Source organism: Malaclemys terrapin, chromosome 11 (genome assembly GCF_027887155.1).
Source record: "Malaclemys terrapin pileata isolate rMalTer1 chromosome 11, rMalTer1.hap1, whole genome shotgun sequence".
Classification (NCBI taxonomy): domain Eukaryota; kingdom Metazoa; phylum Chordata; order Testudines; family Emydidae; genus Malaclemys; species Malaclemys terrapin.
Window position 1 is genome coordinate 8,196,646 of NC_071515.1, and position 72,089 is coordinate 8,268,734.

General features: G+C 45.1%; 1 protein-coding gene across 2 annotated transcripts; it reads left to right on the forward strand.

The window, feature by feature from the left end:
* The first annotated feature begins 421 nt into the window (after positions 1-421).
* ASB1 (ankyrin repeat and SOCS box containing 1) lies at positions 422-23,052 on the forward strand. 2 transcript variants are annotated; one of them, XM_054044351.1, is made up of 5 exons: positions 422-726; positions 3,781-3,922; positions 7,249-7,551; positions 14,227-14,612; positions 16,016-23,052. In XM_054044351.1, exons 1-5 carry the CDS (start codon positions 606-608, stop codon positions 16,147-16,149), a joined length of 1,086 nt encoding a protein of 361 aa, XP_053900326.1. In that variant the 5' UTR covers positions 422-605; the 3' UTR covers positions 16,150-23,052. The 2 variants fall into 2 exon arrangements, with proteins under 2 accessions (XP_053900326.1, XP_053900327.1); XM_054044352.1 differs by lacking the exon at positions 7,249-7,551.
* The last annotated feature ends 49,037 nt before the right edge of the window (positions 23,053-72,089 follow it).

The following is a 72,089-nucleotide window of genomic DNA, read 5'->3' on the forward strand; positions in this document are numbered from 1 at the left end:
AGGCCCATGTGGAAGGGAGTGAGATGTGGTTAGCTGGAAAGCTGGGGCTGCAGAAAAAAGAACCAACACACCACTAAGCCTTGGGCTATTGTGTTCTGACTGACTCAGGGACCAACTTGTCTCACGGCTACTGTGATCATTTGGACAGTGCTATAGACTGTGGATCATTATCACAACCCTGCCCTTTCACTCTTTCTTCTGCCCTCCTCTCTGCAGACTCCTCTGTTTGGGATGTGGGCATGCTCCTGAGAATGACAGGCTAGTTCAGCTTCTGGAAGTCTGCCCTTTCCGGGGGAGAGAAGCCAGCCTGTTTCCCTTGCAAAGGAGGAATTGCTTCCCTGCTCTGGTTCAGTGTTGCCACCCAAACCACCTTAACTAGAAGCAGGAAGCAGAGAGCCATGGCCCTCACCAATCAGATCCAGGGAGGGTGGGACAGTGTGCAGCTCACACAGTGTTCCCAGGCCAGGCCAGGGAAATGAAATGCCAGCTTCAGCCTGTGTGTGGTTTCTGTGCCAGGGGCAGCTCAGCGTAGGGAGTGCCCTGTGGAGCCCCAGAGGGGGTGCCAGGGAGTGGCTGGGGGGCTGCAGTGTAGAAAAGTAGGCCAGATGGCTGAAGCAAGCTACCCCAACAGTCCTGGTTCCCTGCAAAGAGAAACGGGGGCTGGCCTGGAAGCCCAGAGCAGTAACAGTCACGGTGCCACCCTCGGTGCCACAGATGGAAATGCAGGTAACGTAAGGAAAGCCAAGCCAGGAGCATCAGCAGAGGGACTGTCTCAAGCCGCAGCATCCCTTCTTTTCTGCGGTGCTGCCTGGGGGGTGGAGGGGGGGGCTGTTCTTTACAAGGCTCTGCTTCCCTGGCAATGAACTTGGGGGGGGGAGGGAACTGGAGTGCCCCCTGGTCTTTTTCTGGGGGCAGGGTGGTGCGGTGGGGGTGGGAGGCTGGGGACAGGGAGCTGCATTCTCTCACTGTAAGCGAGGGGATGTTCAGGAACCCTGGCCATTCAGGGGGCTCTGGGATTTGTGTAGGGTTTTCCAGAGGGACGTGTGAGCAGCGCCACAAAAGGGACTTTGCAAACCCCGTGGTTTGTTTCTCTGTTCTGCTCCCATGCAGTTGTCATTCTCTTAAGGAAGTACAAGTCCACATAGCTGGGTGAGAAGCAGGTGGTTTATGCCTCTAGTCCAGTGTGCGCGGGTGTGATCTCTGTGTGTGCATGGATATGAAATAGTGCTTAATTTGTAATGAAAGAGGTGCCAGGGTTTAAACCATTTTTTTACATTCAGAACAGATGTAGCAAGCCCAGAGGTGCCGGGGCTATGAGCTGCCACACCCAGAGGTGCAGGGGCTATGAACTGTCAGGCCTAAAGGTGCCGGGGCTCAGCCCTGGCAAGCCCTGGCACAAATGAAGCACTGATATTAAATCACTCTGTTGTTTTCCCTTATTGAGCTGCCATTTGAAGCTGACCAGTTGCCTCTCCAATTAAATGTCCTTAGCGTCTGCAGCTCTCTCCCCAAGGGCTGGTTGGCCACCTGATTAAAGCTACCTCATGTAACAGTCATGCTTTTCTAACATGGAGAGATACTCGGCTATCATCAGAGCCCTGATACCGTTGTCCATCTCACATGTTTATTGTATGCTTGCTACAAAGTGCATCACACAGTGCTAGAAGCTGGGAATGGGCGACAGGGGATGGATCACTTGATGATTCCCTGTTCAGTTCATTCCCTTTGAAGCACCTGGCACTGGCCACTGTCGGAAGACAGGATACTGGGCTAGATGGACCATTGGTCTGACCCAGTATGGCTGTTCTTATGTTCACATGTATTTGAAAAATACAGGCTGAGCCACCTCAAGTTGCATTTCCAAGTGCTCAGCAGCACCCACAACTGGGGCCAAGCTGTCAAAAGAGCCCAGCAGCTCCCATTTACCCACCAGATTTTCCAAAGTGCTCAGCACCCAGCGACTGCCCTTGTGACACCTTTGGCCGCATTTCTCAGGAGACCGCGGCACCCGGTGCACTGAGCTGTTGGCAAAAACTGACCGTATACATTGCTGCCTAAACAGGAGCCGCGCTCTTCTGAAAAATCTGGTGTACGTGACAGCGCAGCATGGAACAGCTATGCCCGGAATGTCATGGCAAGATTAGCTACCTGTGTTGCTGCGCCATACTTCAGGTTACAGCTAGATGTTTCTCTTTTAGTTTTTCTGGCGATAATATTTAGTGACAAGTGAACCACAGATGTTTCAGAGAACTCCCCAGTGCTTTGGCTGCTTCAGCTAAACCAATGATGCGACCCTCCCGAGTCTGCTAAATTGCTCTACAAATCTTGGGAGAACGGCATCTTGCAGCATCATTGGGTACTTTACACTTCCAGTCCTTGCTGGAGCTAGGATGTGTAGCGTTTGTGAGGACAAAACACCAACCTTTTAGTGGCATATTTTTGGCTTGGGCCAAGGTTTGTTTCAGTTGTGGGCAGAGGGTTAGGCCAATTCTTGTTGATTCCAAACCTTTTCACCCATTCTTAGTGACCAGCCTGGCCGGTTGCATCATGTGTTGACAGTGATGGTTGCTGTTCATGCCTGCTCACTGTGAGCCTTGTTCGGGAGGGCTTTGGAGGGGCAAGTGTATCACAGCACCGCTTGTTTCTGGAGCGGGGCGGTGAGTTGGGCACTTGGCACAGACGTGCTGACGAAAGCAGGAATCGCTGTGGGAGGGACAGCTGGGAGGCTTAGATGGCCGGGTGAAAGGTCAGGGGGAAATCAGGAGGGTGTGATGGCGGGGAGGGGGAAGGGCATGGTTTGGCCTCTGGGGTAGGTGACCAGAAGCTCAGGAAAAGCAGGAATCTTTTGGTTTTCCAGTGATTTGAGCTTCCATTTGGCTTTCCAAACCCAGGGACTTTCCCAGGATGCTCTGGTCTCCTAGAGCTGTAACACAGCAGCGCAGACAGCTGCCACCCTGGCTCGCCCAGCTGCCCATGGCACCACTTCTCCACTCACCTGGCCTTCCTAACTCGGCAGCAAAGAGCTGACTCCTCTTCAGGCCCTTGGCATCTCCCCCTCTCCTGGCAGGAAAAGGGCTGGGTGGGCAGGCCCAGGGGAGGGAGGGGAAGAGAAATGGGAGTGGGACGAGGGTGAAGGGGAGAGGGAAGGGAGGAGGAGTGGACAGATGACACCACCAGGGAAATGGGAAGGAGAAAACAATACACGGCAAATCCCAGAGCTGGGGGCCAGTGCAGAGAGACGCTTATTCCTAGCACGGCAGAGCCTGAAGGCCCCAGCCATGGGTGTGCCCCATTGTGCTGGGTACTGGATGCGCCCAGAATATCCCTGCCCTACACACTAGTCCCCTCCCTCATTCCTGCTGTGCCAGTGCTCCTGTCAACGTGGGGCACTGCCCAGTTGCATTGCCTCTCCCCAGAAGACAGCCCCATTCATGCCCCTAGAGCCCGGCTGGCTCTGGCTAGTGAAGCCTCTAGCATTCAGTGTCTACCGTGTGCATAGGTAGCTGCTGTATGTCACTCAGATCCTCACACTGCCAGGGACAAGCAAGTGTAACCCACCAGGGAGAATATTACAAAGCTCCCCATAGGCCGCACCACAGAAGACGGGAGATTTTATAGCCCCAAGTTAGCACCCTAGCTCCGGACAGCTCAAGCTGTCGCAAGTTCTGCTTTGAGTTCCCCGATTGGCTCCCCGGTGCATTGGCCAAGGTAGCAGCCATGGAGTAGGTGTTGAATCCAGGCGTCTCCAGGATTAACACAGCGACCCTCTCTCCAGCGCAGGTCGCAATCTGAAGGAGTGGCTGAGGGAGCAGTTCTGCGACCACCCCCTCGAGCACTGCGAAGACACGAGGCTGCACAATGCTGCCTATGTCGGGGACCTGGACACACTCCGGAGCTTGCTGCAGGAGGAGAGCTTCCAAAGGTGACCCTCACTTCCCCTGCCGCAATCCCGACATGCCCCTCGCGGCCGGGTATTGAGAACACCCGCTACTCGGTGACGCTTGGACGGGGAGTCTGACGCAAGCTTCCTTTTGGCAGGGTCTGGGATAGAGAGAAATGGGGCCGGATCCCTAGCAGTGTAAATCAGCACAGACACATTGCCTTCAGTAGAGCCATGCTGACTTACACCAGCTGGGCATCTGGCCCATCATACTGCCAGCGGACGCTGCAGCTCTTAACCTACCCAATGTCACCTGGCATACTTCCGAGTGGTTTTCGGTTCTCACACTGTCTGCAGGTCTTGGTTTGTTAATAGAGCATGTGCAATGTGGCCTGTCACACCCTCGCAGCTGGGCCAAAGCCTGTCCCTCCTGTCTGAGCCGAAGGGGTTGTTGGGAGGGATGAGAGAGCTGTGGTATTCTCTTGGCTTCTCAGCGGCGGCTGTTGTCCGGTTTGCCACCTGTGGGAGTGTTTTCCTTGGTGGGGATGCTGCATAGACATCATTGGCTTGTTCCGTGTACGGCTGGTCACGAGATGGCCATGGCCATGAGTGGGCCTCAGATGGTTCAGAGGCCAGGCTGGGGTGAACAGGCTTAGAAAAAATCTAATACCCCCCCGCCACTCTCACCTGCCTTGTCCATCCTCAGCAAGCTGGTTCTGAAACGGTGAAGAACTTATGCAGTGGAGGGCCCAGAACGGCCCCTCTGCCACTTCCTGCCTAGTAACAGATCTTGTGTAGAAAGTGGGGGAGTGAAGCCTGAGGTCAGATCTCCCCCTCCAGTGTCAGGCCTTCTCCGAAGGGGGGGTGACAGGAAATCTGCTCCCCAATGCTAGCAGGCACTGGTGTCTTCAGGGATGTGGGTCTGGCACATTTCCTACACCCGACAGTTCACAGATTGATCAGCTGACTTGGCCCGCTTCCCTGGGTCAGCAGATACCCTTATCCCAGCACTAGGCACCACTGAGTCCCTCATTCCTTTAACTCATGAAGGGTATCTTTGAATGTACAGCTCCAGAGGCCACCGTCGGACACTCCTGGGAATGCAGTGGGGAAGGGAAGCTGACTGCCTCTTCCTGTGTTTCCCAGTAATCAGCAGTTCCCATGGGGCACAGTGAGCTGAGCACTTCCTCAGCTTTAACTGAGCAGCGTGGCAGGACCCAGCGGGCTCTTTGTATTGCTGGTTAGAGGCTGCTCGGGTAACATCTAATCCCACACCAAGCAAATTTCAACTGAGTAACGTACAGTTATAAATAGCCAACCTCTGCTTGTGAATTCGCTTCACCTCAGCCTGGAAATAAAATAATGGGAAAATAGAAGTCTACGTGTAATGGCAAAACCATGCAGAGGGGATTACAATCACATAGAAAACTGAAACGCCCTATGTTAAAAATTTGGCCCAGCCTAGGTCTGTGTCCATTGGGATATTTAATTAATTTTCCTGCATTGTTGAGTAAACTGCAGAATCACAACACTCGTCTGAAATTGCCCTTTCAGCAAGAGTCAGAATGAGCCAGCCCTTCTGAGAATGAGCTGCTTTGTCCCTAGCACATTTCCGGGGCATTCCTTTTGTCACTCGGCCCACCGAGTTTGATAAAGTTTCCACCTGTCACCTATTTGTGCCCATCAGCCTCACTTGATTATTCTTTATATTCCAGCTGGGCTTAGAGGCCCTGTTGTGCCAGGCACCATGCAAACCCCTATCGAGAGAAACTCCTGCCCTTGAAGAATTTACAGTATAAACTGATAACCTGGATTAAGGATGATGTGTGGGGGCGGGGGGGGGGGTGGGGGGGATGAAGTGCTATTGCCCCATTGCACAGATGCGAGCACTGACGCCTGGAGTGGTGAAGTGACTCACTTAAGCAGCGGGAGAGGCAGAACTGAGAACACCCAGGTCATGGGCTGCGCTGCCTGCCCATTGAGGACATTGCTGTATCCGTGCTCTGAGGCCTAGCCTAGGCCAGAAAAGTTTTGCTGGGATAGCTCTATGGTTTATGCAGCGTCCCTTTTCTGGGATCACTTATACCACTTCAGTGAATGAAATAGGCACTTTTATGCCAGGATAACTGTGTCTACAGTAGGGCTTTTGCCTGTAAAGAACAGTTGCAAAAAACCAGTCCCTAAGTGACATGAGAAGGATTAAAGGGTTGGAAAACATGCTTGATAGCGATACACTCAAGGAGCTCAATCTATTTAGCTTCATTAAGGGGCGACTTGATCACATTCTCTAAGGACCCATGAGGGGAACAAGTATTTGATAATGGGCTCTTCAATTTCGCAGGCAAAAGTATAGTCTGGTCCAACGGCTGGAAGGTGAAGCTAAGACAAATTCAGACTAGAAATAAGGTGCATAGTTTTAACAGGCAGGGTAATGAAGCATTAGAACAACTTACCAATGGGCATGGGGGATGCTCCATCACTGGTGATTTTTAAATCAAGATTGGATGTTGTTCTAAAAGCTCTGCCCTAGTTCATCCAGGCAAGTCCTGTGTCTGTGTTATGCAGGAGATCAGATGAGATGATCACAGTTGTCCCTTCTGGCCTTGGAATCTTTGCATCCATGACACGGCTGTACAAGCAAACATTTCTCGGGGAGACCTGGCATCAGTCACTAACTCTTCCCGGCCTTCCTCCTCACCCCTTCTCTCTCCCTTGCTCTTCTGGCACAGTCACAGGGTCCTTGTTGCAGCTCACAGCCCGGTGTGTGCTCGGCACACTCTCGCTTCTTGTCTGTGATAAAACCTACTTAGGCTATGATGGTGCTAGCAAAGCTGGTTTGTAAATGACAGCTTTGCTAGTGGAATCGCATTTCGGTTTCACCCTTGAACATAGAATATCGCACTGCAAGCAGACATGCAACATCCTCTTTGTCAAAACAGATCTTTGCTCTTTCTTCGGGCCGGAGGGTGCTCTTGTGGTTAAAATGCTAAATCGGGACCCCGGTGATCTATCTTCAGCTCCCAGCTCTGCACTGTCTGCCCATTTCGCCATTCTGTGCCTCACCTCCCCATCAGTATAACAAGGTTAATAATCCTTCGTCTACTTTAGGTTGTAAGTTCCCTGGGCCAATGGCAGTCCCTTGTTATGTGTACCTACAGCACGCAGTGCCATAGGGCCCTGATATTGGTGGGCACTTCTCTGTGCTAACATAATAAAGGTACTAGATGAGGCTTCAAGAGACAAGGGCATACGCCATACCTCTGGCTTACCCGCTATGTTCCTTTGGGGTCTGGGGGGAGGCAGGGCTGTATCCCGGCAGAAGCCATGCGCATTGACAGATAACTCTGCTCTGTTGTCCCCTCACTCAGCCGAATCAACGAGAAGTCCGTGTGGTGCTGCGGCTGGCTGCCCTGCACCCCGCTGCGCATCGCTGCCACCGCCGGCCATGGCAACTGCGTGGATTTCCTCCTCCAGAAAGGGGCGGAGATTGATTTGGTGGATGTGAAGGGGCAGACAGCCCTCTACGTGGCCGTGGTGAACGGGCACCTGGAGTGCGCCCAAATCTTGCTGGAAGCTGGCGCAGACCCCAATGGGAGCCGTCACCATCGCAGCACCCCTGTGTACCACACCTCCCGCGTGGGCAGGGCTGACATCCTTAGAGAGCTAATAAGGCAAGTATAGTCGGTCCCCTTATCTTCCCAGCTCAAGGTCAGTCTGTGGGGTGCCATAGATTTGATACAGCATCCAGAGCCAGGGAGGAAAGAGAGTGTCCTGTATGTCTCCTAACCTCCCTTGGCCCTTCCTTTTCCCCTGGCTCCTTCCCCTCACAATAAACCCTCTCTGGAATGGGTTACCTAGGGAGGTGATGGAATCTCCTTCCTTAGAGGTTTGTAAGGTCAGGCTTGACAAATCCCTGGCTGGGATGATTTAGTTGGGGATTGGTCCTGCTTTAAGCAGGGGGTTGGACTAGATGACCTCCTGAGGTTCCTTCCAACCCTGATATTCTATGATCTATGATTCTCTCCTCTACCCTCACAAACTCTCCTTTAGTCCTGCCTTCTGTCTCCCTCCCCCCATTTCTCTTCAAACTCATGGAGTGCACAGATGGCGCACTCCCCTCATCTGCTCCATGGCAGGTCCTTCCAGTCCAGCTTCCAACATCTCCCCTCCGGTGCAACTGCTCTCACTTGGTTGTTCCCCTCTTCGGATCCCTCCGCCACCTCCCCATCTGTCATCACATTACATTGAAACCCGATCTCCCCCCCTTCAAAGTGCTGCCCCTCCCTTCTTAGGCTTGCCACAGGCCTCCAGCTCCACCAGTGGTTCGGTCACACACCTGGGACCCAGGAGACCCTTAGTTCAAGTCCCGCCTGTGTCTGAGAAGGGATTTCAACAGGAGATTTGAACTGAATGCTCAGAGCAGATGTGCAGCTGAGAACCCCAAGCAGTTTCCAACAGAATGCTGTTTTGACTTCTAATTTGTGACCAGCTCTAATGCAAAGTGTTGCTACAGAAAGTTACAAAGCAGCAGATCAGCTGAGAAATTAGGTGCCTACAACTATTTTGGTGGAGAGCTTGAAGTTTCTTTTGTAAGGTCAATAAAACCAAAATAAATCCCGGGCAAAGACTTCTGGTCAATGTGCAAAGCACTTCAATAAGATACGACATTAAAGGATAAGAATGATGGATGATGATCTTTGATTTCTCTATACAATCCTTGTTTTATGTTCCTAGAAATTGTTCGCAATGCCTGAGGACCAAACTGGCCACAACCAGGTGCCCACATTTAGGCTCCTAAACCTGTATTTAGATACCTGGATAAGTGGCCTGATTCTCAAAGGAGCCCCCTGGAGCTCCCACAAACTTTAATGGGATTGTAGGTGCTCATCATTTATGAAAATCAGGCTGTTTATTGAAATGACTTGGGATCTGTCATCACCACAGAGTTAAGTGGGGTGAGCAGCACCAGGGTTGGCCTCGCCTGGATGTGAGCAGCCACACCCGACTTACTGGGTCTTCACTGGTGCTGCTCTCCTCGTGAGCGTAACTAGGATTTCTGGGACGTGGCCCATGGTTCTTTGTGCTGTTGTCACCTGAGCTGCTTTGATTCTTTCCCAGTGAATTGTGAGAGAACTTTTTTCTATTCTTCTGGGTATACAAAAGGAATTGTGGGAAGGCATTGGAGGACTGTCAGCACTCCCGTGACTTAGCCTGCGTCCTCACTGCAAAGTGGGTGGGATACAAACCCAAGGGAAAGCCTCACTTAATTTGGCTTTAGCCTATAGTCTCAGAACAAGACAGCTAGTCTTTGCTTAAAGCACCACCAGTTAGCTGGGAGGGGTCTGTATGTGTCAGGAAAGAGGGATTGGGGCAATCCCAAAGTAAAAGCCCAAGTTAACTCTGCAGCAAAGGTGGATTTGGGAGCCCAGCTTTTTGAAAATCATGGTCCTAGCTCGTTATGGGCCCACCAAGTCACAGGGGCATAGGATTAGACCTATGGATCATCTTGTCCAGTATCCTGGCTCAGGAGTGGCTAGTCACAGCTGCTTCCAAGCAAGGTCAAGAAACCCTAGAGTAGGCTGCTTTGGGAGAACACCCCTGTGAAGTTTCTTCCTACCCCCAGCACTTAGAGGTTGGCTTAAACCCTCAAGCAGGGTTGATAGCCTCTGAATGCGCTTTGTACTGGGCCTTGTAAACTTGAATGTTCTCCTCTGTTGCATGTATACACGTCAGTATGAACCCACTAGCTACATTCCTAAGAATCTCCCCCAGTATATTTGCTAGCACAGTACAAAACATAGCAAATGGTATTTCAGCACGTGGAGTTGATGTATTGATTTATATGTCTGCCTCCAAAGATGCCTTGCCAGCAATATTAAAAGCATGATTCTGGAAAACTTTCAGGATTAAAAATTAACTGGAGTTTGTCCAATATCTTTTTATTAGGCAATGTTTCTCCCAAAGCTGCTAAGTTAATACCAAATTGTCATATTGCCCAAAATTTTCAAGTATCTTGGAATAGGGATTTAATAGATCTATTCAGAATTGCTTACTTTAAAATACAATCCTGACTTACGGAGCTCTGTAGAAGGTTAAAAATATTGATCTAAGTTACTCTTTCCTTGACAGAGTAAATGTAATAAAATTACATTTTTTTACCCAGATGTAATTATACATTTCCATATTCTTCAAAAAACCCTATTCCCAGTTAATTATCAGTAAATGAGTGTCTTCCTGTTAACATACAAACTCCACAGTTGCTATTGATTCTGTTGGATTTGGTTTATTAAATCATATGATAGCACAATTACAATTTCTGAAATCCTGTGACCTGCTACAATTGCTGGACCAGAATACCAGGCAAAAAGCAGGAACTGATAGGACATTATATGTAAATTTTATCAACTATCAATGTAGCTATGGAATGGTAATCCATTTTATAGTAAGACTGGTGGAAATATTTACAATTATATGACTGTAATCTAGATTACTTTCCTAACAGCCTGTTACATAATCATCTTGTGATGGGATATTGCATCATACTTTTAGTCTAATTGAGGGCAGAGCCAGGATATTAAGAGATATATATTCTGCTTATTCCATTAAGGGCAGTGTAAAACTGACAAAGTCATGGGGAATTGTAGCAATACTTACAAACTTTTAAAAAGTTTGACTGATTTTGTTTTAAAAAGCATAACTTAGCAGAGCTGGTCAGGAAATGGCTTTTTTCATGAAAAAAACTGCCCTCCCCAAAGGGTGACCAGATGTCCCGATTTTATAGGGACAGTCCTGATATTTGGGGATTTTTCTTTTATAGGCTCCTATTATCCCTCCACCCCCTGTCCCGATTTTTCACACTTGCTGTCTGATCACACTAGGTGCATTATGGGAGTCACTGGCCATGGTGCATTGTGGAGATGTAGTCTGGCAGGGAATCCGGCCCATAGAAGAAAATGGGGCATGAGAAAACCGAACTTCAGCTGCAATGAGGCACTGTGGCAGCAAATCCAAATAGAAATATTTCCAAGTTTGATTTTTCAGCCATTTGGGTTTTGATGAAAAAATCAAACAATTCTGTGGAACGCAGAGATTTTTTGCAAAAAAATTTCATTTAATTGAAAACCCAATTTTCTGCTGAGAAGCAGTTTCAAGAGAGAATTTTTGACCAGCTAGTTGCAAAGGAAACTAGGCCTTACTCATGGGAGGAGTCCCATTGCTTGGCTCCAAGCCTTTGCCATTTTCCTAGAAACCCGATTTAAATGAAAACTTTCTAGGACAAAACCATTATATGCAGTATGGCCTCAATTCAGCACAGAACGTTGAAAACCTCTTTGAGAGGGGAACAGTTCTTCAGAGAGCTGCTGTTCCCTGGCTACTTTCTCCTTTCTCTTAGCTTAAGCCTTGGCTAAGTAAAGCTGAACTGTTGGGTTGTGACTATGGAGGAGACGGAGACCACTTTGCCGTGTGTGTTTGGGGGAAGTTACCATGTAACGTCCTGTCTTCTCCACTCATGCCCACAGCCACCTCTCATTCATCCTCTGAGGGCTCAGTCTCTGTGCCGTGCCGTGAAGAGGAGCGCAGATAAATATGCACAAAGTGCCAAATTCAGCACTTGGATGTGCTTGAATGGCCCCTGATCTTGCAACTAGTTCTGCACATGCTTGACTTTAGTGGGACTATTCATATCTTCAGAGTTAAGGCACATGAATAAGCATTTGCAGTAACATGGCCAGAAACCCACTGATTTCAGTGAGAGCTTCATAAAGATCTAGACGGAATTTGGCCCAGAATGTTTTAATAACCGGAAAGAGGAATCCTACAATATCCAGGAAAGCAGAAAAGCCTCATTCTCTGAATGCTCGGATTACAAACCCAAGCGAGTTATTCCTGATTGGAAGAGCATTATATTACTCTGAAGGGAAAGCACGACACTTCTACTCTATCCAGAATCCATCCTTGGCTGTTGCAAAGGAGCAATTAAAAATGGCTAAAAGAGGCTGGATCGTTCTTCCCCCATCCTGATTTATTAACATTTACGGTATGTAAAATAGGTGCAATCGCAGCATTTCGGAAGCATGTGCTCTGTACTGGATGGGTACAATACTGTATATATCAAACATGGCTATTATTATTTTTCAGTCAAATGCGGTATTACAGTGTTTCAAATTAAATATTTTTAAAGGGAGCAAATATTCTGTGTGCTATTCTTATTCTCCAGCAGTCTTTTCCAAAAAGGGAAAAAAACCCTCATATTTTCTGTTCATTCAGTGTTTGATCCACTCAGTTGCACATGCTACACATGTAAAATGTATAGTTCCATGCCTTGTACAATCAAAGTAGCATCTATAGCATAACAACATAGATTCTAAACATTTAGGGTGAGATTTTCAAAAGCACTCTATATCGGATTATCTGATCTCTTTGAAGTCCATTGAATTCAATGAGTGCAGAGCTAGACCAAAGCAGAACGCTTTTGAGAATCAGCCCCTTAAATTGTATTGTGTTGTTCCATTGTACCTAGAGGTGGGTGAAAGTTTTTGGACAAAACCTTCTTTTGCTGAAAAATGCAGATTTGAGACATTTTGCGAATTTGTGTCAAATTCACCATATTTTTTGGTCAAAAACAAACAGGAAAAAAAGTCAGAAACAATTGAAATGTTCTGACATTTCTAAACAAATCATTTTGATTCAAAACGACTTCTTATTTTGAATTGTACATCTATTTTATTTTAAAAAGGGTTAAAAACAAACTACACAAAAGATTTTTTAATTATTATTATTTGGTTTGCTGAAAAATTGAAAACATTTCAGCAAAATGATCTTTTAACATTTTTTTGCATGTGTAGCTAGTGAACTGAAAAATCAGTTATTTGTATAGCTCTAACTGTAACCCCTCGGTGAATGGATTCTACAGTTCCCACTCTGTTCCTGGTCCACAGTATATGCGTCTGTTACAGCCCTCCCGAGAAAGTGTTGGTAGTTTAGCTCATGCAATAGCAGCTTGTGCCTTTGGCTCTGAAGATCCATGGTTCATCTCTGGTGCATTGGCCAAGATGGCAGCTGTCAAACCATAATAAAAAAAACCAACTACCTGAATATATGTTAAAAGTGATCTATAATGCCATATCTCATAATATTTAATTCTAGGGTAGTACAATTGTCAGGGGATGGCTGGCTGACTGACATAATTATTTTATATGTTCCCAATTTGCTACAGGCTTGGAATTTGGTACATCTATTTAGCATAAACTGCTGAGGACAGGGGAAAACTCCTGCATTTGACATTATCATTGGATTTCCACTATTTGAGTTCCCATTGAAGTGAGAATCTTGAAATTTGTTACACTCCTCTATTTAGCACAGATTTGTGTTTCAGTTTCCTTCATTGTTTGCAACAGTTGGAGCGATTGCGCTAACACATTAACTACTCATCTCCTCCTGGGTGGGGAAGTTGTTTTAGTGCCTATCCGGCACCCCTTCATTGAGGAGCTGAGTTATTTACACATCCCCTAGCCAAACCATTAAGGGTGGATTTTATACACTGGTCACTCAGGGCAGAGTATTTAGCCTCACAAAGACAATGCTCAGCACAGCTGTTATGACGGGGAGAGGAAAGTGCCTCTAAGTCACATCTCTGCTTTCCTGGGGACCAACAACCACCGGAGTGGCCATAGCCACCACTGGGCTAGTTGTGGACTGGACAGCACAGCATACACTGTGCTCACCTCCCCAATGCAGTCTGCCACTCTATGTCGGGGAGAGAAGGGGCAGCAGTAGGGTGTCTTGGCAGGCGATCCAGAATGCTCCAACTTTCAGGAGCCTAAATTTACCCCTGTGGAATGTGAGCCTGTAATTTAAGTCAATGTTTAACACCATCTGGTTTGTCCCTGCAATTCATGAATTCTTCACAGGGCTGTTTAGGTAGTGGGCCATATTCTGGCCTCTACTGCTGCTGCTTTGTGCTGCTTGGGTGTCAAGAAAACCCTTGTGCGTGGGAAGGGGGTAAAGCTGTCAGAGCCATTTCTAGTCCAGCCACTCTCGCAAGGAGTCTCTCAGTTCCCACTTGTACAGTTGGGATAATCACACTGTCCCTTCCCCCCGCCCCATATGGAGTGTTAGGCTAAGTGCACAGATACTATGAGGCTGGCAGCCAGCAAAGTATCCTAGATGTATGCCCTGGATGACTAGTGGTGGTGGGGCTCTCCTGCCTTCTCAGTGATTTCCAGCTTCTCCACGCACCTGAGCTGCAGTCGTATTATTGCTTTCAAGCATTTCCCTCTGGAGGCCCCGTGCGCTTGCACCCGCCTGCCTCTGTACCAAGATAGCTTTTGTTTTTTCACGCTCAGGTATGGCGCTGATGTGGACGTTAACCACCACTTGCCCTCGCGGGTCCCCAGCCCCGCCTCTCGCCCGCTCACTTCCTTGGTGGTCTGCCCTCTGTACATCAGCGCTGCCTATCACAACCTCCAGTGCTTCAAGCTGCTGCTCCAGGCTGGAGCCAACCCCGATTTTAACTGCTGCGGCCCCGTCAACATCCAGGGCTTCTCCAGGGGCTCCCCGGTCTGCGTGATGGATGCTGTCTTGAGACACGGCTGCGAGCCAGCCTTCGTCAACCTCTTGATTGACTTTGGAGCCAACTTGAACCTGGTGAAGGCAGAGGCCCTGGGTGCCGAATCGACTGGAAGAGTCAAAGTCAACCCAGAAGCCATGCAGGTGTTCAAAGAAGCCAGGAGTAAGTGGCTGGCGAGTCCTCAGCATTGACTTGCTAGTGCTGCCAAGAGAGAAGCACAGCAAACGGTTTCCCTTTGGCTGTGGTGTTTGTAGCTAGGGCTGACTGAGGCAGTTCAGAGCCCTAGACACACTCCACACTCCTTACCCCACCCCTATGTCATGGCTCTGCCACTGGAGCATGGCGCCAGCCCTCCTTGGGCTGGCAGCAAGTTTCAGAGGTAAGATCAACAGGGCAGTCTGCACCTCTTGGGGCTCTTGTTTCAGGTTGTCTGCTAATTCAGGCAGGCCTCAGTTACACTCAAGTGATGTTTCCAGCTTGATTGAGTCCAACAGGGCTAGAACTTAACTTTGAAAACATCAGAGCTGAGATTCTGATCCCATTTTCCAAGTCCTGGTGCCGGAGTCCTAGGCCTGAACCTATAGTACCTATCTGGCCCTGAATATATGGGCCAGCTGGCCTAGTGTCACTAGCTGCAGCATGCTGGCTGGGAAGCAAAGCAGCAGAGGAACAGTGGTGGCAAGAGGCGGGAGCAGGGGTGGGAGGAGCAAACGTGTGGCCATGGGGGAAGTGCTGAAGACAGGGTCCTCTTGAAAAGTAGGAACTAAAGAGTTAAGGAAGAAATGAGAGGAACCCCCCAGGCTGCACCTTGTTGGAGTTTGGCTTTTTAGCATTGGAAAGACCCCAGGTGCTTGTGAGGATCCTGGATTCAGGCTCTGAGAAAGCTTTTCAGGTCTGTACATTCCTCCCCATAAACCACACTTGAAGCTGAGCCGCCCACATGGGAGAGATTAGAATAACAGCTCCCTGCCCGGTGTGATGTCCATCCAACTCCTGCTTAGCAGGCAGTGCACCCTGCACATCTCATGTGAAATAGAGGGGCCAGGGAAGGGGAGTAGGTTTGCAGGGCATCATTGCGGAAAGGTCGTGAGAAGAGGTCCCAGCTGTACCCAGTGTTAATTGTTTTTATGTGCCGGGGGATGCTTAATTCAAAAAGAAAATGTGTGTAACTTTGAGCATGCAGGGGAGCTGGAGATTTCCCCTAGTAAACAGAGAACCAGGTGTAAATTGGCGTAGCTCCCCTGACTTCACTGGAGTCGTGCCACTTTATTGCTTTTGAGGGTCTGATCCAGAGGCCTTAGTGTCAGACACACTCCTGCCTGCCCTGGGTACTGAGCTTTTGCAGAGTGCATTGTCTGATCCTTGCAAGAATCAACTGTGAATTTCTATTCTGGTATAGGACAAGGGCATGGGGAGGGAGCCAATCCCCAGGGGTGTAAATCAGCATAGCTCCATTGAAGTTGTTAGCGCTATGGCAATTTACACCAGAGGGAGATCTGTCCCAGTGCAATTTACATCTGCTCTTTTATTCCTTTCTCTCTTCCCCTTTGTTATTTTGATTGCAGGCTGCCCCAGGAGCTTATTGTCTTTGTGCCGTGTGGCCCTGCGGAGGATACTTGGCAAATACCATCTGCATCTGATACATACTCTTCCAGTCCCAGACCCTATCAAACAATTTTTACTTCACAAACAGAGCTAGAATGCAATCAGCTGCTTTGGGGACAGTTTGCTGTAAGAAATGAGTGAGCTGATGAAAACAGGTGCCAATCGCCCCTCCTCCCCCAGTGCTGTTTTGAAATATATCCTATGGTTATTTGCATAAGGTTATTTGTTATAACACTACCTCTGTTGTTGCTACTTGTAACTTGTCTTGGGTTTTAGCAACACTATTGTATGTTGAAGTTGTACCTACTCAATTGGTGGGCTTTTATCTGCCTATAAAATGCCTGACCTTATCAATAATGGGCATGTTCAGTTCCATTAGTTTCTCATGCTTCAGCAGTCCTTACTCCCTTGAGGAGCTGACAATTGCTACTGTGCATATGGCAAGTGGATGTGTTTTCACCTGCTGTACGTCTCATTCTGGGGCAATGCATTGGGTTTCTTGTCTGGTGCCGTGTGTTCCCTGGAGAATATGAAATTGCTTGTGTGTGCCTAGCTGCTGCAAAGTAGCAGCAGAGTCCCAAGCCACATCACTTGGCTTTTGTTGTTTAGAAATTCCGAGCTGGGACTACTAAAAGGCTAGGAAATAGCCAACTGGTCTGAGCAACTGCAGGTGTCCTCAAAACACTCTCAGGTGTGATATGGTGTCCTAACCTACCTGCTACCAAAATATATATAGGTCAAGGTGGGCTACCAGACAAATAGGTCTCCAATTACATGAGTGCCTGGGAGTGGACCAACTATAGCAATCACTGCCATGGCATGAAGGGGAAAACCCATAAGAAAGAAGAAAAGCATGTGGTTTCTTAATGGGGCTGTGGAGAAAGCACATAGTAGCCTGGTCTGCCCTCACCATGGCAGTGTGGCTTAGCAGGCAGGACGCTTGGCTATGAGCTGTGAAGGTGTCAGTCTGAGATTCTGCTCAGATGCTCTATTCCACTCCTTCGTGAATGTGGTGCCGCTCAGCCTTCTAATAAGCTAACATTTCTAATGTCCATGGGCCACCGAAAAACTCCCATGGCACGTCTCAAAAAGACAATGTTCTGCTGAACAGCCCCATGCGCGGTAATGCTGGTTGAAATATCCGAGGACAAATGGGAGCTGCTATTCGGCGAATAACTTGGTAAATGTATCTGTAGTGTCCTTACACTACCGGTAATTAACTCCATGCTTGTAAATTGCTGTGGGGTTACACTATGCAGGAAACTCCACCAAACCAAATACTAGTCTGCTTTCATTGCTTAGAAACACGCTGCCCCCGCTAAAATGTTATCAGTGTTCCAACAACCATGTAGGCAGTTATTGATGGGGAGGCATCGGCAGTTTGCAAAGCATGGCACACGCATATAGACATTACTACCACCCTTCCCTGCCCATCCTGTGTTGGCATCATTGTCAGATAAAATGTTCCCCAATCATCAGGTGTTTCCTACTTCTGCTGTGGACAGGACAATTTCTTGGGGTGTCTGGATGACTGAGCTGCTTGGTTTTATCTTGAATAAAGACTTAGTAACACTGCACCCAACAGAAGAATGCTGGGCAGCTCTGCCAAGGCGCCCTTGGTTTCTAGTGTCTCCATTTATTATTGTTTATGTGGCAGTAATGACTAGCAGGCGCCAATCACAGACCGGGGCCCCACTGTACTAGGCCCAATACAATCAGAACAAGAGACTCCCTGTCCCAAGGAGACCACCTAGAGTGCTTTCCTCTCCTATGCTCTGCATAGGGACGCTTTAAAAACAGATAGGTGGGCCCTGTCCCATTGAACCCTGCAGTATGTGTTCTGCAGTGCTCCCAGCAGCAGAGTGTCAAGGTTTGCAATGAGGCGGTCCCACAGCTGGAGAGAAGTTCCCCCTCCCTTTTACTCATGTATTTAGCTGTTGATTTCTATATACTATATTTATGTATATGCTTTGGATGAGATGCTGTGCTGCACCTGTGAGGGCACAGCACCAAACTTGCAGTCCAAAGGGAGGGGAAGCTATGGTCGCTTTTGTGCCCTCCTAATCCTGGGCTGTTGCAGGGGCTGCGGGAGGCCTGGTGTAATGTAGTCAGTCCCAGGAGACTAAATTACAGCAGTCTTGCAGGCTCCAGCATTATACAGTGAATTGCCTGGAAATTGGTGCACACGCCATCCTTCGCAACACCTCCCTCTGCACACCCACTACACCAGGAGTTTTGAGGGGTCCTTGAAATGTAGCCTTGAGGCCGTCTTCTGCAGTGCCTGTGCCAGAGAAAGCCGCCCCTGGGTGGTTACAATGCTTTTACTCTGATCCAGCCCTTTTACCCAGTGTAAAGGGGCTGAGGAGACCATTCTTTGTCTTGAGTGCCTGTGGAGAGTTGACGGAGAAGCATGAAAGGCAGAGAGAGGCAGAGAGAGGCATAGGTCTCAGTGCTAATTTAAATAATGTTCCTTCTCCATAGCTAGTCCAGTAATTGATGCAGATCAGTTGCTCAACAACTACTCACTGCCACTTCTCATCAGCCAGGATCTAGAATCGTAGGACTGGAAGGGACCTCGAGAGGTCATCTAGTCCAGTCCCCCGCACTCATGGCAGGCCTAAGTGTTATCTAGACCAGGGGTTCTCAAACTTTTTCTCTCTGAGGCCTCCCCAACATGCTATAAAAACTCCACAGACCACCTCTGCCACACCAACTGCTTTTCTGCATATAAAAGCCAGGGCCAGCATTAGGGGGTAGCAAGCAGGGCAAATTACCCGGGGTCCCACACAACATGGGGACCTGCAAAGCTAAGTTACTCAGGCTTTAGCTTCAGCCTAGGCTTGAGCCCAATGCAGTGGGGCTTCAGCTTTCTGCCCTGGGCCCCAGCAAATCTAATGCCAGCCCTGCTTGGCGGCCCCCGAGGGGGCCCCAGATACCTGGTTGAGAACCACTGATCTAGACCATCCTGACAGGTGTTTGTCCAACCTGCTCTTATAAATCTCCAATGACGGAGATTCCACCACCTCCCTAGACAATTTATTCCAGTGCTTAACCACCCTGACAGGAAGTTTTTCCTAATGTCCAACCTAAACTGCCCTTGCTGCAATTTAAACCCATTGCTTCTTGTCCTATCCTCAGCAGTTAAGAACAACAATTTTTCTCCCTCCTCCTCGTAACCACCTTCTATGTACTTGAAAATTATTATCATCTCCCCTCTCAGTCTTCTCTTCTCCAAACCCAATTTTTTCAATCTTCCCTCACAGGTAATATTTTCTAGACCTTTAATCATTTTTGTTGCTCTTCTCTGGACTTTTTCCAATTTGTTCACATCTTTCCTGAAATGTGGTGCCCAGAACTGGATACAGGTGAGGCCTTATCAGCATAGAGTAGAGCAGAAGAATTACTTCTCTTACAACACTCCTGCTAATACATCCCAGAATATTGTTTTCTTTTTTTGCAACAGTGTTACACTGTTGACTCATATTTAGCATGTGATCCACGCTAAGGCTATGATTTAGTCACTGGTATTTTTAGTAAAAGTCACGGACAGGTCACGGGCAATAAAAAAGTCACCGACAGTGACCTGCCTGTGACTTTTACTAAAAATGCCAGTGACTAAATCTTAGGTGCTGGGGGTGAGGCGAGGGGGGAATGCTCCAGCAGACACTGTTGCTGGGGGGGGTGTGCTCTGGCGGATGCTGATGTTCCTAGGGTGGGACGGTGACCAGTAGCTCCGCTGCTGCTGCTCCGAGCAGGGGGTCCTGTGGCCACTGCTACTCCTCCGGGCGGGAAAGGCCTGGGGTGCTGCTGCTGCTGCTCCTGGACTGCTGCTCCGGGGCCGCTCCAGGGACCAGTTACCTGGGGCCACCAGAGCAGCGGCCAGTGCAGGTGGCCCCAGGGCCGCCGCAGCTGCAGGAGTCACGTGACTTTCCGTGACCTCTGTGAAAGACTTGCAGCCTTAACTTTGCCCATCAGATCCCTTTTCGCAGTACTGCTTCCTAAGCAGTCATTTCCCAATTTTGTATGTGTGCCACTGATTGTTCCTTCCTAAGTGGAGTACTTTGTATTTGTCCTTTTGAATTTCATCCTATGAATGTTTGTGTTCAAATTTGGTAAGCAATGCTGGATATTCTTACTGCTCCGCATTAACGGTTCATTCCGGCGAGGAGGTAGATTATAAGAAAGGGGAACAATGGACAGAGATTTCTGTTGATTAGATTTTGGTGAATTTTGGGTGGTTTTAGTGATGAGTAGGTTCTCAGACACCAGAGCGATGAGTGTTTAAAAAAACATAGATAGGGAGGGAGGAAATGCGGGAAAGTGGATGGATAGACAGAAACATGCTTTTGCAAAGTTAGAGCAGTGACAACCTGTATTGTAGATTCTTTAGATCAGATATTTGATTTCAGATTAGCAGCCATGCAGACTGGCCTAAGGTGGCAGTAGATAGTACATATATAAAGATGGCTTCCTGCATTGCCTACGCTCGCTGTTTCTTTGCAAACAAATATCTGAGTATGTGAGATGAAAAGGAAAAACAAATTTCTGTTAATTAGATTTTGGTGAATTTTGGGTGGTTTTAGTGATGAGTAGGTTCTCAGACACCAGAGTGATGAGTGTTTAAAAAAACATAGATGGGGGGGAGGAAATGAGGGAAAGCGGATGGATAGACAGAAACATGCTTTTGCAAAGTTAGAGCAGTGACAACCTGTATTGTAGATTCTTTAGGTTCTTTAGGCTCCATTCCTTGGAAGCCTCCGCAGCAGATTGGGAGATCCCAATAGAATGCTGGGAATGGGTGACTGGGGATGGATCACTTGATGATTACCTGTTCTGTTCATTCCCTCTGGGGCACTTGGCATTGGCCACTGTCGGAAGACAGGATACTGGGCTAGATGGACCTTGGTCTGACCCAGTATGGCCGTTCTTATGTTCTTATGTAGAAGCCTATTTGCACTTTTAGGCACTTAAATCCCTTTAAAAACGTGGCCCCAAAGTCTCAGAAGGAGATGTTGGAAGAAGGGTCTGAGATGGAACATCATTATGATATAGAAAGAACAAAAACCAAAAACAGCCCTAAATTCAATTGTGATATAACTTAGTAGAGCTGAGTTAGGGTTGAATTTGGCCCACAACTGAAATGATCGGATAGCTAAGATGGTTGATGATGGCTGGATGTTTAATCAGATACAGCAATTGAACTTACTTGTTGTAGAGTGTGATTAAATCTGAGCCCAGTGTGCCTTTGATAGCATAATTAGTGCTAAGACATATTGCCCTTCTAAGTCATACAGCACCATGTTATTGTATCTCATGATTTCCTTTCTAACAGGTCAGTAGTTGAGCCATTGACCAGTGTGTACTCAGCTAAAACAGTAACACACAACATGTTTGTGAGCAATCCAATAAGGGTGCACTACTAGCTTATACAATTTTAACCACACAAACCCTCACATCTACTCTCTCCTCTGAAACATTACTTGTATCCATAAAAACAAAACATCAAGCAGTGTCCTCCTCCCATACAATATTTAGGTGTAAGGACCAATAAGATGTTCAGTGTGTGCAAGACACATTGGCCTCACATTGCTTACAAAATTCTCTCCCTGGTAACTTGACCTACCAGTTCTGACTGCTAAAAAGGACAACCTGGATTATGGGTGAGATGTGATCAGATCTTACCTATATTTCTCTCTCTAAAGAAAGTCTGAACTTGAAGGCCCTGATACCGCAAACACTTGGGTCTATGCTTAATTTGATGCATGAGTAGTTCCATTGAAACCAAACATGTTTAAAGTTAACCAGGTGTTTGCAGGATCAAAACTAAAATGTGCAGGAGGCATTTCTGGCTTGCGTAGCTGAAGGCGCCCAATTCCCATTGGAAGTCAGAGACTCTTGCCTCTCTGAAAATGCCAATCTTTCTCATCTTTCCTCGTGGAGAGACCGCCAGATAAGAGCTGAAGTCAATGGGACTGCTCATGTTCAGAATGTTAAGCACAACCGTGTTTGCAGGATAGGTGCCAAAGTGTTTTCCCGTGGAGGTTTGCTACCAAGAGTGCCAAACCTTGATTAAAAGTGCAGTGTTAAGCATACGTATGGCCTGGAGTTTTTAGAGGAAATTATTGAGTCATGAATTGAAAAAGTGACAACCAGGGGTCAATGATATTCTCAGCCTGTGGCGTCAGGTGTTAGATCTACCTGCTGACTTTTTTTTTCCCAACCAAAGGAACAATAATTTTCCATTATGAAATCTGAGTAATAATATGTATACACTATGCTCCCATTTACTCCAAACCCTATTATCCAAACCTCTGGATTATCCAAATCCCTTCCTTTCCCCCCTGCATGAGATACATGCTGGGGGACAAGGAATGGGTTTGGATAATAGAACAGAACCCCCTGGCAAGGACTGTGAGGAGGAGGAGCAGCTCTTGGCCATGGAGAAGGCCACCTCCCTGCTGAATGGCTGCTGCCCTCTGGATTATCCGAGCTCCCAATTACCCGAATAAAATCTGTGTCCCCCATGTTATTCAGCTAATTGGGAGCGTGGTGTTTATTGTATAGCTATATTACAGTATATTTCTATATAACTATATATAGAGATTTTTGCCTTAACTCATATTTTACTATTTTCTCATAAGTAGAAAAATACCTCTTTTGCAAAGGCATTTGTTCCATGGAGTCCTACAATAATGGCTGAATACTCATAACAAACACGTATCTTCTGCGCCACCCAGAAATCATTCTAGGTGGGAAATCAAACAGCCCGACAGTATATATTGCATATATAGAAGCATGCATATTATGTATCAATTAGTGTGTGTCGTGTGGCATTGCTATAAATGCAGCTTGTGATACGGTAATGAGATTGGAAAATTGGCTAATCATTTTGAACAGCCATTAAAAAAAGAAAATTATTTCATCTTTCTTTGTTTTCTTCTTTACTTTGCTGCCTTGTCTGGATTTTGCTGTTGATAAATGCCGTCTGGGATGTTGTCCCCAAGTGTGCCTCTCCATCACTTCCAAAAACAATAGTAAGCCTGGGTCCAAGTCATTTCACCATAGTCTAAGTTGGGTCAACTATTTCCAATTCCATTTTGAAACCCTCTTGTGCAGGGAGGGATATTTTGGAATGGAAATAATTGCTTCCAGCTGAAAGTGGCTGTACCCACTCTCCAACTCAAATAGGAATGTGGCAGGAATCTCTGAAAGGGGTTGTAGTACCTTCTTTAACCCCTTCTTTTCAGTGACTGCAATAAGAACACACAGATGCTCCATGAAATTCCTGCAGGTGCTGCTCAGTGTTTTTGCTGCTTTTTCCAAGGACAAACTACTGCTTCTAAAGAGAGTCAGGTTGGAACGGGAAGCTGACAGGAGACATCTGCGGTGAAACTTGGGGACGTGGCAGCCAAATAAAGATGTTTAAAAGAAAAAGGCCATCTCACAGCATGCTCATTTATGAACCAAACGGTGACACCACACCCCCGAGAAGGTGCTGGCACTGGGTATTGAACTTTGGACTTCCAGTTCTAAAAATCACAAGTCTCTACTGCCTGAACTAAAAACTGTTCAGCTGCCTCACACACTTCTGTTCTAAACACTAGAGGGGGAAAGAGAGCTGAGCTGTTTAAGCCTGGATTACAGAAGCTAATAGTGAGAAAGTGCACCGCCTCACCAGGTCACCCACAACCCTGGGTCGTTTCACATGCAGCAGGCTCAAGCCAGACTAAACTGGGTGGGGGATGGAAGCTAGTGACAGGCAAGTGCAGAGGGCTGAATAAGCCTCCAACCTTCAGCTCTTCACTAAAGACATACACAAGCCTTGTCAGGTTTTGTCTCCCTGTCTTCTCTGGAACCCTATGCCCTGTCTCCCTGTGCTGGCTAGATCACAGAGAGAGATTTATGAGTCTGCTAAAGTCTTTGCACTACAGTGCCTGGTTCTCATGCTTTTAGACCCAGAGGTCCCAGGGTTACAGCTGCGCCTCCTCCCTCCTCCTCTGAAATAACCGCAATAGAGCAGTCCCTATCTTCTGACCCATCCGAAGCAGAGACTCCTGGTACCCAAGTTGTTCTCTTTGAACCTCTAACAAAACCCTGCTCCATTCCCCAACAAGACTGATGTTACGCCCATTTGGTGAGGTCTTAGCAGTTCTACCTGCAGGTAGATGCTTGACTCATAGCTTGCATGTAGGCCTTCTTCAGTTCAAAGGTGCCCCATGCTGCAGTGCATAGTTCTTGATGCCAGAAGCAGCAGGCCAGAACTTCTGAGACCTCTCTGCATCTATGGATTGTATGGGAATTCAGGATTGATAAGATACTGGAGCGGGGGGTAGGGCAGGTCTGGGAGAGGGATGTTATCTCTGAACTGAGCTTATTTATGGATAGGATGAGCTAAGGTTGCAACCATCTTCCGTCGATAATACTGCATGGCTCTTTGTCCCCACTTAGTGGCTAGCCCATGTATAGAAGTTGATGAGTCTGCTATGGCCTTTGAGCGATGAAAGTTTGGGTTCTCTAACTCAGACAGTAGCAACAGGTGCTTTTAGATCCTGGGGTTCGGTCCTGGCAGACAATCCCAGCTGGGGTTTTAAAACCCTGTTTTAGCACTCCCTAACTTTAGCTTAGAAAATTGATTTGGCCTGGCATTTGCCAGAATTTACTGTGAAGGCAAAGGAGAGTGTTTCTACTACACTTGAAGAAATTTATCAAACTGATTTTGAGTTAGCTAATTTAAAAAAAAATTGTGATTTGAAATTTGGACTTATGTCTAACATTTGTTTGTCTCCTTTCCACTCAGAAATGGCCTGTGACTTCCCCTTCATACTTTCCAGACAGTAACGTCTGTGGAAAAACTTGTGCATTGGATATAGAGGAAAAGAGATTATAATAAAACAAAATTATTAACCGTTTTTGTTGAAGATTGGTTGGGGCTCAGTTCCATTCCCACTGGTGTCAATGAAAATTGTGTGCCCTTGAGCTTAGTGAGGATAAAATCAGTCACAGAATGTCTATATTACAGGTTGGAAAGAACATGAGATCGTGTGGCAAAGGCTGTGAGGGTGGGGGCAGTTTCCCTACTCAAGGCTACAAGAATCCTGCTAATATAAGGCTGATTTTGAACACCTATGTTGGAAAAGAGACATTGCAATACTTGAGCAGCCCAGCAACTAGTTCATCCAGTCTGTACCCACGTGAAATCTGCTGACTGTCAGTTTCACTGACTGTCGCATTTCTCTGGTATCATGAGAAAGGGGAAATAGAAATTTTTGATCTACTTCCTCTTTCCCATTCATAATGTTATATACCTTTATCATGCCCTCTCTAGTTTCAAAAACTAAACAGACCAAACCTTTTGAAAAAAGCAACAGAGGGTCCTGTGGCACCTTTAAGACTAACAGAAGTATTGGGAGCATAAGCTTTCGTGGGTAAGAACCTCACTTCTTCAGATGCAAGTAATGGAAATTTCCAGAGGCAGGTATAAATCAGAATGGAGATAACGAGGTTAGTTCAATCAGGGAGGGTGAGGTGCTCTGCTAGCAGTTGAGGTGTGAACACCAAGGGAGGAGAAACTGCTTCTGTAGTTGGATAGCCATTCACAGTCTTTGTTTAATCCTGATCTGATGGTGTCAAATTTGCAAATGAACTGGAGCTCAGCAGTTTCTCTTTGGAGTCTGGTCCTGAATCAACAGAGCCAGACGGGTACCCAGAAACCTCCTGCTACAAGACAGGCCCAAAAAAGAAACCAACAGAACTCCACTGGCCATCACCTACAGTCCTCAGCTTAAGCCTCTCCAATGCATCATCAGTGATCTACAACCCATTCTGGACAATGATCCCTCACTTTCACAGACCTTGGGAGGCAGGCCAGTCCTCGCCCACAGACAACCCACCAACCTTAAGCATATTCTCACCAGCAACCACGCACCGCACCATAACAACTCTAACTCAGGAACCAACCGATGCAACAAACCTCGATGCCAACTCTGCCCACATATCTATACCAGCAACACCATCACAGGACCTAACCAGATCAGCTACAACATCACCGGCTCATTCACCTGCACATCCACCAATGTTATATATGCCATCATATGCCAGCAATGCCCCTCTGCTATGTACATTGGCCAAACTGGACAGTCACTACGCAAGAGGATAAATGGACACAAGTCAGATATCAGGAATGGCAATATACAAAAACCTGTAGGAGAACACTTCAACCTCCCTGGCCACACAATAGCAGATGTAAAGGTAGCCATCTTACAGCAAAAGAACTTCAGGACCAGACTCCAAAGAGAAACTGCTGAGCTCCAGTTCATTTGCAAATTTGACACCATCAGATCAGGATTAAACAAAGACTGTAAATGGCTATCCAACTACAGAAACAGTTTCTCCTCCCTTGGTGTTCACACCTCAACTGCTAGCAGAGCACCTCACCCTCCCTGATTGAACTAACCTCGTTATCTCCATACTGATTTATACCTGCCTCTGGAAATTTCCATTACTTGCATCTGAAGAAGTGAGGTTCTTACCCACGAAAGCTTATGCTCCCAATACTTCTGTTAATCTTAAAGGTGCCACAGGACCCTCTGTTGCTTTTTACAGATTCAGACTAACACGGCTACCCCTCTGATACCAAACCTTTTGAGCCTCTCTTTACAGGAGAATTTTTCTGTACCCCTAATCATCCTTGTCATCTGTCACAAAACTCTGCCTGACGCCCTTCTGAGACGGGGTGTCAAGAAATGAACAGGTGAGGGTGTGCCATGGTTTTATACAATGGCATTATAACATTTTCTGTATTACCCTCAATCCCTTTCCTTACGCACCCTAATATGTTTTTTTCCTTTTTGACCAGGATCTCTAAGTCTTGTTGCCGAATTGTTACAGCACACTTAAAACCCAGTAAGTTGTATGAGTAGTTTAAATTATTTATTCCAATGTGCATTGTCTTCCATTAGTCATCATTGTGCCGTTGCTTTTCACCTGATTATTCACTTTAACTTCATTAGGTCTCTTTAAACGTCTTCCAAGTCTCAAGTAAGCTAAATAATTTTACTTCACCTGCAAAGTATAAGTCTGAATGAAAAGAAAAAAGCAAAATCCTTGAGATTTTTAGCGTTAGATCACAACAACAAGGGACCACGATAGGAAAGGTTTGAATTAATCTGTACTTTTTGAGATTAAAAAACTTAGGGGAGGGCTACACTTAAAAATTAGATCCGTCTAGGCACATTACGCAGGGCTGTGAAAAACATTGTGCCCTGTGCAATGTAGTTAGGTTGACCTAACCCCCACTTGGAGAGATGGACTAACTATCAATGGAAAAAGCTAGTCCGTTGCTGGAGGAAGCATCTACGCTACAGTAGAGCTACGCTGTAGCTCTGCCGCTGGAGAGAAGACATGCCCTTCTTGTTGAAAGTTTTGCAAACTCGCTAACAAGTTTTTGTGTCCCTCTAGCTGTCCTACAAAATTGTGTTGTATTCCAAAATTTGAAGCCTGGACAGTGTGGCTTTGACAATTTTCCCAGGAAGGAACAGGAAAATGTTCAAGAAATCACCATTATTAGAAATCTAGATGTGATTCTGTCATTGGAGCACAAGGAGAAAATAAAATGGGTTGGATCATATAGCCTATGACAGACTTTGTCACTGATGAAGTGTTTCAACAGCCAAAGCAAAGGTACAGGGCTGATGTATTACTTATACACTATGCTCTCCCAGTGCTTCACAAACATATCAGGGGTGAGGTAATGTTTCGAGATGGTGCATTTTCTCCAAAAGATTCTTTCCACAGCTTCTAGGGGAATATGGACATTGATTTCCAGCCATGAGTCGCTTGGCCAATGCTGCACTCTCCTTCAATTTTAATAATCTAGTGAGCCCTACATCCATTTTATAAAGCACAATGGCAATTGCCCAGAGAAACTGCAAGAGGAAAGCCAATAAAAAGCCCTTATAAAAGGGAAATTAACATTAAATTCCAATTGTTTAAATGAATAGTGTTACATGAGGGTGACATATGTACCTCTCACATCACCAAATCTAGGACCAGACCAGGGCCAATCTGAGGTATGTGCCCAAGGGCATATGGAGGCCTAAGGAGCCCACTTATTCCCCTTCTCAGAGTGGCTACTCCCCATCCTGCAATTAGATCTATCCACCAATGCCCCAAACTCACCCGTCAACTTGGAACAAGAGTGTTTCAGAGGCTTTCCCCAGTCATCAGATATGTTGGCATACCCTCCTTCAGACTGGTTCTGCTGCACTGAAACATCACTCCTGGAGCAAATTCATCCTCAGTAAGTCATTCGGAGTAAATACAGCGAGCAAACAGCCAACAGACCTACAGTGGTTATATCCACCGCAGACTGGATTTCATAATAGAGATGATCATCTTTTTTCAGTTATAGGAAAGCCCAGTAAAGTCAGTGGAAAAACACCCAAGGTTTGGAATATGGCCATACTGAGCACTAATGTTTTATTGATTGCTTTTTCTTTTTTCTTACTCTCACTCAAATAGCTCCAGTTTTAGAGTTAAGAAGCATGGTGAGAAATGTGTTCTGGGGGACCAGTTCTGCAAATCTTCTGCCAGTGATTTTATTGGGTCAATAATGCAAAATTTATAAATAAATAAAAAAATTGCAAAATTTTTATTTAAATTTTGTAAAAATTGTCAAAATTTGAAATGTTTACATTTTTTTGGCAACGTTTGCAATTAAAAAAATGTTGATCAGTTCTTATAGCTGGTTAAAAAACACACAATAAATTCCCCCAAATGCAGAGCTTTCCTTCTTTGGTCAAAATTTGAAATTTCACTTAAATATTTTGTTGAAAAAAATCTAATTTTGGAATCTCTGGTCTGAATTTTGGAATCTCTGGCCTGAATTAACAATTCTGTGGGAATGGGTCTTAAATATTTTGGCAATGGGGAGGGGAAAAAAAGAGTTGTAAAAGAACCAAGATATTTACTAGATAAATATCAACTTCAGTATGTAAAACACTGGGAGTTCAATGGCTACACATCATTAAAATCTGGCCTTTAGTCTCTAACTTCCATTGACTTTCAATGAGACTTAGGCTCAGTCTTTTAGGCCTTGCAACACTCAGCAGACCAGCTCCTAAATACATTTAAAAATCCACCCACAGGCTATCCCATGAGTGGGTGAAGTCAATGGAGCTATGTTGGTATCCGCCGGCTGAGGATCTGGGCCCATAGCATTTAAATATTTTTCTAATCCTCAGTTTAAAAGGACAAGCACTACACTAGCACTCAGCCGTTAACCACTGTAGGACTGTTTCATCTTGCACACTCGTAAAAGAATTTTGCTCCATAATAAATGTATTGCATGCATTTCTGTAGCTTAAAAAAGTTAAAGTCATTGCATTCATCAAAGAAGTCAAATAAAGCATGTTATAAATACCTAGCAAAGCAGAAGTTTTCAATTACCCTAACTCCGTTCCTATAATTACCAGCCTCCATTAGGGCAACTTTCTTATAGTCAAAACATCAAAGCAGATGTTCTCCTTTACCTTAGTTAGCTACCAACTCGCCTGCAGATTTAACCCATCTGTGTGGATGTCTTAGTTTCACTGTTCCTGTTTTAAATTCCCATGTTGAGCCCACGCTACCACTGCTTTGATATTCCAAAACTGCAGTGTACTATCATGATCATGTGTGATACAACCCCGTATTCCAACTCACGAAGAACTATGTGAAACCCATGCATTGAGTATTGTTTCCTTGTTAGGCTCTACCAGACAAACACAGCCACTCCCCAATGAAGATGACAATGAGCTTTGGATCCATAATCCTTGTCTTTTAAGGTCCCTAAATGTTTAGTGCATCATAGATGAAGAAAAACGCAACCATGTCAGCGCAGTCATTTGTGCCAAGTCACATGGGTCTAGGAAGTAGCAGTGTTCTTATTTATGGAGCAGAAATTCCAGTCTCATTGGCTGTGATTGGGAGTAGTCCGCAGGAAATGAGTTCTAAAAGGTATCTAAATATTGTAATGTTACATTTGTGACAGAAACTGGCAAATGACAGAAAAGTTGGTAATTTAAAACACATTCAGGCTATTGGGTAATTTTAAGATGATTTCTGTTGCAGTCACACACCCTGCAAGCTGCCTTCTCCAGTGCTATTTAGGATACTCAGGTTTGTTCATTTGCGTCTGGGCTCCTAGCTTGACCAGGACTCAAAGTCCTATAGCGATACCACTCCTAGCTTCCATCTCGCAACAGCGAAGCCTCTGGCCAACCTGTCCATCCTGCTTAAAAGATTGTGACATGGGGCTTTGGAGGGGTGGGACATAAACATGAGCTCCTCCTCCCTGGGCTCCAACAGGAGTTGAGAGGACACTGCCCTGCCATTAGGAGAAATGAGTTAGTTGGGGTTATTTTCATTGCCACGACCATATGTCTATAAAATGTAAATTAGTTTGCAAAGGGAATCTAGTGGGGTATGCGTGAGGAATTGGCTCTTCTGCTGTTACTCACTTCCATGTGGTATGAGGGATGAGTCACATGGCTTTGAAGTCCCAAGTCTTGTTAGTGTGGGTCAGATGTTTGAACGTGTATAAGGGTAGTATATGGGCTAATTAAATCAAGGCTTCTGGTGCGCCTGTCGTTCTGCAGCTAGATTTTAATGGAAAATAGTTTATTTGCATTGCTTGTCATTTGAGGATTAGCTGATAAATCAAATAGCTCTCATGTTCTGCTGGAGACCATCCTCCCATGAAGTGATTTTTTGGCTAGTGAGTGGAACCAGTTAAACACCCCTGGATATTGAGGTTCTCTGTTTAGCCACAGAACAGCTATAGCCTCAATATAAGCTTCCCCCCACCCAGTTGCTACAACCCTGACCTGGTATTTAGTTATCTATGTTTAGGGAATGATGCCCCTGGCTGAGCCAGCTGTAGGACGGTGCCTGGGACATCTAGATTGAAAAGTCTTTGTTGCTTGAATGAAAGAACCAGGGCCCAGCTCCTCAAAGGGGCATGGCCTCCTCCCTTCCATTGATTTCAGTGGTCAAGTCACTCCGCCTTTCCATGCCCACCTTTCCCCCCCTACAGACGTGAATGGGATGCGATGAGCAAGTGGCCCGTGCGTTGTCTGTGATTAATTGCTAACACTGATGCAAAATACAGGAGGCATGAGTCTGTGATGCAGGCAACGGTAGGTGGAGTGTTGGAGCCAACCAATTCATTTCACAGCAACCGTCCAACGGTGACAGCCAGTCATGGCTGGCCAGCAATGGACCAGCCCCAGTGGCCAAGAGGTGGAAAGCTCTGGGTGCAATTAACCAAGCTTGCCAGTTCCATGCATGTGTCAGTCATTATGCTCACCCTTACAATGGAAGCACCAACTTAGCCACTGAAAAATGTAGGTCAGCTCTCAGCTGGAGGAAATTGGCATCATTCCCTGGCAGGAACACGCCAGCTGAAGAGCTGGCACATATGGCATGGGGATTTTAATGATGACAGGAAAGAAAAAGCCCATCTGCTGTGGAAAATTGGACTCTGGCAAACTGCATCTCAGCTGAGTCTCAAATGCAGGGTTGTCCCCTTTGCTCTTGTGTATGAGCCTCCTAAAATAGCAGCCACCACACAGGCATTCACAATAACACTACCACCTGGCCCCTATATAGTACTTTTCATCAGCAGCTCAGTATCATTATTCCCATTCTACAAATGGGGAAACTGAGGCACATAGCAACACAGCGATTTGTACAAGGTCACCCAGCAGGCCTATAACCCAGTTCTGAGTTCCAGTGCAATGTGCTACTCACTAGGGTACACAGCCTCCATGATGTGTAAAAAAGCAATACATTTGTGTGTGTGTGTGTGTGTGTGTGTGTGTGTGTGTGTATCGTTTTCAAGCTTTTCTCTGCAACCAGTTGGAAAATAAACTTTTTTTAAATGAAGTTGAGCTGCTCACTTATTCACAGGCCTCCAGGGGGCAGAGCCTCAGCTGGTGTCTGGCATCAGCGCTCCACGGATTTCAATGCAGCTGGGACAAACTACACCAGCTGAGCAGCTGGGGCTTTACGAAAAAAATGCCAGAGATCACGAAGCTTGCAGTAAAATGGTAAGAATTGGCAACACCATCTCTGTGCTGGGTGTACACACACACACACACACACACACACACACACACACGATTTAGTTCATCAGATGCAAAGTCTTGTCTAGGCAGCCATTTCAGTTTGACTGTGTTTTTTTGTGGTCTTAGCTTACTGGGCATAAACTGAAATAAGAGTGTCCACATGTGGGTTTGCATCTATTTAACTCAATTAGTTTTAAAACCAGTTTCAGAGGCTACTTCCCCCGCATATAACCACATATGACAGAGGGAAATGTTGACTTACCTAGATTGGGTGTAGTGAACTCGAGCTGTGTGTTGAGAAGCAGTTGGCTATTTTGCTCCCTACACTGGAGTCGCTTTTAAAAAATATCATCCATTAAAAGTGGAATGCAGCTTTTTTCCCATTTGTCCTTCCTTAGGACAGAGCAGTGTTCCACAGAAGTCTCCCTGGCCTCGTATCCTGAGAGGCTGGATCAGTACGGACCCAAGTACTTCAATGGGCCAATTATACCGTATGGTTTTCAAATTACAAATGGGAAAGCCATACTGTTTTGGAATACACAGCTCTGGCCATGCACAGGTCTAGTTGGTTATTCTTTGGTTACAGCAGCTCTAGTGGAAAAAAAGATGCAGCTAAAACAGTCAATCGTTGCATTTTTCAGCCTGGAAAGCTCACATTTTTATGGGGCATAAACCACAAATTAGAATTCCAGGCGACAGATAAAGCTGCAGTTTAATGGCAACTAATGTGGACCCACTGGTGATGACTACACCAAGAGAGGCTCTGAAATCCCTCATCAGCTACTATTGCAGTGATGGGAGCATTCCAGGTAGCATGCACCCCCACCCCCGCCCCCACAGACAGCATGACCCCATTAGCACTGCAGGAGACAAACAAACATCTTTCGCTCCCATGTGGACAGAGCTGCATGTCATCAGCCTCAATCAGAGTGGGGGGCCCCCAAAATGTGGGACACTCCCTTTCTTGACAAACACCCATACCATTTCATGCTTCTTGTAAGCCAGGGGGAAGCAGGGCCACCAGTTGAGAATACACCGAACAATGCAAAAGAAGCCCTGGAACGGTCACTCCTTCATTGTAAAACTGAATATCATTTGTTAATTATCATGCTGTATTTAAAATAAGTCGTACAACCCAGTGTGATTTCTGCCATATTTCTCTGCCCATGTTTTGCTAGCCCATCAGCTCTTCTCTGCTTACCATGGCCCTTTTCTCTTTCCCCTTTTTAGCCACCTTCATTGCACCTGTCTGCTTTGTCCTTATCTTTCCTGCACTGTGTGGATGAACTGTTTTGCGATTCAGGTCTATCATAGGAGATAAGGGTTTGCAGAGACCTCAGGAGGTCATCTAGTCCAACCCCCTGCTCTAAGCAGGACCAATCCCAACTAAATCATCCCAGCCAGGGCTCTGTCAAGCCGGGCCTTAAAAACCTCTAAGGATGGAGATTTCACTGCCTCTGACCTGAGGTCTGCTCTGCCAACACATGCAGAAAATTATTAATTATTTCTTATTCCCAGAATCCACAACTGAGATCAGGGCCCCATTGTACATATACAGACAGCCCCCGCCCTGAACAGCTCACAGTCTAAGTAGATAAGACAAAGGCAGGGGAAACAGAAGTTTTATTATCTTTTACTACTTCTAGAGTGGCCTGTGGAGCAGTCCCCTCGTTTATGTAAGTTTGCAGAAAAACACAAAATAAGCTAAAAAAGAACAAAATCCCAGTCCTTTGTTTTTACCCCCAATGCTTTACTTCATCAGTACATTTATGTGATCCTTCTAGTTATATCACAGCTTGGCTTTTGGCTAAAGGCTTCCTCCCTTGCCTGACATCCTTCTCTGTTCAGCACTGAGCTTCTAAAATCCCATGTGCACATTGTGACATCACAGACTGCCGAAATGCAAATCATGAGCATAATACAAATGGGCCAGATTCTTCCCAGTGAAACCCAGTGCAGTTGCCTAAGGGTGTGAGCTGGCAAAATGTAGTATTATAGTTTCAGTATAAAATAAAGTAGGTAGGAGAAGTTTGGTTGGGACAGAGGGAACCAGTATTTTCTTGCCGAAAGTTGCAAGGGAATTGACGCTACCCAAGTAAAATGGATTTGTGTTTATGGCTAACATGCTCCACTGCTTGACGCTGTGTCCTAGTCCCTGTGTAACCTGTTGTTTTTCCAATAAGTAGGTGTTACGGCTAAGATTTTTGAAAGTTACTATTGATTTTGGTGCCTTAATTTTTGGGTAACCAACCTGAAATGCCTTAAAGCAGGGGTTCTCAAACGGGGGGTCAGGATCCCTCAGGGGGTCGCAAGTTTATTACATGGAGAGATCGCGAGCTGTCAGCCTCCACCCTAAATCCCCGTTTGCCTCCAGCATTTATAATGGTGTTAAATATATAAAAAAGTGTTTTTAATTTATAAGGGGGGGTCACACTCAGAGACTTGCTATGTGAAAGGAGTCACCAGTACAAAAGTTTGTGAACCACTGCCTTAAAGGGACCTGATTTTCCAAGTGTTGAGCTCAGGCTCTTAGAAAATCAGGTCCTTTTAAGCTTTCTTAGGTTGGACACCCAAATATTGGGGTTTGCAGACTCACGGTCACTTTTAAAAATCAGGCCACAGTCCTTATTACGTCTGGAATTCATTACACACAGGTTAATCATGATGGGTTGTTATTATAATCAGGAAGCTATACGGTATTGCTGCAGTTCAACAGGCTTTCCACTGCTGCAGAGCAAAAATTAATGTCTGGTTGTTACCAACTATCGTATTCTTAATGGCCACGATATACAAAATTGGCCAGTCATTTGGATTACCTCAGGTTTTGGGTGGCCAGTTTGAGTCAAGTTAATACGCCTTCATTTTCAGAGTTTGGAAGCTTAGCACTTTTTATCAGGTGGCTCAAGCTAGGCACCATAAAACTATGGTATCTGAAATCAGGATTGACTTTTGAAATCTTGACCCCTGCATGGGGGTAAAATTTTCAAAAGTACTAAGGCCCAGATCATTAATTTAATGGGAGCCTGAAATCCGTAGGAGTTAAATGCCAAAATACTGTTGGGTGAATTAGGAGCCCGAGCCCCATTCAAAGTAAGGCTACATCTACACTACAGGGGGGAGTCGATTTAAGATATGCAAATTCAGCTACGTGAATAGCGTAGCTGAATTCGACGTATCGCAGCCGACTTACCCCGCTGTGAGGACGGCGGCAAAATCAACCTCTGCGGCTTCCCGTCGATGGTGCTTACTCCCACCTCCGCTGGTGGAGTAAGAGCGTCGATTCGGGGATCGATTGTCGCGTCCCGACGGGACGCGATAAATCGATCCCCGAGAGGTCGATTTCTACCCGCCGATTCAGGCGGGTAGTGTAGACCCAGCCTAAGTCACAGAGATCCTTTTGAAACTGTAACCCCCCATAGCTTGTATACAGCGCTTGCATTGTTTTCAAAGACCACGGATTAGGTTCCTTTTCTGTCTTGAGTGAAAACCCTGAAAGATTTCTAGTCCAACAGTTCTTTCAGAGAAACAGAGGACAGTTTCAAAGGGAGCCAAGGCTATCATATGGCCTGCAGTGAAGAGAACTAAGTACCTTAACTCCCTCTACTTCTGGGAAATGCCTCTAGTGAAGGTTCTCAGATGTGCTTTGAAGGCCCCAATTCTGAGACACCTACAGAGGTGCAAAGTTTAGTTAATAGGTTTTTAATTACCTGCTTTTCTTTACGGAAGGTGGGATTTTTCCAAAGCCCCTGAGTAATTTAGGAGTAGCAGTCTCACCGAGAGTCAATGGGACCTGTGTTCGTAAGTCGAGCTGAGCAAATAGGTGATTTTTTCGAGCCAAAACTATTCCATAAATTTGACCTGAAACTGTTTTTTTTTCAGCGAACAAACCATTTGTCCAAAACAAAACAACAACAACAAATGGCCCAGTTCTACTCCTAAATCTCTGAAAATCTGACCCTCAGTAAAGAGCATTATTGTTTTATTAAATCTAATGTAAACCCTCTTTCATTGCAGAAAGGATGTCTAATTACAAAGTGTGCACAAGCAGTTTATTCTGCCCTCTTCTCTCTTTCATAAGACCAGAAAACTCAAGATCTGGTTGGCTTAAGGAGTGGATGGATTTATTCTTGCTAATAACCAAGAGCTCCTTCAGCTCCATTTGTTTTTATGCCCAAACTGATTTTTACATCTCATTGTTCTTGGGAGGAACCAGGCATGAAATTAAAGGCAACAAAACAACTTAACAGTCACTGTGGGGAATGCTGCTAAATAAATTCACACATTGCAGACAAGGAAATGGGGGAACTGAGACTTCTCTAGGGGAAACCAGGGTCCTTTCCTCCCAGTCGAGAGGACTGAGAAAGCCTATGTGAATCCATATTATCCATAGTTGACATACACACTTGGTAGGAGCAGCTGCCCCTTGAACTCCAAAAGCATTCTTGATATTAACAGAAGGACTTTGAATATGATCAGGGCTCTTCATCTCTTCTTATAAAAGCATATTTAAAAGATAAGAATGCAATGTATTTTTCTCTCTCTCCTTACATGCCAACAACTGAGACAGAATATGACAAATTAGAGGAAAATATATTTCATAATTGTGGAGGATTACAAAAAAATTGGAGGTATTTCTGGCATATTTCCAGGATTTGAAAGATCATTTTGGGGTTAAAATCCACATGAGGTGCATAGTGATAGGAAAATGGTTTTTCGTCAGTTATAGATATTTCTCTTTTTACATTAGCTGTTATCATTAGTGGTTGCACTGGGACAAAACAGAAAAAAAATCTTCAAATACTAGCATTGTTCCTGGCTCTTTACTCACAGATAATCACAGCATAATCACTGATGTCTGGTTTCACTCTGGAAACAGGTTCAGGGTTTGTTTGTTTTTTAAAAATGCTTGTGTCCCCTTGCCCCCTCCCCCATTTTCTTAGAATGAATTTCAATTCTTGAGGAAGCTGGCAGCACCGCCTGACAGAGCAGGAGCACAAATGCTACAACTCATCCTTGCAGTTCACCTCGGTCTTGAGCATGGCTATAACCCAATTTTAGATATTTCTGAACTGAATTATGCTTCTTCTACACTACAATTATAACTGTCACCACTACAAAAGTTGGAAATCTTGGTTACAATCACAGTTTCCCCCCGATCTGATTACAACATGGTTAACATTTGTAGTGTAGACAGGACCCTAACCAAAACCCCATAACCGATTTAAGCCTTGGAAAGCTCAGGCTATAGGTTAGTTAATGGGAGACAGCCAAGTCCCATCTATACTACCATTTTTAACAATGCTGTAACTTGGTTCCTGACTTGATTGTATTTATGCTCAAAACCTAGTATAGACATAGACTTGTGGGAAGGTCAGTGGTTTTGGGTCATATGAGTTCAAAGAAACAGATTTTTAGGTTCAATTTAGGTGGGTTTCATATACCCTGAATTTGGCTTTATGTTTCAAACCCCTAATTCAAAGTGAAATGCAGCCAAGATTTACTTAGCTTAAGGTTAAAATTAGAGGAAACAACTGGGTTTCACACCCACAGCGATAAATCAGCACAGATTCACTTGTCAATGCAGTTCAGCTCCATGGAAAGTCTTGAGAACTTTTCGGTGGGCCAGGCCCAAATTTCAGGAGCATAATGCAACCACCACCAAGGTGAATTCCACCTGATTTCACACGTCACGCAAACTGAACCATGGCCTTGTCTTCATGCACGTTTGTTTCATGTACAGCCTCATTCAAAGACAGGTTTCCAAATGTTCTGATATTTACTACTGTGCTACTCGTTGGCTCTTTAAAATAGAGTCGTCTGGCTGGACACAGGCAAGGGGTTCCAAAGATGGGCTGCATTATTTCACCACTGACATTTTTATTGCACTGCTCTTTCGAAACGGTGGGAAAAGCCGCTAAGGCTGCTTCCTTGGGAAGAATTTAAAGGGATCCGTGTCATCCACCTTTCTTTTCTTAAATACCATTCTCTGGCTGTAATAGCCTCTTGGCAATAACATTGCTCTCCTGGCTGGTTTGGTTCTTTTCCCCTTGGCAGGAATTTTGTTTTCCAGTCTTTCTTTTTTTAAAACCCGTTCACTAATGTTTTATAAGAACATTTGTAGATAAGAGCAAAGGTGGATATATATATATTAAGATATGCAAGCATCCAGCTTGAGGGTGCAGGAACAAAACTGAAATTAATAAATAAAATCAGTGTGGCCTGTTCAGGCACATAGGTTTTAGGTGTAGTTTTATCTGTAGAACACAGGGGCTTAGCATAGGTGCTAAGGCTAACTCTGCAGTTAAAGACTAGACTTGGGAGAGCTGGGGTAACGGCCAGCTCTGCCTACAGTTTTCTTCTGTGCCTGTGGGCAAGTCATTTAAAGTGCTCTGTGGCTCAGTTTCCCAACTGTCATATAGAGAGGAGAGAACTGGTTGGAAATTTTTCAACAAAGTTTTTTTTTCGTCAGAAAATGCCAATTTGTTGAAACTGAAACTTTTCACAGAAACATGTCAGATTACCTGACATTTTCTCAGGAACAGACTGGAATTTCTGGTCCAAATCATGGTTGGGAGCAGAAGGAGAGAGTAAATAGCCAACAGCTCTATGATAAAGGCACTTCCTTGGGATGTGAGAGACCCAGATTCATATTCCCTGCTCTGATTCAGGCATAGTAGGGACATGCATAAAGGCTAAATTCTTCATGCTACAGCGTACTGATTACATCTCAAATGTTGGGGTTTCTTTAGTCCATGGATGGGACCTGTCAATGGTCGGTCTCCCTCTTTCTATTGTTTTGCCAAAACTTTTCCAAAGGTCTTGGTTTCATTCTGCCCTGGAATGGAAACTAATGTCAACGCCGTGAAGCTGTTTGTGAAACAGGCTTTTTGTTCTCTGGCCAGCCTTGGTGCTAATAATCCTTCTTTTGTCTCTTTTGGTTGTAAGATCTTTGGAGCAGTGATACCAGCTTTGGAGGGTGCTACTGTTATTGAAATGCTGTGTATCCCCAATTATCTGAATGGGGGTGGGGGGCTTGGATTTTATTCGGCTAATTGGAGTTCGGATAACCGAGATGTCAGGAACCATTCAGCAGCAGGGTAGCCTCCCTGCTGACTGGGAAGAGGGCTCGTGCCCCACCTCATCTTCCCAGTCCTGGCCAGGGATCACTGCAGAGGGTGTGTTTCTCATGTATCTCGGGGGGGGGGGGGGGGAGGGGCAAGGTAGAGATGTGCATAATGTGGCAATTCGGATCATAGGGTTTTGGCTAAACAGGCGTATACTAAACGGGCATTCTATGTAATTTGGGGCATAGGTGTCACGTGCAATATTGTTAGGAGCTGGTATGGGGGTCATTCGGTGCAGAATCGTTGTGCTTGCATAGTTATGCACCTTTTCAGTATGGGCATGAAAGTGGGTGTGTCCTGAGTGAAGCCCAAGAAAGAACCGCAGGTTTTAACCCAGTACAACTCAGCTAACTAGGACAAATGCAGCTGTAGCTCTGTGAGACTGTTTGCAGGACACAACTAACTGCATGGTGAAGGGAATGGCTAGTCCAAGTTCTTAAATCTCTCACATTTTGTTCGGTCCCGTTGTAATCTCAGGCTTTTCTCTTGCGAGCCACAGAGCAGCAATGCATTTCCTCGGTGCTATGGTTAATATTCGGAATGAATGGCTAGCCTGGTTGTTTGCACTCTTTGTTAATGGACGGGCATCAGTGATGTAGTATGAACAGTGCCTGGAATAAGGTTTGCTAGCTCTTATTATTTGTAGTACAGTGGTGCTCTGAGGCATCCACTGTGCTAGACACTGTAAACACACATAGCAAGAGAGAGGCCCTGCCCCAAAAGAGCTTGCAACCTAAGCAAATGTTATCCCATTTTACTGTTGGGGAATTGAGGCACTGAGAAACTTGACCAAGATTGCAGAGGGAGTGTGGTGGAAACAGGGATCAAATCCAGGTATCCTGATTGCCTTAACCACGAGACTGTTATTATCTCTAGCAACTGTAGGATCAGCCCACATGGAGCGGTAGTTGAGTCACACACAAAGAGTGGCTATTTGTGTGTGTTCATTTTGCCACAGTGTTTTGGAAATCTTGATAGAAAAGGAGATTTGGAATCTGGAAGGCAGTCTCTTTTAGACTGTAATGGTTTCAAGTTGGATGAAAAATTACCGGATATAAAACTGCTTGATATAAACTCGATAGCAAAGGCTAGATATGAAATACCATTTGTAGCCAATTTTGCCCAAAGCTGGATTTTAGTTATCTGCATGTGTGCAATTTGCCATTGCCATCACCATTTGTAGAGTTCCACAGTGTGTCACTGGCTGTAGATCCCATTCACAGGTCTGAGATTAAATGAATGTTCTGTTTGCATCCAGAACTTTCTGTTTTCTTTTGTGCATGTCCTTGCTGTATCTGGCCAGCTGCAATCAGATGTTTACTCAGCTGGGACATGTGGCTTTCCCAGGGCTGGCCTTACCATGAGGCGAACTAAGGCAGCCGCCTCAGGTGCCAGACTCTGGGGGGCACCACTAGGACCCAGAGTGTAGAAAATTGTGTCTGCTGCTGAGGCATATGTTGTCTCTCTGCTCTAGATGCACAGAGATGGTGGAGGAAGGAGGGCACAAGACACATAACAGGCAGGCAAGAGAAAAGGAGAGAGGGAATAACAGAAAGGAGCAGGAGCTGCAGGGAGAGAGAGGAGGAGAAGCCTCTTATGTACCTCTCTAGCACCCCCAGGAGCCTGGACTGATTAACACCAGCTTCTTGGGGAGCTTCCTGTTTCCTGCTGCTTCCCTGAACCCACTTGAGGAGAACAGGCAGTCAACTGAAGTAGTAGGACCCAGTTAAGCCCTTAAGACACTGATATCTTCCCTCACTCAGGTCCTGCTACCAGCCTGCTTATTTGTCCCCTTCCATTAAGTGTTGAGAGCCACCATAGCTGGCACAGAACAGCAGTCATGAGTGAAAGAAGAAAACGCCCCTCTGGGGCAGCATTCAGAAAGAAAGCAAAGGAAGCTTTTCTAAGCAGGAAGGAGCTCTCCTGAGATACATAGACACAGATGTTCACGGTGAGCCTTCCGGCCCCAGTGAGGATGTGAGTGGTGAGGAGATGCCAGATCTTCCAGTTAGTCAGAGTGCAGGTGACCTGGCAGCTACTGCAGCATCCATATCTCCATCTCAAATGGATGTAACCAGGCACATTCCTGAAGAAAAGTGTAGATCAGAGAAGAGTGCGGTGGAGGCGCAAGAAACAGCTGCTGTTGAGTTTGGTTCCTTAAGTCTAGATGATTCAGGACTGTGGACACACTTGAGCAGTAGCCTGAGGGACTTCCTTGTACTGCATGGGCCACAGCAAGTGAAAACTTCATGTTCCCCAAAGACAATGAAAATAGAAGTTTCCATCCAACACATTACTGGCCTGAAATACCCAATGGTGACAAAGTGGAGAGGCCATGGCTTATGTACTCAAAAACCCAGAATGCTGAATACTGTTTTTGTTGCAAACTCTTCCAGTCTAATGTTCCAGCCACATTGGGTTCTACAGGAACAAAGGACTGGAAAAATCTGGCTAGAAAACTGGCATGCCATGAGAAGGCAGCAGATCACCAGAGAGCATTCCATAGGTGGAAGGAGCTTAAGATGAGACTAAGGTGAAAGGCCACCACAGATGATCAGCATCAAGAGAAGATTGCATCAGAGTCTCTTTACTGGCAAAATGTTCTGAAAAGGCTCATTGCCATTGTGAGAATGCTTGCTACCCAAAACCTAGCACTGCGTGGCACTTCAGATCAGCTGTATATGCCAAACAATGGAAACTTCCTTTAAATTGTGGAGCTGATGGCTGAGTTTGATGCTGTACTCCAGGAGCATCTAAGAAGAGTCACCACTCAAGAAATGTACACACACCACTACCTTGGAAAAACAATTCAAAATGAGATCATACAGTTACTGGCAACAAAAGTCAAACAGAAGATTGTGGCAGATCTGAAGTCAGCAAGCTATTACTCTATTATTCTGGACTGCACACCTGACATCAGCCATACGGAACAAATGACTTTAATGGTGCGTTTTGTAACAACAGAACCTAGTGAAAATGTCCCTGCAATGGTGACTGTCAGAGAGCATTTTCTAGAATTTGTTGACATTGATGATACTCCAGGAGCTGGTATGACAAATGTGCTTCTTAAAAAGCTGGAAGATACGGGAATTGCGATAGCTGACATGAGAGGTCAGGGCTACAATAATGGTGCCAACATGAGAGGAAAGAACAGAGGAGTGCAGACACAAATCCGAGAGTTAAACCCTCAAGATTTTTTTGTCCCATTCAGTTCTCATTCATTGAACTTGGTGGTCAGTGATGCAGCATCAGCTTCTAGTGAGGCTGCTGAATTTTTTAATGTAATTCAAAGCATCTATGTATTTTTCTCTGCATCAACTCATCGATGGCAAATTTTGAAGCAACAACTGGGAACATACTCTCTGACATTGAAACCACTGAGTGCCACACGATAGGAAAGTCGAGTTGAGGCGATAAAGCCTACCAAACACCAAATTGGGAAGATAGATGATGTCATAGTTGCCATTATGAAGGATAATGCTATGACAGGAACTGTTCATGGGAGAACAGTGGCAGAGGGAAATGGAATCACCAGAAACATATATAACTTCAAATTGCTGTGTGGCTTAGTGTTTTGGCATGACCTACTGTTTGAAATAAATGTTGTAAGCAAGAGACTCCAAGATGTTGACCTTGATATATCTGGAGCAATGGAACAACTGGACAAAGCAAAGTCATACCTACAGTCTTACTGGTCAGATGAGGGATTTCAAAACATTCTGAAGAGTGCACAGAAGTTGGTAGAGGAACTTCACACTGAAGCTATTTTCCCACCCATTCAAGAATACAAGAGTCACTGAAGAAGACGACATTTTGATTACGAGGCACGGGATAATCCCATAAGAGACCCCAAACAACAATTCAAAGTTTAATTCTTTAACCAGGTACTAGATTGTGCAATACAGTCAGTTGAAGAATGTTTCATGCAGCTCAAGGAACACAGCAGTATATTTGGGATGTTGTATGATATTCCAAAACTATACCTGAAGAAGACCTACACCAGCAATGCAGGGCACTAGAGACAGTGTTGACACATGATGACATGCGCAATATCGATGCCAGTGATTTAGGTGATGAACTGAAAGTCCTTTCAAGATACACTTCAGCAGGATCAACTCCAAAGGCTGTTCTGGAATATATATGCACAAATAAGATGACCACTCTCTTTCCAAATGCTTTTGTTGCTCTGTGCATACTTCTGACACTTCCTGTAACAATTGCCAGTGGAGAATGCAGCTTCTCCAAGCTGAAGTTAATAAAAACACATCTATGCTCTGCGATGACACAGGAGAGGCTGGTCGGCCTTGCAACCATCTCAATAGAGCATGAGCTGGCCCAGACTGTGGACCTTCAGGAAGCAGTTCAAATCTTTGCAACCAAGAAGGCACCACTTTGATTATTCAAACAGATAAAAATGCCAGTGTTTATTATGCAGACAAGAAAAGTTACATTTGCTGTTCAGGCGTTTGAAAGTTAAGTGTTACTTAAAAATTTTGAACAAGGCATTTTAAGTTGTTAGTTCTCCTTTATTGAGGTAGGTAGCAGAGCAGTACCATGAGAGGACTAGAACAGGAAGAAGGCAGAATCGAGACCTTTCAAAGTTTTGGCCCAAGTGAGGGGGAATGGGGGCGTCATTTGAGCTCCCCGCCTCAAGTGCCAAAATGTTGTGGGCTGGCCCTGGGCTTTCCTTTGAGTCCCTGTGCTGTAGAATATGCTGTCAATACACATGCTGACATAGGAGTCTTTTCCTGTTTCATTTGTATCTGATTCTGGGCCATATTGTCTGCTGGTGTACCTCCATCGACATTAATGAGTTTATGCCAGCAGAGAATTTGGTCTGGGTGACCATTTTCTCATGCAACAGAAAGAACTGAAGTTGTTATCCTCCAGAGGTCGGTGTGTCTGAGATCAGACCGCTTCCTGTATTCCACTCTGAAAATATGCACCTCAGGAATGTGGTTGCGTGATTTCTTTACAAGGAGTGGAAGGCATAGGGCCCTCATTTTGTGTCTCAGTAGTCGACTGAACATTGATGGTTACAGAAAGAAGTGAGAGTTCTGTGTAGGACAACTAATAATGTTACTATTGTGGGAAGAACTCCCACCTTTAAAATGTGGGCTCCCCCAGGGCTCGCCTGACTCATAGGATTCTACAAAAGAATGCAGTTCTAGGGCCCCGTCCTCAGTTAGTGTCAATCAGTGGAGCTCCATGTAAATCATAAACCTTCAAGTGTTCCTCTGCAGAAGTGGTACCATCCCAAGGTAATACACTTAAAATTCCTGAGCTTTAGGTGTAGAAAAGCGGTTTTCTGGCTCCTCCTGAGTCCTGTCATGGCAACGAAAGGTCCTTAGCTTTCCAGGAAGAAGGATGCAAAAAAATAATCCCAGTCAAACTCTCTGAAGTATTTCTGTAATTGTTTCTTGGTCCATAGGTAGCATATGCAGAATGCGTGATCATAGAATCAAAGAGAGAGGTTTCACTGACATGCATTGGGAACAACCTCATTGTTCACAAGTTTATTATGTAGCCCTTCCTAAAAGATTGCTGGTAATCCTTTGCCCTAGACCATCATGAAGCACTGGAATGGGTTACCTAGGGAGGTGGTGGAATCTCCTTCCTTCGAGGCTTTTAAGGTCATGCTTGCCAAAGCCCTGTCTGGGATGATTTAGTTGGGGATTGGTCCTGCTTTGAGCAGGGGGTTGGACTAGATGACTTCCTGAGGTCCCTTCCAAAACTGATATTCTATGATTCTATGATCTCTGACCACTTGCTCTTTCCCTTTTAAAGTAGTAATTCCTTCTGCTGTTTGATCAGATCAGCTGGCCCATTTAGACCAATTTCCTGTAAATAGTCTTCTAATGGCCTGATGCTGAGTCCCTTGATTCCTCCTTGGAAAACCACTTACTTAGATTCCTGAATGTGGATTTAGGAGCCTATATTTAGGTGCCAAACTGCCTGAGCTTCAATCCCCACCCCATCTTTCAAACACTGAGCCCCACAAAGTACACGTCTCTCGGGCCATGTGTTGTGGGTACTACAGGAATGCAAAAGAAATGGACTAGAATTACACCCTGCTTTTAATCAAAGCTCTGAGTCAGAGGGGCAAACAAAGCATTCACTATGGCAAGGATGCTGGGAGGGGGACACTAGAAATGGAGAAAGGTGGTGGTCCAGTCCATTTATAAGCAGATCTACACCTGAGAAATGAATTTTTCATTTTTCTCTGGCATTTGACTAAGCCAATTATTTTGTTTGCCCTGGAGGTCCATCTAAGGTGGCTGAGGAAAAGGTCTCTTAAGTACTAAAGCAGAACATGTGAGGAAAAGCACTAGGACCTCTAAGTGGGAGAAAGACTGGCAGATTTCAATTTCAAATTCTCCCTGAAGGCTTTTACCTTTTGAGCCCAGCAAAGGCCAATGGGGGAATTATTCCAACTCCAGGTTTTCCAGCTTCAATACTAATTTAATCTGAACTATTTCCTCCTCTAGGAAAGGGAAGCAGGGATGAGGTTTGCAGATTCAAAGGGGAACTGAAAAGGATCTCAGTTCCTTTTCTTGGCAACACTTGAAGGACAATGTCTCCTGGCCTCTAGGACAGAAGGTGGAAGAATGCAAACACTGAAGCATGTTTCAGTTTGTCCTGATTACCTTTCCTCGCCCCACACATTTTATTAGTCTGTATAAAGACATTCTTGGTGTAAATTTGTTTGCCATGCAATTAAATTTGCTGCCTAGGGTATCAGTCTGATGGCTATGGGCAAATTAAGGTATACTCTCCCCTTGATGCTGGCTCAAAACTCTTATCAACACTGAGGTTGGAAGTTGGCTGTGTGCACTCTTTTAGTGTCATCTCTGCATGGTGATCCTTTTTCAGCGCACAGTGGCAGGATTTTCTGTAAGAAGTGAAATTAATATAGTAGGGGGGGGGTGGGGAAGAGGTTTTAGAGAAAAGTCCCAAATCCAAACCTTTCCCCCCAACAACAATTTTTTAGCATGGACAATTAATTTATCTGCCAAAGCTCAGCCACACGAGGGACCAAAGTTTTTCTTTGCATGGATGTATATGTGGTTCCTTTGCATCTAAGGGCAGCTCACTATCAGACTCATAGAATTTGAGGCCAGAAGGGACCATAATGATCATCTAGACTGACCTGCACATTGCAGGCCACAGAACCTCATCCACCCACTCCTGTAATAGCCAGAGGTTAGGGGTCTGAGTTACTGACTGACTTTCTCAAATCATGCTTTAAAGACTTCAATTCCACCATTTACACTAGTTTAGACCCATGCCCCATCCTGCAGAGGAAGGCAAAACCCCCCAAGTTCTCTGCCCATCTGGCCCACTGGAAAATTCCTTCCCAATCCCAAATATGATTATCAGTTAGGCCCTGAGCATGTGGACACCCCTTACATAAAGTTATCAAGCTCAGTCATAAAGCCAGTTAGGTTTTTTGCCCCCACTGCTCCTCTTGGAAGGCTGTTCCAGAACTTCATTCCTCTGATAGTTAGAAACCTTCAACTAATTTCAAGATTAAATTTACTGATGGCCAGGCTATATCTATTTGTTCTTGAGTTCACATTGGCATTTAAATAACTCCTCTCCCTCCCTGAGATTTATCCCTCTGATATATTTATAGAGAGTAAATCATATCTCCCCCTCAGCCTTTGTTTGGTTAGGTTAAACAAACCAAGCTCTTTGAGTGTCCTCTTCCTCTCCATTTCTCTGATTATCCTACTAGACCTTCTCTGCCACTGTTCCAGTTTGAATTTATCTTTCTTAAACATGGGAGACTAGAATTGCACACAGTATTCAAGAAGTCTCACCAGTGCCTTGTGTAATGGTACTAACACTTCTCTATCTCTAACTGGAAATACCTCGCCTGCTGCATCCTAGGCTCACATTAGCCTTTTTCACGGCCGCATCACATTGGCGGCTCATGGTCATCCTTTGAATAACCAATACACCCAGGTCTTTCTCCTTTCTCTGTCACTTCCAACTGATACATCCCCAGTTTATAGCAAAAATTCTTGTTGTTAGGCCTTAGATGCATGACCTTGCACTAGTAAATGTCATCCCATTTCTATTACTTCAGTTTACAAGGCCCTCCAGATCTTGTTGTATGATATTCCAGTTCTCCTCCGTATTGGCAATGCCTCCCAACTTAGTGTCATCTGCAAATTTTATTAGCACACTCCCACTTTTTGTGGCAAGGTCATTAATAGAAATGTTAAATAAGATTGGTCCCAAGACTGATCCCTGAGTAACTCCACCAGTAACCTCCCTCGAGTGTGACAGGTCACCTTCATTGTAGTCTCCCCATTAACCAGTTCCTTACCCACCTTTAGATTCTTGTATTAATTCCCATCTTCTCCAATTTAACTAAGGATTTCCCATGTGGGACTATATCAAATGCCTTACTGAAATCCAGGTAGATTAGAGCTACTGCATTTCCTTTGTCTAAAAAAAAAAAAAAAAAATCAGTTATCTTCACAAAGAAGGAGATCAGGTTGGTCTGGCACGATCTACCTTTTGTAAAACCATGTCATATTTTATCCCAATTACTGTTCACCACTATGTCCTTAACTACTTTGTTTCAAAATTAGTTCTAAGACCTCGCACAAAACTGAGGTCAAACTAACAGGCCTGTAGTTTCCTGGAGCACTCCCCCCATTTCTTAAAAATAGGTAGTATAGTAACAATTCTCCAGTCACAGGGTACGACCACCAGAGTTTACAAATTCATTAAAAATCCTTGCTATTAGACTTGCAATTTCATGTGCCAGTTCCTTTAATATTCTTGGATGGAAATTATCCAGGCCCCCCCGGTTTGGTCCCATTAAACTGTCTGAGTTTGACTTCCACCTTGAATGTGGTAATTTCTACTTCATATCCTCGTTGCCATTAGCCACCCAGCCGCTGTCGCCAAGTTCCTCATTATGCTTATTAAAAATGGAGGCAAAGCATTTGTTTCAGTGTTGGGCCATACCTAGATTATGTTTAATCTTCACCCCATCCTCAGTGCTTAGCGGTCCCACTTCTTCTTTCCCTGTTTTCTTTTTATTTAGATGGCTACAGAACCTTTTACTATTGGTTTTAATTTCCTTTGCAAGGTCCAACTCTGCTTGGCATTTGGCAGTTCTCACTTTTCCTCTGATTTTTAAGAGGTAGCTTTCCTTGCTGATCCCTTCCCTCTTTCATTCCTTGTAAGCTTTCTGCTTCCTTTTAATCACCTGTTTTTGATGCTAGGGACCTACTGGTCCCGTGGGTATGCTGTGGAGTGACTTATGTTATTTCAGTCAGCAAGTCCCTCCCTGTAACAAATCAGAATGATATACAATGGGATATTATTGATAAGACTCATGTTATTAGTTGTACTACACTCGTGCTTAGAGTTCCTGAAGCGAAGTCCAAGGACCTATTAGGGATATAGAACATTTTCCAGGTGAGGAGAGATTAAAAAGACTGGGACTATTTAGCTTAAAAAAAATGATGACTGTTCTGGGGGTAGGGGGATATGATAAAGGTCTACAAAATAAGTGAATGATGTTGAGAAATTGAATAAGGAAGTGTTATTTACCTCTTCACATAATACAAGAACCAGGTGTCACTCAATGAAATTACTAGGCAGCAGGTTTAAAACAACTATGAGGAAGTACTTCTTCACACAATGCACAGTCAACATGTTGAACTCATTGCCAGGGGATGTTGTGAAGGCCAAAAGTATAGCTGGTTCAGTAAAGCATTAGATAAGTTCATGGAGGATAGATCCATCAATGGATATTAGCCAAGATGGTCAGGGACGCAACCCCATGCTCCAGGTGTCCCTAAGCCTCTGACTGCCAGATGCTGGGACTGGACGACAGGGGACGGTTCAGTTGATGGTTGTCCTGTTCATTCCCTTGGCAGCATCTGGCACAGGCCACCGTCAGAAGACAGGATACTGGGCTGGACGGACCATTGGTCTGACTCAGCATGGCCATTTTTATGTAAGAATCCTGTCTCAGAAAGTTGGCAATCTACATCACTGAGGCCTTGTCTACACTACCAGCCAGATTGACAGGCAGCAATCGATCCAGTGAGGGTCAATTTATTGTGTCTAGTATAAACACGATAAATCAACCGCCGATCGCTCTAGTGTCGACTCCGGTACTCCACCTCAATGAGACGTGCAAGGGGAATCGATGGGAGAGCATTTCCCATCGACACACTGTAGTGAAGACACCACGGTAAGTAGATCTAAGTATGTCAACTTCAGCTACGTTATTCATGTAGCTGAAGTTGTGTAACTTAGATCGATCCCACCCCCTACCCCCCAAATGTGGACCCAGCCCTGAGACAGAGCAAGGAAGTATTATCATCTCCACTGAACAGATGGGGCTCTGAGATGCAGAGAGATAAGTATCAGAGGGGTAGCCGTGTTAGTCTGAATCTGTAAAAAGCAACAGAGGGTCCTGTGGCACCTTTGAGACTAACAGAAGTATTGGGAGCATAAGCTTTCATGGGTAAGAACCTCACTTCTTCAGATGCAAGTAATGGAAATCTCCAGAGGCAGGTATAAATCAGTATGGAGATAACGAGGTTAGTTCAATCAGGGAGGGTGAGGTGCTCTGCTAGCAGTTGAGGTGTGAACACCAAGGGAGGAGAAACTGCTTCTGTGGTTGGATAGCCATTCACAGTCTTTGTTTAATCCTGATCTGATGGTGTCAAATTTGCAAATGAACTGGAACTCAGCAGTTTCTCTCTGAAGTCTGGTCCTGAAGTTTTTTGCTGTAAGATGGCTACCTTTACATCTGCTATTGTGTGGCCAGGGAGGTTGAAGTGTTTTCCTACAGGTTTTTGTATATTGCCATTCCTGATATCTGACTTGTGTTCATTTATCCTCTTGCGTACCCTCACTAAGCAAGAAGTTCTTCAGAAGCCCAGTCCAATCTGTCAGCCACAGAAGCAGCCTTCTTTTTCCAAAGTGTGTGAAACTTACCAAACAAAAACTTGAAACCATAAAAATCCTGCCTGCTATGGGGCTTGGGCACACAGTGAAACTGAACCAAATGAGGTGTTTAGATTTCAAAGATGTTGAAAGCTCTAAATTCTTTGAAGCAGGGCCCACATTCTTCTGCATAGAGCAGAGTATTCTCTCCATATGTCACTAAAACCAGAGTCTATATCCAAGTACATTCATATGTCATAAATTTGTAAAATGTTAGAACATTTGTTTGGTTTATTTCACTTTCCCTGTGAGCTGCCTGTCAGTTATTAGAAGTAGAGCTGGGTGAAATTTTTTGGCTGTAAGTTTTTTTGGTGAAAAATGCAGATTTGGTGACAATGAAATATTTTGTGAATGTGTGTCAAATTGGTAAATTGTTTTAGTCAACCCCAAAGGTCAGGCTTGACGAAGCCCTGACTGGGATGATTTAGTTGGGGATTGGTCCTGCTTTGAGCAGGGGGTTGGACTAGATGACCTCCTGAGGTCCCTTCCAACCCTGATATTCTGTGATTCTATGATTCCCTCTCAAAGAAAAAAAAAAATCTGAAAAAAATCAAAATGATTCAGTTTGACATTTTCTAAATGAAACATTTCATTTTTATGTTTCAAAATTCCCTTAAAAACATTTTTAAATGGTCAAACATTAAATGAAAACAAAATGTTTCATTCAACCTGAAATTATTTTCCTCCCAACTTTTTGATTTGCCAAAAATGTTGAAAAGGCTTTTTTTGTTTGATCCTTAATAGTTTTTTTTGAACTGCCAGTGAACCAAACAAATCCATTATTTTCCCAGTTCTAACTGGAAAGCTAAGTATGAAGGTGAAGGCCCTGGACTCAGGAGTTCTGGAGTCAACTGCAGTGATTGTCTAACCATAGACTAATCACTGAATCACTCTTAATGTTTCTTGTGTCCCACCTCTTTTTCTGTCCCGTCTATTTAAATTATAAACTCTTGGGGCAGGGACTGCCTCCTACTCGGTATTTGCATAGCAGCCAGTGCCGTGAGGCCTGGATCTCGGTTGGGGCATGACTCGAATATAAATGATAATAATAATGCAGTGAAATCGATCAGTGTCATTGATAATACGGTGATGAATGTGTGACTGGGAACAAGACACTGTATCAAAGGAATTGCAGTGTGATAACACTGAGTACTTGCAGTAGCAAGGAAGCAACTGAAAATTCAGAAATCACAATACAACAGTACACAGTGGTAAAACCCTTTAAATGAATAATTGGTAAGGTAACAACAGCCCTTCTGGCAAATTCAGTTTCTCTCTATCAAGCCAAAACATATCCAGTAAAACAAGGCTGTCCTGTAAAGCACAGTGTAGTAGAAACCTGTTAAGCCGATAACCTTGCTGAACCAGAGCTCTATTTTCCCAACAACTCCAGTACTTGAAGAGGGCTATGATGTTTAATGAGATATTTTATGGTCTGTATTCATTTACCAGACTTATTCTTCTGTCAGATCCAACCCCATTTTCTGTGCATCGGGAGTTTAGTCCTTTAGCAAGTTTATTCCTTTCTATAAGCTACTCCTATAAACTGGCTTTGCTCAATTTCTGTCTCCCTTCAAAACTGGCGAAGATCAAACATATTGCTTTGGGGGATTTGTGTCCAGGGGCTCTCCTGGATTCATTTAACCTCTAATTTCTGTAACAGCAAGCCATGTACAATGCTCCCATGAAATGAACACTTCTTGCTCAAAGAACAAAATTTCTTTGCACTGAAATAACACTTTCCTCAGTGCATTTCCCTTCTACTCTGATACTATATTACTGGTAGCATATCTGCCGGTGGAAAATACCATAGGTATATCATATACCATGGCTCAATCTTGCTCCTTTCAACTTCAATGCGCTCCAGAGGGTTGGGCTCATTACATGCTGCTCCCTTGTGACCCTGGACATGGCTAAGCAAAAGACTGCTAATGATGACTACTGTGTGTGCCAGCCTATGGCACCCATCACAGGCACTCAGGCAATCTGGTACATGGCTCACTGTACGTGGGGCATGGGCAGCACTAGAGCCATTTTACCTGGTGTAGAGCTGTGCTCCCCTCTTGCTGGACCCACAGAGGCCGTGTTCAGCTTCCTCAGCTGGCTCGTCAGAGCCCCACGCAGAACAGATCGCAGTGAAGCCTCAGACAGATGGCGCCTGCTTGTGGAGAGCAGCACATACCAACCTTGAGTCACCTCACCAGCCTCATGTGTTTAGGTCTAGCTGTTTGGCTCCTTACCCCCTAGAGCCTGGAGAACGGGGTAGCTGCAATGGGGTACTAACGACAATCAAGTTGTGTGCGCAATCCCCCATGTGCTCAATATGCTCCGCCCCCTGCTCCTCTCTCCTGTAGTTCCCCACATTCTCCCCATTCTCCTAGTGGCCAAAGCAACACAACCCCCCCCGCATCCTCTCCACCCTAGCTGTGTAACCCCCCCCCCCCAGTTTCTGTCCTCTCCCTTCGACAAGAGCTCAGCCCCATTCTCCTTCCTTTTGAAAGCTAGCTGCTTCCAGTAACCCCAGCATCTCCTCCCTGCCTGTTGGGGAAGCTGTCTGATACCCCTGCTACAACGATCACGCAGCTCTGACCTTCCACCCAGAGCTGCCAAATCTTCACTCTACCTCACAAAGTGTCTTATGCTCCTTCTAGCTCTTTTAACTTGCTGCACCCATAAGTCTCTAGCAAACTCCCAGTTCTCCCTCCCAGTCATGTAGCCTTCCTGCTACTCCCCCAAGCACTTCCTTCCTACCCACTGCTGAACTTCCTCTGCAGAGCCCAGTCAATGCAGGTAAAAGCACCCCTCACGCAAGCCATCCTGCAAATTCCTCTCCAGCCAATAGTCTCCTCAGTGTTAGCGGCTGAGCCTTCCCACTATCCCCTCGACCACAAGTGTCCAGTGCCGACTTCCCAATGCTCACGCATTTTCCAAGAATCCTCGACCTGGAAATGATCTGTGCTCGAAGGATTAAACCACTGGTTGTCTCCATGAAGGTTGTGTGGCTACCGTTTAGTTCACAAACCACAGATCAGTGGAGTTTCTGCTCTACCAGAAGTTTGGACAAGTCATTTGCCCTCTCTGTGTTTCAGTTGCCCATCTGTATAATGGGGATCATTGCATCGAGAATGGTCCATCAATGGCTATTAGCCAAGATGGTCAGGGACACAACCCATGCTCTGTGTCCCTAAACCTCTGATTACCAGGTGCTGGGATTGGATGACGGGATGGATCACGTGATAATTGCCCTGTCCTGTTTGTTACCTGGGGTTTTCAGAACCAAAGAGATGGTAACTTAACTGTTTCAAATTCCAGTCAGTGTCAGGAATAAATTAATGGGAACACAGCACTTCCGGCTGATGAAAGACTAATACAAGCAAGCATGCTCTTACCTAAAACTACATTTTTTTAGATTTAATTACACACAGACATAAGCAATAGGGTTAGAACTTCCCAAATAATTACCTAGAATTGGAGATGGTATTGAGTAATTTACAGCAGGTCCAGAATGGCCAGTTGCTTCCCTACTGGGAAGTCTGGTGTCAGGAAAAAGTCTCTCAGGATAGCTTCAGAAAACTGCTCCCAAAGTATATCCTATTAACTAGTCTTGTATAACTAACTTTTACAAAACACACAGCTCATAGTGGCCCTATTGGGTCATCACCTCTCCTAACTTCCATAACTACATATCCACAAACATTCCTAATAGTCTTAGTCATAATAAGATTCTATATCAAAGGCACCCAAAACTCAAGGCTTCCATCCACTTATTTTCTTTCAGTCTTGAATTGTTGACTCTTTCTCCCTTCCTCCCATTCTGACTAGCAGAAACTACAAGCCTCCAGCTAATTTTGACCTGGCCTCCGGAAGCTCTGCTTATTCCAATTAACCCTTAACTACGTGGTGTTCTATGTTATTAATTCATGGCGGCTGAATGCACATAATGTGGTTGCAATTAGCTTGATCAAAATCTGGGGTACACGCACTCTTCAAATCTAGGGCAACATGTTCATTCCCTTGGAAGCATCTGGCACTGGCCATTGTGGGAAGACAGGACACTGGGCTGGATGGACCATTGATCTGACCCAGTATGGCTGTTCTTACCTCACAGGAGGTGCTGTGCAGATAAATACATTAAAGTTTGTAAGGTGCTCAGGCAATCTGGCAACAGAGGTCGGATAAGTACAATTGATTGATCAATAGATAGAGATGGGGCGTGTGTAGTTCGTTTAGCAGCATGGCACGGTACCTGTGGCAGCAGTCATGGTGCTCTAATGATACTAATAAAAGCAATGTCTAGCCATGTAAGAGGTGCCCAGGCATTATAAACACAAAGCTGGCATCAGTTCCTTCACAGTTCCTTCTCATGTAGTACACACCTGTTACTTTGGCAAAGGTTGTCAGTTGTGCACACAGAATAAACAAAATATCACACTGGCAGCAGGCCTGGAGTCAACTACGCAGTCACTCTTCATACATATATGCTAAGAGCTCCTAGTCAACTCGGACAAGGACAGCAACCCCTGACACTAAGGAACATATATGCCTGAAGAAAGCTGAACACTCAGGGCTCATTTCAGTCATTTATACTTGTGCAAAGTGGTGCCACTCTGCTATGGTGCCACTTCACATCCACATTGCCCCGATCTAAGGCTGAGATTTGCAAAGAGAGTTAGGTACTCAAGTCCCACGGAAATTTGGTGACAGTTGGGCACCTACCTCCTCTGGACTTCTTCGGAAAACCCACAGGGTGCAAGGACAGGGACGGTCTATTACTCTTCATATATACACCTATCCCCTATCTGAATGTAACCCTAGATACAAGTGCTCCTGAATTTTAAAGTGTTTGAAATCTAAGTCTGCTTCCAAAGTTGGTGGCTCACGCCCATCTCTGGTTTTGATAACACTACTGTGGCAACCAACTCTGAAACAGTATTTTCAAGTGGGCAATAAGCACAAGGAGCTGATGAGTTATTGACAAAGTTATCAACAAAATTCTGTTCTCAGTTATGCCAGTGCAAATCAATAGAGTTACTTTGTAGCTATGCCAGCGTAATGGACAGAAGAATTTGGTGTAGTGTTGTCAGACCAATGTCACTGACTGAAAAGAAAGAGGAAGAGAAATTCACCAAAACATTATATAGCCTGTAAGCAACATTGTTTTGAAACAAAATATTTATTCATAAGGCACCACTGCCTCACCAAAGATGATGTAAGAGAAGCAAATTCTTGATAGTCTGGGGATTTGAACTTTGCCCTTTGAACCTAAATGCCATAACATATTTTAATATTCCTGCTACTACTAAAGTTAAAGGTGGGTTGCTAGTTAGTCAACTAGCTTGTATGGCCTAACTTATTTTTATTTTGTTTATGCTAATGCCTATATTGGGAATCTATGGCCACAAAAATATAGCTATTGGAGACAAAGGAATTCATTTGAAGGGAGATCAGATTGAGAGCTATTTAATCCATTTACAGGGCTTGAGTAGGAGCAGCAACAGCTGATGAGGAGACCTCTGTGGTGGTGTCTGCATGTTATATGTATCATAGGCCTGTGTTTACAACAAGTGCCTGAGGGCAAATCTACAAACTTTTCAGAGGAAAATAGCCAGTAGACTCAATGCTACACCAGGGATATATATGTATGGAAATATATAGGAAACACCTGTTCAAATGGTGTTGAAGTTGACTAGCCATTGTTTGTATTTTTTCAGCAATCTGTTCCATTGGCTGCAACAAAATATATATCGGAAGTGCACTATCAAGTCTAAAGCTACCAAAACCAACCTATAAATGGTATGATCTTGGAAATATTTAACATCAAGGATGCATTTGGATCCTGGCCAGTGCTGTAGCTCAGTACACAATGGAAGCAGTGTGTATGTAGAGCCCTACTGTACTTAAAAGAATAATAACTGCTAAAGTATGTTTCCACATTGTGGGGCACCTGGTGATTGGATCAAGATCACACAAAAAGGGATAAGGGCTATTCCCTATGTGGAATAGCCATGGCTGAGGGTTCTAACCTGCTGAATGCTTATTGCACGACTGCTGACATCACCTATACAGAGTCTGCCTGTCATCACCAGAGAGTGCCACAATGAGCAATGTGGTGAAGGAGTCTAAGAGCATGAGGTGGATCAACACAAAGGGGAGCGGTGGAGGGAGAATAATAGGAAACAAAGTCAGAAAGAGAGGGAAATTCAACACAAATGCAAATGTTTTACCTCCTAAATCTTCACAGCACAAATACTTCTCAGAGCTTCTTGCCCCAAAGGCCTGATGCTTTCAGGGAAACCAAGTGCGTATCAGTTTCAAAGGTAACAAGTCGTAACTCTCACTGTTCCAGTTTAGTAATCATCCAGGTCTCTGAAAGCTGCGCTAAAGCTCTTTGATATCTGGATTACCCATTTTCTAGTATGGTTTTGGGCCACCTCAGGCAGTATCGTGCTAACAAGATTCGGTGTCTCCAGCCATTGGTTCCCCCGGGTAGCCTTTTGGGCCAGATTCTGGTACTCCTACCAGGCAGCACCTCACTCTGCAAGTGCTCCTGATTCCAGTTGAGCTAGCAGTGGAATAAGGCACTATTCAGCATAAATAAAGGTGTCCTTGGGGCAGAGAGTTCACTGAGACTACTCACAGAGTAAGGCACTACTCAGTATGAGTAAGGGGGGCAGAGTTGGGCTTTGGGGAGCATTCCTGCCTAGCAGAGCGCTGTGAAATATCTGTACCAAAATCCACCCCCTCCAAAGGCCTGATTCTCCCATTCTTACTTGCACTGAGTTTCAGGTTTTTAGAAGGCAATGGGACTACTTTCAGAGTAAGGTACTTACTCAACAGGAGCAAGGAGGACAGACTCAGGTCCTAACTTTGCTGCTTTGAGAAAAATCAGGCATAAATTCCCACCCACCCCCAAATATTTGGATGCCCACTAGCCAGGAAAGAAAGGCACCCAAGCCACAGCTTTTGGCATCCTGAAGCATCCTGGCACCTTGAAAACCTCGGTGAAACTGGCCTAAACTCCAGCAGAGGAGGACATGGTCCCTTCAGGATCATGCAGTCTCCTGATGGAAATAGACAGTTCAGTGTGAACCTGAGTGATCTGATCCACACAATAGCATAACAACTTAATACCCTTAAGTACTGCTACCTTTCCACCATGTGACAGCAAATGTCTAGGGCATTATAGGTCAGCTTCTCAGTGGAGCATTGTCATAGGGTCTCTACTCACAAATAGGGTGCCTCCTTGCGGCTGCGTCTGAGGAATAGCTCTGCCTGGTCTGATGCCCCCTTCCATCTGTCCTTTGCGCTATGGCCCCTCTTGCAGTGTTCCCCCTCTTCAAGGCTTGGTCCTCTATCCAGGTCACTATAGTTTTCCCCTTCTGGGGTATCAAAGTCTCACTGGAGGATCTGGCTCAGGCAGTCTGCCATTTTGCTGTCCAGATTATGCCACTTCCCCGGTGTCTGGCAGGGGAACCCAGGCCCACCTACTATTCCGGGCTCCAGTTCAGGGAACCTCAAATCAGCAGCCAAGGTCTGCAATGTCCCATCTTGTGGGCATTTCCCTGAGCCTTTTCCTACTTCACCTCTATCAGGTTTCTGCACCTCCACCCTTCTGGGTAAACCCTTCCTTCAGGGCCAGGATCCTAGGGCTTCTGCTCTCCCCTTGGGTCTCCTCTTTTCCCTCTCTAAGCCCAGGCTCTAAGCCAAGGCTTCTACACCACAGCACTCTTCTGCTGCAAACTTTCTGACTTCAATCAGCGCTTTCCTATCTAGCCTAACTCTCCAATCAGGTGTGGCCCATCAGGTTACTTAACCCCTCCTGAGCCACATTAACCCTTTCTGGGCTAGTGTGGGGTTGAACACCCATCACAAGGAGAATACCTGTTTCAATGGGTGTTACAGTCAACACTAAGCTCTCGGGCTTCTGTGCTGTGTGAAGGTTGAGAAGTGTTGTTTAAACTTAGAGATACTGTACAGCATGGCAACAAAACACTGGCAAAAGCAAAAGGAAGATATTAACGGTTCTTTAACTTGACATTTACTAATAAGGTAATTTTGCTTTGTTTGTTCCAGGAACGGATTCCGTCTCATTTTCCCAGACTGGTATATGCAAAAGTATTTTCTTTGTTACAGTTTCAAGCTTTTAGTCAATCTAAGACCCTGCCGGATGCTACGCTTAATTAATTGTCCTGTAAATTATACTGGACACACTGCTTTGGACATGACTCAACTTCCTTTGAAAGGGAATCCTGTGTCTCCGGGGAATTCATGGAAGTCAGACACTCTGCTGGTAGCTAGTGATTCATGTCTCAGTACTTAGAAAGCTATATCTAGAACATTCCATCGTGTCTCCCCCTGCACCATTCACATTGGATATACACTGCGGCAGAATGCCCCATCCAATGAATTGTTCCAAAGCAGGCAAGATTTTTTTCTGATCTAGAGAACTATTTGTGGAAATGGTGGAACTGGCAAAGAGCTCTTCCTTCTGCAATTCACCATCATCAACTTTATGGCCAGAACGGACCACCAGGTCATCTAGCTTGACCTCCTGTCTAGCACAGCACACCACCACCTGGCACCTGCATGCTAAACCCAACAAACAAAATTAGGCCAAAGTGTTGCAGCCCTCAGGGAGAATGATCTATTATGTGCCACAGGCAGAGAATCGGAGGGACCAAGGTTCACCAGTGCCTGAGGCCCCTGCAATGGCAGGGGACTGATTAAGTGAGACACACTCAGATGATCTTGGTAAGTGATCCACACCCCACGCTGCAGGGGAAAGCAAACCCTCCCAAGGTCACTGCTGATCTGACCTGGGGGAAAATTCCTTCCTGACATCACATATTGTCACTGCCTCAGCAGTGTGAGGTAGAAATTTGAAACCAGCCCCAGAGACAGACATCCCTTGGACCTTTCAGTGCTCTGGTTTGTGCCTTGTACCTGGTTTGAGTCATGTATCTGGTTTGTATCTATCAGTGCTCCGGTTTGATTTGGCCGAGTTTCACCCTTGAGCAAGGGGGCATCAGGGACCAAATTGTTACTCTGTGAGACACAATTCAGGCTTTTCTGCCCAGGGTCATCCCAGCTGCACACTGCACCTAACTCAGCACTGCACCTCCCCCAGTTTGTCACCCCCATAGCACTGGATGGAGAATGAATTTTTCCTACGTTACCTCTGCATCCTGTGCCCCTCCTGGTCCCCCACAGCCTCATGTCCTTTCTTTCCCACCTGAAGCACCTCCAGGCTTCCACAGCCCCCACCCCACCCCCAGTGAAGCTGTCATGTTATGGGGTGCAATTCAGACTGGTAAAGAGTTGTATCACCTTTCACCCTGTTACCATTAAATGCCTTTAAAAGCATTGCTGCTGTAGCTCTCTGCCTGGGATTCTCACAGTCAGCAACAAACTGTCTGTTACAGCTTTCCCCCTATTCCATTTTGTTTCTTACAGCTGTCCCCTTACTCCATTTTGTTTTTGTTCTCCTCCTGTGGCTGCCCCTCCCTGGCTGTTAAGTAGTTTACCAGGGCCACTGCCCTTCTCAAAGGGAGGGCCCCTTAAGTTGTTTACCAAGAGCCATTGCCCTTTTCAAAGGGATGACCACTTGTGCTGCGTGCTAAGTGGGACCACTGCCCTGTTCAAAGGGTTGGTCCTGTTATCACCTTGTTAAACCTGGGGTCAGTGTAGGGTAGGCAATGTCCAGAGCTGCAAGACCTAATGTGTTTTTGAGATCCTGGGCATGAGTCATAGGCCTCATGTGCTTTTGAGTCCTGAGGTGTGAACTCACGCCTTTGGTCCAGGACTCTGCCCAGGCACGTCTCTATGCTCACCTGCAGTTTTTCCCTGTATCTCCTCCCCTGTGACAGAAGGAGCCTATCAGGATTACTGGCGGGAAACTGCCTGAGTTTGCCTTTAAGAACAGGCATTTTTGAAACAAACATCAGAAAGGTTCCTGCACTGCTACCTGGTCTGATCAGCCAGGGGTTCTGGGGGGTCCTTTCTCCGCTCTCATTTTATTTTTGAGCGTACCCCTGTTTTTAACCCCCCCCCCCATGGAGAACGAATTGCTGCCTGAGAGACCTCCTGATTATCAAGACCGTACCGAGCCCTCCTTGCTTCTTCTGATGTTGTTGCTGCTTCTGCCTTTGCTGCTGCCTTGGGGACTGGTAAGAATCCCTCTGTGAAACTTTCTATACTTTTATTTTATTACTTTAGCTGCTGGCTCTGTTTCCCCAGCACACAGACTCAAGCCAAACCTTGGTCTGCGTTTTAAAACCTCTCTTAAACTCCTTGGTCTGTATCTGTAATCTGTTTCTTGCTTTGCAGCGCCTTTGCAGCTAGAAATAAGCCTGTGCCTTCCTGGACTGTATCCTGGGCTGCCAGCTTGCAGCCACCCCCCCCCCCCTCGCTTGCAGCAACCACTAGTTAAATCCCCCTTCCCCCTTGGAACTGTAACCTGGGCACACACCACTCTGCCCCCTGGAACTACCCCTAGTATAAGGTGCACCCATTAGGTTAGATTTTGTCCTGTAGTCTAGATAAGTTGTAATTTCATTTTGCATAGCTGTAGTTAAGTTAGGTTTAGAAAATTGCTTGCATTGTACCCTGTAAGTTAGGCTTAAAGAATTGTTGCATTGTGTTTTGTTACTTGCTAATTTGTGTAGTTTTGGTTAAATCATAGATAAGAGTTTGCTGTGTTTTGTATAATTGTCTCTCTGCTGTTTAAACTTGCAGCCTGTCTGTTCTGTGTCTCCCTGAGTTTAAATCTCCCTCCACCACGTGCTCCTCTTCCCCCATCCCCAAACCTCACTTCTCTACCACTTTCTTTCTCTCTCTCTCTCTTCCTCTCTGCTGTTTAAACTTACAGCCTGTCTGCTCTCTCTCTTTCTAGCATAAAACCCCATTGGTTACCCCTTTTCTCTCTAACACACCTCACATTTTACATTTACACCACTGTGACACATTTTTACCTAAAGTTGTTGGTTATTTAACCCATTTTACCCATACTGTTAGTGGTTATATGCTGCTGTGACACACTCTTTACATAGAAATTGTTAGCTACCTGTTACATTTATACTTCAGTGTTAATTGGTTACCAACTGTCTTGTACCCCACTGTATTGTACCCCACTATTGAAACCCCCACCCCATTTACTAGAAGAACCCCCCATCATTGTCTATTGTAAACATCCTATACACCCCATCCCATCGTATTTCATTGTTAAATTCCCACCACTTCCTTTTTCCTTTAATAAAGAAATTAATTGGCACCCCACCTGTGTGGTAATTGCTCCCCAAGATCCCATATACCTGCTGGCAGGGACACAAACATGCACTCTATGCCTATGTATTGTATTCCCCTTTATCTCACCTTCTCCAGATTCTGTGCTGAAGAGTGGAGCAGGGGACGGGAGAGGGGGGCAGAATGGAATCCCCCCAGCAGCGGGGGATGGGAAAGGGGGGCAGAATGGAATCTTCCCAGCAGTGGGGGATGGGAGAGGGGGGCAGAATGGAATCCTCCCAGCAGTGAAGGATGGGAGAAGGGGCAGAATGGAATCCTCCATCAGGAATCTCTTACCTTGCCCCATCTGCTGGGACACAAAAGCAGGTAAGGGCAGTGCTTCTGCCATAGTGGCCCTGGCTGTGAATGGCTGAAAATCAGCCTTCTTACTGAGCAGGACCAGCCGCACAAGCTGCCTCTCCTTTCTCTGCCATATTTGTGAGAGATCAAAGACAGCATGACTAGCAAGAAAGGGAAGAATTTGTGGGTTTTCCATCTGGAGGCCATAAGGGACGCCTGCTTCTTAGTGGATACAAGGTGAAGGAGGAGGGCTGGAAGCTGGTTCACAGTCTCATCATTTATTAGGATTAAAATCACTTATTTAGCACGATAAAGCCAAACAGGTTTGTGTAACCAATGGCATCACTTGCCAGCAAGATGGCTGCCCGCAACGCGAGGCTTGGAAATAGTAATAGTAGTTAAGAACTTCAAAAATAGAGGGGGGGTTTACGCTTTCAGAGCTCCCATTGAGTTGGGAGCACCTCTGAAAATAAGGTCCCGGTGCTTCTATTTCACAGTGTATACCCGGGGCTTCTCTCTTGGGGGAACTATTAGACTGTTGGGCTGAGCAAAACAGGTGCAGCTTTCCTTAAAGACCAGGGACTTTTTCAAAGAGGCCGAAGGGTGTTATGTATCCAAATCCCACTGAAATTCAATGGCAGCTGAGGCCCAGATCCTCGGGCACCTAAATACCTTGGGGATCTGGATTTGAGTGCCTAATTCTCTTAGGTTCCTTTGTAAATCCCAGCCTAATTACAGCCCCGAGCATTTACAAACCACAAGTGAAGTCCACACAAATCATGTAGTGTTTTATAAAATTTCATGACTTTCAAGCCAAACTGATGAGATTTTATTTAAAAATAATTAAGTTGTTCTTTTTTTAAATTTTCCTTCTGGGTTCTAGCCATCAGAAGTCCCATTTGGAAGCTTTTCTCCAGAAGAGCTATTACTAGGAATGCACATTTAAAAAAAATTAAAGCTGAGGTTTCCACTTATCTTTCTCCATGGAGTAGGGGGATCAAAAAACACACCAAATATTGCCAACATTGTGATAAGCTTGTAAGACTTGGCAACACCATAATTATATTTTAGATATTACAGGACTGGCTGACATTCATGATATTTAAGTATATGGTGCAACATAATGCATTATATCTGAATGGTCCCAGCAGGTAGGTTTAACCTGGAAATCAATGGGAATTGAGTGCACTGAGCACTTTACTGGCCATGCTGAGTTCACCAGAGGATTAATGCATCTGATTTGCATGGGAATACATTGGCAGGATGGACACATCTGTTGCATCTGTTGCAATGACTTTTTCCCCACAGTGCAGAATACCAGCAGCTTGGCTAATGATGTTGGAAATTACAGGTAGCTGTTAAGAAGCTGCTTTGTGCCAGTTTCATTAGTACAGCGATTAGGTGCTTCCTAGTGGTGTAATGAGTGTCTCTTGTTCATCACCCATACAGTACCTGGGCATCATGGGACCAGGCACTCACTCAACAGGATCTGTATGGAAGAGTGAAAAAAAATGCGGTGATCTGGAAGCCTACTTTCGCCGCCTCCGACTCAAAGAATACTTTCAAGATAACACTGAACAGCGCACTGATACACAGATACCCTCCCACCAACAACACAGGAAGAAGAACTCCACATGGACTCCTCCTGAGGGTCGAAATGACAGTCTGGACCTAAACATAGAATGCTTCCGCCGACGTGCACAGGCAGAAATTGTGGAAAAACAACATCGCTTGCCTCATAACCTAAGTCGTGCAGAACGCAATGCCATCCACAGCCTCAGAAACCACCCTGACATTATCATCAAAGAGGCTGATAAAGGAGGTGCTGTTGTCATCATGAACAGGTCTGACTACCAGAAGGAGGCTGCCAGACAACTCTCCAATACCAAATTCTACAGGCCACTTTCCTCAGATCCCACTAAGAAACTGCACCATCTACTCAGGAACTCCTTACACTAACACAGGAACAAATTAACATACCCTTAAAGCCCCGACCAGGGTTATTCTATCTACTACCTAAGATCCACAAACCTGGAAATCCTGGACGCCCCATCATCTCGGGCATTGGCATTCTCACTGAAGGACTGTCTGGATATGTGGACTCCCTACTCAGATCCTACGCCACCAGCACTCCCAGCTATCTCCATGACACCACAGATTTCCTGAGAAAACTACAATGGATTGGTGACCTCCCAGAAAACACCATCCTAGCCACCATGGATGTAGAGGCTCTCTACACAAACATCCCACACACAGGTGGAATACAAGCTGTCAGGAACAGTATCCCTAATGATGACACAGCACAACTTATTGCTGAGCTCTGTGACTTTATCCTCACGCACAATTATTTCAAATTTGGTGACAATATATACCTCCAGACCAGTGGCACCGGTATGGACACCCGCATGGCCCCACAATATGTCAACATTTTTGTGGCTGACCTGGAACAACGCTTCCTCAGCTCTCATCCACTCATGCCCCTTCTCTACCTACGCTATATTGATGACATCTTCATCATCTGGACCCATGGGAAGGAGACCCTGGAAGAATTCCACCATGATTTCAACAGTTTCTACCCCACCATCAACCTCAGCCTGGACCAATCTACACGGGAGGTCCACTTCCTAGACACCACCATACAAATAAGCGATGGCCAAATTAACACCACCCTATACCGAAAACCCACTGACCGCTACACCTACCTTCATGCCTCCAGCTTCCACCCCGGTCACACCACACGATCCATCGTCTACAGCCAAGCACTGAGGTACAACCGCATCTGCTCCAACCCCTCAGACAGAGACCAACACCTACAAGATCTTCACCAAGCATTCTTAAAACTACGATACCCACACAAGGAAATAAAGAAACAAATCAACAGAGCCAGACGTGTACCCAGAAGCCTCCTGCTACAAGAGAGGCCCAGAAGAGAAACCAACAGAACTCCACTGGCCATCACCTACAGTCCTCAGCTTAAACCTCTCCAATGCATCATCAGTGATCTACAACCCATCCTGGACAATGATCCCTCACTTTCACAGACCTTGGGAGGCAGGCCAGTCCTCGCCCACAGACAACCTGCCAACCTTAAGCATATTCTCACCAGCAACCACGCACCGCACCATAACAACTCTAACTCAGGAACCAACCGATGCAACAAACCTCGATGCTAACTCTGCTCACATATCCACACCTGCAACACCATCACAGGACCTAACCAGATCAGCTACAACATCACCGGCTCATTCACCTGCACGTCCATCAATGTTATATATGCCATCATATGTCAGCAATGCCCCTCTGCTATGTACACTGGCCAAACTGGACAGTCACTACGCAAGAGGATAAATGGACACAAGTCAGATATCAGAAATGGCAATGTACAAAAACCTGTAGGAGAACACTTCAACCTCCCTGGCCACAAAATAGCAGATGTAAAGGTAGCCATCTTACAGCAAAAAAACTTCAGGACCAGACTCCAAAGAGAAACTGCTGAGCTCCAGTTCATTTGCAAATTTGACACCATCAGATCAGGATTAAACAAAGACTGTGAATGGCTATCCAACCACAGAAGCAGTTTCTCCTCCCTTGGTGTTCACACCTCAACTGCTAGCAGAGCACCTCACCCTCCCTGATTGAACTAACCTCGTTATCTCCATACTGATTTATACCTGCCTCTGGAGATTTCCATTACTTGCATCTGAAGAAGTGAGGTTCTTACCCACGAAAGCTTATGCTCCCAATACTTCTGTTAGTCTCAAAGGTGCCACAGGACCCTCTGTTGCTTTTTACAAAAAAAATGAAAGCATCCATAAATAAGTACAGTTTGCAAACATTGGTGGTTGGCTGGTGTAGTGGCAGGGGAAGGAAGAGCAGAAACGAGTTCTGTTTGCATTCGTGAATGCAGAAGAGACTGTTATTGACTTTACGTAACACCAGAGGTAGCTCCAGGAAGTGGGTTTTTTTTTTTGAAACAGCCTTAAATCGGGATGATGTAAACACTACCACATGGTATTATACTTGGGCTGTTTGGAAATGTGATGGATGAAACATGACAAACATTCCTGTAAATTTATTTATCCATCTTTTCATTTGTGCCAGTTTTATATTAGCCAGGCATAGCTCTGGCTACCAGATTGATTCTACGCGTTGGGGGCTGGTGAAAGTGGAGGAGGGGGATGAGAAGTGAGGGACTTCCAAGCCCTATCTAATTTAAAGCATCTTTTACTGAGTGGTGCAGTGAAAAGGATGTGGGTAAAACAAATAAAAAAACCCAGAAAGGGATCAAAGTGTGTGTGCAAATGTATTCCTTGTGGTAGGAGCTTTGCTTGTTGCTTTTTCAAAAGATGGGTGATTCTTCTGTGGCTGACACCCTAGCACTCAGCACCTCCTCTGGATTTCATCTTGGTTTCAGCTATGATTGATGGCTGGGATGACACCAGAGACTGTATATTCTGAATGAGATCTAAGGCGCTTCCCCTGATTCCGTGGTGTACACATTAAATAGTTGCATGAAACCATTCTATTTATAAGTGGTTCAAAGACACCACAAATGTTGGTGGATGTTGTATTGAAGCACCAGGCCCCCAGGAAGTCTGTAATGATCTCAAGAACCTGCCATTACACCAGAACCATATGCTTTCTTATATTGTGTGGATTGAGGGAAGCTTGTCTTATAAAGTTAGACTTCAAGCACCCTCCGGGAATAGTGCCTACAACCCAATTAGGGGACAATCTTATTGACCAGGGAGTTATGTTTTTAAGAAGCCATGCTCATCAAGTTGCCCAGGTCAGAACGCATTAAAATGATCACATGATCAGAAAAAGAATATACTGCAGGGTTTGTCGCAAACACCTCTCTCGATCTGGGGGCATGAGGCTGAAGAATGCGGAATTTGAAAACATTTGTCCTAGAAACCAGGCTGACAAACTCCCAGGTAGAGAATCTCAGTACAGTTGCAGGCCTCTGTAATGTCTAAAATAGATAGGTTATAGGAGATTGCAAGTACACAGTAAGAATAGCGGGTCAGATCCACGGGCAATCTATAACAACATAGTTCTATCTGCACCACGTCCCAAATCATCTGCTTTTGGGTGGAGCCAGGAAATGGAGAGGCAAGGTATTCTGTCTTTAGAAAAGGCATGGTCAAGCTTTGCTTAATACACCTCTTTCTTGTCTGTATATAGCATCCTAACTTCACACCCATATATTGCCATATATTACTGTAAGATGGAGCTTCCCCTGTGACCAGTCAAGTGATATTTAGAATTGCCAGGGCTTTGCGGAATATTCAAATCAAGGTTGATTGGAATACTATGGAGGAACGTGTGATCATAAACAGAAATGGTGGCTGTATTGAGTCTTTTTCTGTCTGATTGGCAAGGTATGGGATCCTGCAGTCCTTATTTCAGGGAAAAGTCCCACTGAAGTTTGGGGAACACAGGTATGGCCCATAGATTGGTGGAAGGCTTTCCTTGCTTTGAATCTTATTTAGGAATCCACCATTCTATACATGATGGAATAAATAATTTTTAAATACTTACAAAGTATTTTTTTTAGAACTAATTACTATTATTTCTTTTACAGTAGCACCTAGAGGCCACAACTGAGATCAGGGCTCCAGTGTGCTGTCCAGACATAGTAAAAGACAGCCCCTGCCTCAGACATTGAACAGAGATCATCTTCTGAATCATCAACCAGTGCTTTAATCACAAGGCCATCCTACGCTTTTAAAGACACTAACAATTTGTTGGCAGTACTATGCCATTTCTACGCTTTTCTTACGTGCTCTTAGGCTTGCCCACTAGAAAAACATCTGAGGTTTATGAATTTTATGTGCCTTAATAAATCTAACACCAAAAAAGAATAATTCTAGAAATTAATAGAAAGTCTTTACAAATTCCATGGCATTAATTATGAAAAATAAACATCCATTTGCACCCATTCAAAAAATAAAATAAAGATCCAAACTACAAAGCCTTGTTCTTCAATTCTAGGAATTCTGTCCGTTCAAGATTGTCAAATATTGCATGCCAACACCTGAGAGAATGACAACAGCTTCTTTAAGTGCAATGAATCAAAGCATAAGAGTAAGTTTTTATGGAACAAATTGCTATTCTTAGAAGTCATCCAGAATCAAAAAATAAACAATTAACCAGAAGAAAAAAGTGTTCAAACTCACAAGGAAGATTAGGTCTCATTTGAATTGAAACAAAACCTCAAATGCACCCCATAGTTATTCCCACACTGTTGGATAATTGCAGAGTTGTTCAAGGCCTGAGTCAAGTGGTTGGAATTATGCAGAGTAACTCTCTATATGCAACTTTAAAATTGCTAGATTATTTTCATCCCCCTTTGTTCAAGTAATTTTGTTTTTCCCCAAGTTCAGTTTTGTACTGTATCAGCTGGACCATGCAGCATCCAATCTAAGACCCCAGTCCAAAGTCTATTAAAATTGAGGTGAGTCTTTTCATCCATGTCAATGGACTTAGATCAGACCCAGAATGCGAGGTAGCTGACCATGATTCAGTTATAAGGTAAAAGACACTGCTTCAGTTAGTCAGAATTTCTGAGCAGTAACACGTTATAAACTATATGGAGACAGTGCTGGGTCTGCTCCTCGTCTCCACAGTTCAAGAAGGATGTTGAAAAAATGGAAAGGGTTTAGAAAAGAGCAACAAAAGCAATTTGAGGTCTGAAAACTCTGCCTTACTGCAAAAGACTTAGGAAACTCAGTCTATTCAGTTTATCCCAGAGAGCTAAGAGGTGATTTGATCATAGGGTACCCATGTAGGGAAACAAATTATGATAGAAGACTGCTCTTTAATCTAGCAGACAAAGGCATAATGAGATCGAATGGCTGGAAGGTGAAGGTTGACAAATTCAGACTGGAAATAAGGTGCAAATTTAACAAGGAGGGTCATTAACCACTGGAACAAATTACCAGGGAAGTGGTGGATTCTTCATGACTTGAAGTCTTTAAATCAAGATTCTACATGTTGCTAAACTATATGTTTAGCTAAACCACACGATATGGGCTTGATCCAGGAATTACTGGGTGAAAAGCTATGCCCTGTGTTTTGCAAAACTAGATAATCAGAATGACTCCTTCTGCCTTAAAAATCTGTGAATGAGAGATGCCTGCACACTTCAAATGCACTGTGAAACACAAGGCTGAAGTTTAACAGCTAAATTCTACATTTGTGGACCCCAGTTATATGCTGCAACAACTCCACTGATTTCATTGTTCATAAGTCTGTATGTTCTAGGAAGTGGTTGTTACACTGTGACATGCCTTCCTAGTTGTGCAGCAATTGTCACTGAACATAAGGGGATATCGCATTTTTTGTGTTCTTAAGTAATGAAGATTCAGCTGCTTATTGTCAAAAGGGGGAGCATGGTTGGAACATGGTCAAAAAGGCCAATACGGTATGGCTTTGGACATTTTAATATTCTGAAACATGTCATGAAATCAGAGAGATTCTATGTGGATATAGGGTTATCAGGCGTCTGTGTTTTGACCAGAACGCCTGGTCGAAAAGGGATTCTGGCAGCTCCAGTCGGCACTGCCGACTGGGCCGTTAAAAGTCTGGTTGGAGGTGCAGTGGGGGCCCAGGAAAAAGGCAGGTTCCCTGCCTGCCCTAGCTTCGTGAGGCTCCTGGAAATGGCCGCCAGGTCCTTGCGGCCTCTAGACACATGGGTGGCCAGGGAGATTCCACACGCTGCCCCCGCCCCAAGTGCCAGCTCCGCAGCTCCCATTGGCCGGGAACTGCAACCAATGTGAGCTGTGGGATGCGAGGGCAGTGTGCGGAGCCTCTCTGGCTGCCCATGCGCCTAGGGACTGTAGGGATCTGGTGGCCGCTTCCTGGAAGTCGCAGTAAGTGCTGCTGGGACCCCGCACCCTCCCCAACACCCCAACACCCTGTCCCAGCCCTGAGCCTCCTCCTGCACCCCAAACTCCTCATCCCTGGCCCCACCCCAGAGTCCTCACCCACCCAGCACCCCAACCCCCTGCCCCAACCTGGAGCCCTCTCCCACACCCTGAACCCCTCATTTCTGGCCCCACCCAGAGCTCATACCCTGCTGCACCCTAACCCCCTGCCCCAGCCTGGGGCCCTCTCCTGTACCCTAAACCTCTCATCTCTCCCCCCCACAGAGCCCTCACCCTTAGCCAGAGCCCTCACCCCCCTCCTGCACCCCAACCTTCTGCCCCAGCCTGGTGAAAGTGAGTGAGTGTGGGGGAGAGTGAACAACCGAGGAGGGGATGGAGCAAGCAGGGGCAGGGGCTCAGGGCAGGCATGGGGTCTTGGGGAAGGAGTGGGGCAGGGGTGCTTGGTTTTGTGCCATTGGAAAGTTGGCAATCCTATGTGGATAAGGAGAGGGAGAGTTCATGAGAGAAGGATGACACTAAACTGAGGGGAGAGGTAGATACACTGGAGGGTAGGAATAGAGTCCAGAGTGACCTAGACAAATTGGAGGATTTGGCCAAAAGAAATCTGATGAGGTTCAACAAAGAGAAGTGCAGAGTCCTGCACTTAGGATGGAAGAATCTCATGCACTGCTACAGGCTGGGGACCGACTGGCTAAGCAGCAGTTCTGCAGAAAAGGACCTGGGGATTACAGTGGATGAGAAGCTGGACATGAGTCAATAGTGTGCCCTTGTTGCCAAGAAGGCTAACAGCATATTGGGCTGCATTAGTAGGAGCATTGCCAGCAGATTGAGGGAAGTGATTATTCCCCTCTATTCGGCACTGGTGAGACCACATCTGGAGTATTGCATCCACTACAGAAAAGAGGTGGACAAATTGGAGAGAGTCCAGTGAAGGGCAACGAAAAGTATTAGGGGGCTGGGACACATGACTTATGAGGAGAGGCTGAGGGAACTGGGGTTATTTAGTCTGCAGAAGAGAAGAAAGAGGGGGGATTTGATAGCAGCCTTCAACTATCTGAAGGGGGGTTTCAAAGAGGATGGAGCTAGGCTGTTCTCAGTGGTGGCAGATGATAGAACAAGAAGCAATGGTCTCAAGTTGCAGTGGGGGAGGTTTAGGTTGGATATTAGGAAAAGCTTTTTCACTAGGAGAGTGGTGAAGCACTGGAATGGGTTCCCTAGGGAGGTGGTGGAAGCTCCTTCCTTAGAGGTTTTTAAGGCCCTGCTTGACAAAGCCCTGGCTGGGATGATTTAGTTGGGGATTGGTCCTGCTTTGAGCAGGGGGTTGAACTAGATGACTTCCTGAAGTCTCTTCCAACCCTAATCTTCTATGATTCTATGATTCAGATCTGCCATGCAGATATGCAATAAAATGTTGCCCATAATCTCAGAGAGGAAGATACAGATTGTTGAACGGTAGCATGCTGTTATTAGATCTGTTCAAAAAGTTTCATTCTGAAGATTATTTTATTCAAAATGGCCATTTTTCCCTAAACATATTTTTTTTTGGTAAATTTTCATTTGTTCAAAAAAAAATTTTTTTTCAATGAAAAGAAATGAAAACCAAAAAAAGTTTGCATTTCTTTTTTGGCCACAAATCTAGAACATTTCAACAAAAAATTTTCAAGAAAACTGAACATTTCTTTTGAAACGTTCCATAGAAATATCCATCTTTTGTGACCAGCTCTATAAATTATCTTCCTGGACAGTATATTCCCGATGATCCCTTGGCTAGTTTTTGGATCATATGAACACCAAAAAAGGTTATTTATTATCATGTAACCAGTAGACGACTCAGTGAACATTCAGTTCTCATAAGAGACATTTTGATCAAAGCACTTTTAAGAACAGAGCGGTATAAGAAAATGTTCCTGCAATATGATCCAGGAAGTGGAAATGGACGTGCAAAGGAAGAGCTGAGAGTATATCTGAATGTAAAAGAACAAATAGTGTGCACAACTGATCAACTTTCCAAGTCACACTGTGATTCATGCTAAAGTGATTCTAAGAGTGATTTGTGGAATCTGCACCTTTAGCTTCCTAGTTTGCCAAAATGGCAAATAAAAAAAAACAACAAAAACTTGAAATTCCTAGAATATTGTTGACTGAACCAAATCACATGACCATTCAGTAAATGAACACTACCATGTAGTTGGGAACTTCTTTTCAAGTAGGTGACTTCATCTCATCTGTGACAAAAATGGACAAATATGAGCCAGATTGTGCAGAATCAGAGCTTTCATTTTGATAGACCTTCACACTTGCAAAGATAACCTTCCAACTATGAACTGAGTGTAACTGATGCAGTGC

What these genes read in the sequence shown, in the direction of transcription:
- ASB1 (XM_054044351.1), top strand. Translation starts at nt 606, where the DNA reads ATGGCTGAAGCAAGCTACCCCAACAGTCCTGGTTCCCTGCAAAGAGAA. An exon ending in TGCCACAGATGGAAATGCAG is followed by an intron (nt 727 to 3,780) that starts GTAACGTAAGGA and finishes TCTCCAGCGCAG; the next exon opens with GTCGCAATCTGAAGGAGTGG. An exon ending in CAGGAGGAGAGCTTCCAAAG is followed by an intron (nt 3,923 to 7,248) that starts GTGACCCTCACT and finishes CCCCTCACTCAG; the next exon opens with CCGAATCAACGAGAAGTCCG.